Raw genomic sequence first — 71,907 nt, forward strand, 5'->3', positions numbered from 1 at the left:
ATGCCTACCGTCTGTAAGTGTCTTAAATGTTTATGATTCATTGAACAAGCATGGGGAACAGTGTTTAAACCCTTTACAATGAAGATCTGTGAAGTTATTTGGATTTTTATCTTTGAATGACAGGGTCCTGAAAAAGGGATGTGCTGAGTTTTTAAGACAGAGGCCCCCTGTATAGCTCAGTCCTATTTCTGTCATCAAAAATAGGTTTCTACATTCAATTCACAGCCTTGAATGGGGAAGTGTGTACGTTCCTGCGTATGTGACTTCTCTTTTCTAGTTAGCAGGTAGTTGTGTGACGGTAATTCATGGGGAAAATACACCCACTTCTTATTCAAAGTGGTGATCTTAGAGCCATTGGTTACTATTAAAACAGGAGGGGTTTCTTCTGTAATTATATATATATATATATATATATATATATATATATAAAAACAGAATTTCAGAAACCACTTCATTTGCTTAGGTCCCTGGGGATCGGGTGCGGTGTGAGTGTTTGAACGTCAGGGGAGAGCCCCATTCTACCAACTCTAGTGTAGTTTCCTGTTGACTGATAATAGCCCTACTGTCTCTCTCTCTCTGTCTCTCTCTCTCTGTCTCTCTCTCTATGTCTCTCTCTCTGTCTCTCTCTCTTTGTCTCTCTCTCTGTGTCTCTCTTTCTGTGTGTGTCTCTCTCCCTCTGTGTCTCTCTCTGTGTGTCTCTCTCTGTGTGTCTCTCTCTGTGTGTCTCTCTCTGTGTGTCTCTCTCTGTGTGTTTCTCTCTGTCTCTCTCTGTGTCTCTCTCTCTGTGTGTCTCTCTCCCTCTGTGTCTCTCTCCCTCTGTGTCTCTCTCCCTCTGTGTCTCTCCCTCTGTGTCTCTCTCTCTCTGTGTCTCTCTCTCTGTGTCTCTCTCTGTGTGTCTCTCTCTCTGTGTTTCTCTCTGTGTCTCTCTCTCTCTCGGGGGGGAGGGGGGGGATTGAGTGATGCCAATGTGCAAAACAAATCATGAGGTTTAGTTGAGTTTTACATTGAATGATCAAAACAGTATGTGATAAAGAGCCTCAAATGATCAAAAAACGTCAAAATGAAACCAAAGAGGGTGGAAAACACAACCTTGAAGCCAAACAACATCAGACTGATTCTGTGATAAGACGTAGATCTTGGTAGCAGGTTGTTTGATTAAACTGCTCTAAGTCAACAAAGAAAATACTTGGAAACACCACCTTGACGACCTGGCACCTAGCTTTGGAGAAGGCAGTTTCCCTACATTTAATGATTGATTTAATTCAACGGTAAACCAACCTATTGTTCGTTCAAAAAGGCAGAGAACTCTATGTCAAGCCATATATGTTGGGATCCGATCCTAGCAACCCGATACAACCCAAAAACATCATACTATCAGAAACAACCCCCAAATACAAGAAACTACCCATATTAACTCTTATAAGTCATGAATCCTTAGGACACACTCAACTTTGAGTATGTGCTGCCACCGTGTGGGCATTTGTTAGACTGTCTCCTGCACCTGATATTAAACCTGCTGTACTGAACAGAGTTTATAGAGGTGCAATTAAATCTTAAAGATGGGCCCAGTGCAGTTCTTGGTGCTTAGCACACAGTTCCTCACAGTGAAGAAAACATGCATCGACAAAGAGAATGAATCAAAGAAGTTGGGAGAAAGGATGGCAAGGAATATATCTACATAATGGAAGAGATAAAGACTGTAGTGTCAGTTATTAGAACCCAGGTCTAAAATCATTATCCTGTCCCTTAATCTCTTCCTAAAAATATCAACTGATGGTAACACTGACCCCTAGAGCTACTTTGTGAAGCGTGCATTAACCCAAACATGTAACCTGTTCACTTACGCTTAGGTAGCCAACCCCTTGGAACTCTCCTCCATGTCATGTTCTGTTTGTTTCAGGTCACTGGAAGTTCACAGTTTAGGTCACCCCAGTGTTGATCAATTTGATGGACTCATCTGATGACCCTATTGGCCACTCTGATACTCAAATCACATGTTGTCGCTAAATGTGGTAGCCGAGCATATTATTAAAGTGGAGTCTGGGCTGGAGATGTCGAGTAATGGTACGATAGGAATTATGAATACCACAGAGTACCACTCTATACTGTCTTAACCTGATAAACTGTAGTTACAACTTTTGTCAGAGATTCAGAAAGCACCAGTAGATGTCACTGTTACCTACTACACTTGGTTGGCTCTCTATTAATTGAGGCACTGATTAGTACATTGGCATCACTCAACCCCCTCCCTTCATGTCTCTCCCTCTCTCTCTCTCGCTCTGTCCCTCTCTCTCTGCTTAGTGATTCACAGTCACTCTTGCAAAGCCAGAGTAATAAAATGCTGACCTCTCAAAGTGCTGCCAGTATCCCCGTCTCAGCATAGAAGGCTGGACAGCAAGAGAAGAGAGGGGAGGGGGAGATGAGAGGAGGGGAGAGGAGGGGAGGGGGAGATAAGAGGAGGGGGAGATAGGAGAAGGGAGTGGAGGGGGGGGGGGGTATAGAAAAAAGAAAACCGGTGGGAGGGGATAGAAAAAAAGAGAACCACCATTCTCAGGTTCCAACAGCAGGCTTTGCCTTGTAGAGGGCTCCAGCACTGCAACTCTGTGAAGGTAGGTGGGAGGCTGCTTCTCTCTCAACTGTGGGGATACCGTTGGCATGAGGGTGGCCCTTTCTTTAATCTCTCTCTCTCTGTGTCTGCTTGGGGCTAAGCTATACCCAATGTGCATGTGTCTGTGTGTGAGAGACTGTGTCAGGGACAGAAAAGTTAGGGAAACGAGTTTGTGAATATAGTTTGACAGTATTAGAATTGAACAACTTTATAGCAGGTTCATTTCATCCAACATTGGAATATGTTGGTATTGCTTGAATACTTAACTTTGACTGTATAAGTTGGTGTGTTGGTCTTCTAATTGCCAATATCTCTACCTGTACATGACCATCTGATCATTTATCACTCCAGTGTTAATCTGCAAAATTGTAATTATTCGCCTACCTCCTCATGCCTTTTGCACACAATGTATATAGACTCCCCTTTTTTTCTACTGTGTTATTGACTTGTTAATTGTTTACTCCATGTGTAACTCTGTGTTGTCTGTTCACACTGCTATGCTTTATCTTGGCCAGGTCGCAGTTGCAAATGAGAACTTGTTCTCAACTAGCCTACCTGGTTAAATAAAGGTGAAATAAAAAAATTGGATTATATTGGCCACGGCTTTGACAGTTGACAGTTGGGCATTTCCAATGGGAGTCCAGTGCTCTGATGAAGGTTGACTGACCGAATGCTCAGCCACAATAAATACATTTGCATCTGACTGGGAGTATGCAGAGACGTTTTCCTGTTTCTCCTATGGGAGTCCAGTGAAACCCTAAGCTAAAGTATTGTCACTCAATTGAATATCTTTTTTTCTGGTATGCTGGGGTTAAGTCATCTCATAGCTGTCCATCACTCTACACTTTTGTGATGTTGTCTCAGGGGATGGTAGATTTAAGGGGTCGTCCCTCAAACGCACTCCCAGCTAACTTAACTGCAACACATGACCTTTGAATAGCTGTGTTGGCTGGATCAAGTCGTCTTTAGGGCCAGTTGCAGCTGATTTGTGCTAAAGTCTTTAAAACAGGCACAAAATGTGTGTATTCACCATGGCTAACGATGTGGACTTACAGCAGCTTAGAGACGCATGGAGCTGAATTACAATGTCCTTGTATTGCTGTAAAGATATATTCCCACCTACTAGATATTTCTTACTATTTTCTGAACAGTTGCTTGTACTTTAAAAGCAATTCTACTTGCATTTAGGCTATGAAAACTTCCATATTGATGTGTTGTCATCAAAACATTGTAGTTATGGTGAATGGCAAATACCATGGAGGCCAAGAACATATGTTCATACAATGTAGATGAGAACAGTTTCCTCAGCTAAATAAAAATATGAGCATTTACATTTTTCAGGTACCTTTGCCTCTTTTTCCTCCCACAATTCAGTGGAACAACAACCCTTCCATGTTGGACAGTAGACGATATTCTCAGACAAGTTGCTTTAAGTCCTCCAAGTGGAACTCCAGTGTGTGGTGAATGCTGCAACCAAAGCCGGGAAAGATTTACACCGTTGGAAGTAGCTGACCTGTGAAGCTAAAATTAAGCTGCGGTTGATTTGGAATTTTACACAATAATGTGAAATATTTTGACCTGTCAAACGGAGGAGTGACTCACTGCTTTGACACGTTGGGCCCTCTCTCTAATGATCTTTCCAGTATCACCCAAGTCATGTGGTTTGTCGGAACATTGTACGAACAGTCACATTTGACTGTACAACAAGACAGTTGTTTTGTATGAGTTGTTGTAACTTTGTAGGATATTGAACTTGGAGTGGACATCATCATACAGCTTGTGGACCCTTAATTTGGTCCCAAGGCTCCACAAGCTTTTAGTGGACCTGCACAGAGTAGCTGAGATAACAAAGTGGGAGTGAGCGTTGTCAGAACCAGATGACACTAGTGGAAAAAGCAGAGCCTCTCTAACACAACAGTGTGTGACATCATGGCCACCATGCCATGCAGTTGATAGGAAATTAACATAAAGCCATGATGAATATAAGTGGATGCACCAGTTTGGTGGTCCCCACTCCTCTCAACAGATGTGCTCCGAGTGGCTATCTGTGCAGCCAGGTGTCAATTTTCGGAAGTTTTGATTGGCTGAACCAGAGGTCCACCGGAGCGGCACAGGTCGCTGGGATTTTGCTAACCAACTCCTAGGATGGTTAGCGGCCACAACTAAGATAAAGATGCTTGAAGTGGTATGTGGTTAAGTAATGTGTAGTGATTAAATAACTATCTTTACCAAGAGAATCTCTTAGCCAGGCATAACCCAGGTGCAGGGAATGGTTGAGATTCCAGATTGAAAGAAATGTCCAGCAGGCTTTGTCAGGTGACACTGTTCCCCTCAGATACTAGGTTGGTTGGTTCCCATAGGAACCCGATGAGAATACTATGGACCGGTGTGTTGCGCACTACTTTCCAGTCTGACATCTCCCAGGAATATGAAACATGCTCATTAAATCCTGAAAGCTGTATGTTTCAAATCGCAGGAAAATCACATAATGAAACAAAACATGGCAATCTGCCTCTTGAACACTTATCAAGCACATTTGTCAGAAAGCTTTTTAAGGTTTCAGATAGAACACTTGTTGTGTTGAAACGGTATAGTCTCATTCATACACAGTAAAACTTCTGCACTTAGTAGAGTTGTATACTGAGGCAAGGATGTTGTAAAACTCAGAGTGATAGTTCATGCAGCCTATTTATTCAAACAAACCTTGTGGGCTCAAGAGCTTTGGTGCAGTTGAATCAGGAGATTCATGTTTGGATGTTGCCCCGTTGTGTTACACCTGAATGTAGCTCAATGAAGTTGTAAGTTTGTCCTCATCTGTCCATACAAATGAGAAAAGGAGAAAGCCGTGCTGCTTTTGCATCCAGTCAAGTCCAAGTTGTTCCTGCAATGTGTAAGAGAACAAACTAAATGCCAATGCTTCTCGGCACTACGTCCTCATCAGGGAAAGATGTAAACTTAAAGGTACATACAGTTGTTTGCTCCATAATTACTTCCATCTTTTTACACACTCAGCTGTTTGATCCAATGTTTGTGTCATTGGCTTAACACATTAGAGCTGCACTGTGCTGACGAGGTGTCCCCTCAGCACAATGCAGCACAAACATACATGGACACATGCCAGCGTCACACACGAAAACACTTCACACACTTGAAGTTATTATACACACCCTTTCCCATTTTTATGTGGTAATGGTATGTTTTACTGTAATTCTATGATAACTCACTAATTACGACATGGCAAAACACACGTACACACACGTACACACACGTACACACACACAAGGGTATTGTCATCCCCTGAGCATTATTTACAGATAGACTAAGCATTCAATGAATGCAGTCTATTCGTTAGTCACAAGGTGTGTCGGTGTTTGTTTGCAATAAGTCACAAGATGTGTGTGTGGCCACTCTAATAACGTTTGACATTGTAACTTGATCTAGGGCTGCAAAGCACACCACTGTTACCTTTGCAGAAAGGAACAAGGTTAGACACCACAACAATCAGCTGCTAATGGACTTGTTCAACACCCAGGACATTGATTTCCTATTGATGGATGAATGAGGTTTTCTGTTATTGACTTGGAGTGTTAAATTGCCAATCATTGACTTGAGCTTGTCAGTAAACTTGAATAGCTCTCATAGAACTGTTTCGGTTTCAATGGTAGACTTACGGTTCCTCACATAAAGGTCCAATTTTGTGTTTTATTTACCATATAAGTGGTCAGGGCCAACAATTAGGGTCAATTCTGAAAACATTTCCTAATAAGACTAATATGAAATGGAATGTGGATTTAAAATTGAAAATGTAAATGGCTTTGACCATTTGATAGGTGCGTTACTCATACCTATGAGTCACCTGTTTTCCCAGAGGTATGATATTGTTGTTGTATTTATTCCACTGAGTGCCAAGGCTCTGTGTTTGTTTCATGGTTGAGCTCATCTCTCGCTTGAAACTGTCCTCCGGTCTGTGTTGTGTCTCTATCGGGGCTTGTCCACCGGTGGGTGTAGAGGGAATACGGGTGGGGCCGCTAGCGGGTGTCAGCCAGTGATAAATAAGGGAACGCATCCCTCTGCTCCGCTGTCCTCGCCTCTGTAACTCTAAACCCCTAGCTCACCACATTGGAACTAAGAATAGCAAAGAACCTGCACTTTCTCTCCCTCTCCTTCACGTTTTCTTTCCTTCTCCCTCGCTCTCTCCCTCTACCTTTTGAATCCATAGCTTCAGTTCTATAGGAGTGTGTTCATTTCAGTTCAGTTTCCGGAGGGAAAAGGAGTGCTCAGTTCAAATGTTGCAGTGTTTGTGCATTGTAGCCCAGTAGTGCTTATTTGTGCATTCATGTGTACCGCAGGGTTCTCCAGTGAAATGTGTGTTGATCACTGGAAATACAGTTATTATTACCATCATACCCTCATAGAGGCAACACTGTGGACTGGCAACAATAATACTCAATGGAGATCGTAAGTTGCTCACGAGACACAGTCCATGAAAATAGTTGGTGTGCTTAAGTCTTAGCTACCCAGGTTCTGTCACACTGCCTAGTTTTAACAGGACACCAACACATAGTATCCTTCACTGTTATTATCAGAGGTCATATCTGTCAGGAGCTGTCCAATCTGTATCCCTGTCTCACAAGTGCATCCTCTCCTTTCTCTTGCCTCTCCCCACAGACAGTGCCCTGCTCTACCCCAGGGGTGTGTGGTGTGTTTGTGACCCTAGCTAGGAGCCCAGCCAGCCTGCAGACATGTCGAAAAGCGACCCCCGGGACATCGACGAGGATGCTATCCTCAAAGGGATGAGCCCTGAGGAGATAGAGGCGCTAGAGTGTGAGCTGCTGGAGATGGACCCCGAGGTACTGAGGGCCCCTGGTAACAAAAAAAGAGAATTAATTGTAGAAAAGATACCTCCAGCACACAATATATGGGCATGGGGGAAGCCTTTAGGACTCAAAGACTGAGGAATGCACAAGGCTCATTGTATAATAATAATAATAATAATAATAATAATAATAATAAGCCATTTAGCAGACACTTTCCATCCAAACGCGACTTCGTCATCCATGCATACATTTTACATGTGGGTGGCCCTGGAACCGAACCCACAATCCTGGCGTGCCTTGTACATCAGATTCACTGATACACACAGAACACAATCCCCATGTTATCTTGTTCTCTGACATTGTAAGACTTACTTAGGAATTTCCGGGGGATTACGTAGCTTTAAACTGTAGTCATAAATAGTATAAATCCATTTTCCAACATCTAAAAAAAACACAGTCTCACACAACCAGTTACTAGAACCCCAGAGAATTCAGAACTCTTTGTACAATGTCCACATGCCCTCTGACCCCTACTGTTTCTGTCCCAGAATGCCATCCTGCCAGCCGGGTACCGCCAGCGTGACCAGACCAAGAAGAGCGCAACGGGGGCGTTTGACCGTGACGCCCTGTTGGATCACTTAGAGAAAACAGCTCTGGAGCACGAGGACAGAGACGACCTGGTGCCCTTTACTGGCGAGAAGAAAGGTACGGTACACTACACTACTGAACAACACTATTGACTCCACACTACACTGGGGGGGGGGGGGGGGGGGGCTCTTACATGAGTGACTTTTGGGTCCCGACCCACAGTTTCAGAACCACTGCTTTAAACTGAAAAACAATCCTATGTTTTGAACTTTATACATAAGTAATGGTAAGTGATGACTTAAAAGTGTAATTTTATCGGTTTGTGTAACATTGATATGGAAATGAGATGCATACAATTATACAATGGAAAATGTAGTTTATTGGAGTTTATTCACAAAGCCAATATAAACCAGGGTGTTCTTAGTGTTTTCAGAAACAATCCAAATCATTTTTTTTTACCACAACACAGACTAATCCACTGTAAGGGGCATATTAAAATCATGGCAATTTTTATAGTCTCAAAGAATGTTATATGATACAAGATACTTACTGAGAGAACAAAGATTTTCCCCTCGATTGTACCAAACAAACACGTGTGCTACACAGTCTGCTAATGACCCCTTGGATACTTGTTGCCCTGACAGTCCCTTTGTATGTGTGCCTTTCTCTCTCCTTCTTCTCTCTCTCTGTCCCTCTCCAGGGAGAGCGTTTGTTCCTAAGGAGGGCCATGGAAAGATCCCCGACCATGAGCAGATCACCCTGGAGCCTGAGCTGGAGGAGGCTCTGAAGAATGCCACAGACGCTGAGATGTGTGACATCGCAGGTGAGAATCTATAATTTAAAAAAACATTGTTTGTCATTTAGCAGATGCTCTTGTCCAGAGCAACTTACAGGAGCATTTAGGGTTAAGTGCCTTGCTCAAAGGCACATCATCAGATTTTTCACCTAGTCAGCTCAGGGATTCCAACCAGCTACCTTTCTGTTACCTGGCCCAACCGCTAGGCTACCTGCCGCCCTACCCCCAATGTGATGTTGCCCAATACTCCCAGCCGGTAGATAGAACATTGTGGCCCCGCCCACCTTAGGGGAAAACAGCCCATGGTTACCTCATTGGCTCACAGCCAGCCCTGTGTATTGGAACCCAATTGTTTACAATGACCCTGGCCTATTTTATTATCTTGTCATAGACCCATATTATTCAATTCCTCATTGATTCATAGTATTATTGTTCCAGCGCTTCACAGACCCACTCCCACATATAGAGACATGCAGAGACATGGGATGTGGGACATGGCATGGGAGGGCTCCAATTCCATGCGCTCAGCAGCAACACAAAAATAAGCTGGCCAAGAGCCACCAAAATAAGGAAGGAATGGAAAGAGGGATGGGGAGGGAGTCAAAGACTTGTCTGTTGGGTAAAGCTACTATATCAATTTATACCAAAGAGGCAACCATGTTTTAAAAGGTAATTCATTGAATCAACAAGTTTTCATTTTTTTTCATGTTTACCCCAATGGAGATGTGAAATGAGTTCAGTTCAGCTTGAACATGCATTCAACAGATATTTTGGTCTCGTGCGGTCAACACTTACAGTACCAACCAGATTTGTTGGTTGTTTTTACACTCTCACTGTGCTTACTTCATAACAACGCCAAACAAGGACTTAATCATTTACTGCATCTGTGCTCTCTGACATTGTTTTCAAAACAACAAAGTTATTTATGGTTCAATTTGATATAGGCGATTTTCACCCAAAAAACACACAGTACATTTTTTGTTTCCAAATGATATCTAATTCGATGAGAATCCTCTTTTATGCATATATCATTCCGAGTATGGCCCAGAACAAACACTGTTTATCACAATAGTTAAATCCCCCGTCCGTATCCACCCACTGTGCAAGGGAGCCAGGCCTGCCTCAGTCCGAGGGGCAGGCCTCCTAACTGCTTTTCCTTTAATGGCAGAGCCACAGCCACAGAGCATAGGCGTCTGGAAAGTCACAGTGGGGAGTTTGGGGAGTGGAACTGTGTGTCCACATAGATTAGCCTGTCATTAACCCCCTCATTGAGAACAAAGTTTTGACCCTGGAGGGAGTCCAGATGAGGATTAAACTTTCGTTAGCCTCTGTCACTCTTTTGTTTGGTGCTGGATCTGAGTCCACAATAGCATAGCTGCCTGGCCAGCTCCACCAGCAGCAAGGGAGGGAGACCTCAGTCGGTAGAGATTTAATTGATACTTTTTACTCTTAATAATACTGATGGTATTTTGGGAATTGTTGTTATTATTGAGAGGCTGGGTTGTAAAAGCTACTGTAGAGTCAAGCTGGGTGACATGGGCACATTTTGCACCAGACCAGCTGACTCTGGATCCCTCTCTCCTCACAAGGCCTTCCCTCCCATAATTCCCAGCCTGCCCCAGGTCGGAGCCCGGGGGCAGGGGCCGGTGGGGGTTTGCTGCCACAGCAGTTGGTGTGTGACACAGTTTGGTGGCGAGGGGCCGACTGTAATGAGACTGGGAGAGGCACTCAAAGTGCTGCCCTCTACTGGAGATTTGAGCAAAGCAACAGCAGCACCAGTCTATATTTTCAGGAGCCCATTGTTCTACATCCTACGTCCCATCTTGTAAAATTAGCAGTGCTGAGCTAACTCACCCGCATATTTGGAATTCAAAGTACTCGTCCCCAGGGCATGGTGTCAAACTGAACAATACAATGGCCTCTATGTCTATGTATGCATCTAAATGAGGGGCCGAATAACCATTCATTACGTGTTGGCACATTTTCAGTTAGAATAACATTGGGCTTGGTGTGTCTGCATGGCTCACATTCATGTTTGGTGTCATAACGTCCTTAGGGCCTGGAGGCACTGAGATTAAAGACAGGGACTGCAGCTCTCTCTGTAAGAACTGAGGAAAGGCTACAATGTCCTTATCTGGTCAAGCAGACAGAGTAGGCACGTGCATAACATGGTAAATACTGTACCAAGTATTTCTCATGATACAATGTACTGCACAGTGTTGGGTGTATACAACAGTTGTTGAAATAGATACACCTCTCTACGTGAAGATATGTAGAGTATAATTGAGATTGGGAGACCTGCCTGTCAAAACAATGCCCTCATAAATAATTGCAGTCACATACTCTCTCAGTTTAGTTATAATTAAGGCCTTGTGATTACTTACTGGGACAATAACATGCTGAAGGTCTCAGCTGACAGCTACCATTAATTATGTTGAACTGAGGAAATATTACTGGATGGTGAAAGAGAGTTACAGATATATAAATCCGTCCCATTTCTTTGCAGCTATTCTGGGAATGTACACACTGATGAGCAACAAGCAGTACTACGACGCCTTGGGCACCACTGGTACCATCGCCAACACAGAGGGCATCAACAGTACGTATGACGAGGTTGACCAGCAGAGCAGAACATACCTGCTATGGTATTCTGTATATTACATGTTTAGGAAAGTCTTACACTAATCTGTGATACTCCTGTGCTTTTAGGTGTGGTAAAACCAGATGCATTCAAGGTCTTCCCAGACGAGCCCCCCAACCCCACAAACGTGGAGGAAACCCTTCAGCTGATCCAGAAAAACGACAGCAGCCTGTTTGATGTCAACCTCAACAACATCAAGGTGAAGCCAGTGGGCTTTAGATCCTATGGTCTGAACGTACACAGTGACCAATTCTACAATGGAAGATGAGATCCCTTGATGGTAGCGTGTAGCCTCGTGTGTTATGGCGTACTGAATCAGCATACAGTGATTGATGTCTGTCTGTCCTGTAGGACGTTCCCATCCCAACACTGAAAGAGATCTTTGAGGCGATGAAGGGCAACACCCACGTGGAGTATCTGAGCATTGCCGCTACCCGTAGCAACGACCCCGTGGCCTATGTGAGTACATCCTTCTCCCGCAGACTAGCCACAAAGAATCCTCATTTTCACATCCTTATTGTAATTTTCACCTGTTACTAATGAATGTGACTCTAGTAACATAAGTGTGGATGTGTGTGAACCAGGCAGTTGCTGAGATGCTCCAGGAGAACACCACTCTGCAGAGTCTTAACATCGAGTCCAACTTCATCACCTGCGAGGGCATGAATGCCATCGTCAAGGCCATGGCCAACAACAACACGTTGACCGAGCTCAAGATCGACAACCAGGTCAGACACCCATACAGAAAGTATGCTGTAGTATGAATACATGCATTTGAATAGTGCTACATACTGTATGTAGGCTGTATAAACAACTGAATATAAAACAAATTCCTTATGAGTTCCTCAAGAGACACAAAAAGACTTTGGAGAGAGAAAAAACTATGATAAACTTATAACAAGACAAAGCTATGATTGTATTGTGTGGTTATGGGGTTATTGAAGTCCTTTTCATCCTTTAACCCACCCCACTCCTAGAGACAGAAACTGGGGGACTCCTGTGAGATGGAGATTGCCACCATGTTGGAGAACAACTCCAGCATCGTAAAGATCGGCTACCACTTCACCCAGCAGGGGCCTCGGGCTAGAGCAGCCATCGCCATCACCAGGAACAACGACATGAGTGAGTGTCTGGAGAATGCATGCATACGGTCAGTTATTGTATTTCAGTTGCGCGTCATCTGCCATGGTCAATGTTAAAGCGCTTGACATTCTTCCTGTTGGGGTTTTTGTGACGAGGCTGTCATAATACCCTCAGAAAGTGGCAATAATTCTGAGATAATGACAGATTACATTTCAGTTCATGTTTAGATGTCCTAGGTGTTCTGCATGTTCTACCTGTTACTGAGGTATTTCAGCTTTCGGATGACCATTGATAATGTACTCTGGCTGACTCATATCGTTCCTTTTCTTTCTCTATCCAGTTCGTCAACAGAGAGTAAGATGAGACGAGAGTGGAGCAACAAGATTGTGCTCTCAAGACGTGAGCCTAATCAACTCAGCCCCTTGGACCTAACAACTCTAAAAACGGCCATTGACAGCTTTGCGCTAGCTTTGTCAATGGGGCGCAACTAGCCTTTACAACCCCTCTGTGCCTCATCACAAGTCCGGGTGTTCATTTCGATTTCTGTGTCCAAGCATTTTGTTTACCACAGCTTTTTGTAGACCATTGAATTCATCATAAAAGAATACATAGGTCACATCGTTGCAAAGTGTCATTTATGCTTCTAGAGTACACCATGATAATACTCCGAAAATGGAGGTGATAAAACTCCTACATGGTAGTGGTGCTATATCTAGGAAAATAATATCTGTAAATACTTTTAATAAACGTTTAAATAATTCATTGTTTTAATGGGCTGAATGTGATATTTTTGCCATTTCAACATTCATGTCTATGGTTCAAAATTCAGAGCTGACACAAGGTACAAGATGCGAGCAGATACAAGAGTACACTGTGTGCTCCGAGATCGTGAGAATCGTAACTATTCAATACCTCATTGAGCCCGTCGGATCCCCCCAACCCCAACCTATTTTTACCCCCCTCTATTGGGTATGTAACCTAGTCCTCTGGGCTTGAGTTACCCTGCTCAGAAAATACCAACTTTTAAAGGGTCTGAAGGGGAGGGGGCACCCATATGCACCCAAGGAGATTCATGAACCCTCACCAAACAGCTGCTAACCTCTGAGGATTTTCACAGCATTGGAGTGGCTCCATTTTCCATGTACACATTAATTTTATACCTGTATAAGCAATGCGTTTTGATTATCATGCTCAATTTAAGCAACCGTCAGAATTTCTTGTAAAGAAATGGCACAGGGACCAGGCTTGTAGTGACTTAAGGTCAGTATTGCCATACCAGATGCTATTCCCAGGGTTATTTATTCCCCTTTGATCATTCAGCCACAGTAAAGTGCATGTGTATTTATAGTTATGTAGGGTACCATGCAAGGTATTTAGTGACTGACCTGGTATACAGTTCTAAGTTAAGTGGTGCTTTATTTTACTCCCTTGTATCTGGGTTATTCAAACAGACATTGTTAGCAGTGGAGGACAATTGTTTTGTTTAGTCATCTGAAAGTACAAGTAACATGATAAAGTCAACATGACTTATTGCATTGACAATTTAACTCCATAACATGATCAGCCTTGATGACACACAAGACAGTTGAGCTCCCGTGTCGATGCAGTCAACAAACATTCCAAACGCCTTGTGGCAGTCACGCAATGAGCTCACAAATAATAATCAGGTACTCAGTTTGCCACATTTTAACGTCATCGTTTTAAACTAACCCAAGTTACGTCCGCACGCTCGCTTTCTCTAGGGAGGGGGGTTATACAATATATAGAGTGGTCTAGGGGTGAGCCACAAATCAGAACCTTCTGAAGAATGTTAACCGGTGGTTACACTACCAAGATTAGCAGTAATATTGTCATATCTGCTGATGATTTATGGTAAGCTCACAGCTTAGCTTTAACAGGGGAGGTGTTGGACCTAAATAAAATGGGCGAACGGAATAACACAAAGGGTGCTGAGAATCGTCCCCCTTCCCACCCCTCGCAGGGTGACAACAGTCAAAGCATTGTCTCAAGCACCAATGTGTCTACCCTGAGGTAGAGTAAACAAAGGAAGCATGGAGGCAGTTCAAGATGTTCTAGTGCTGCTCTTCTAGTGTTGTCAGTACTGCAACAGAGTGCCATTCATAATTGTTGAGTCAGATGTATGTCCAAATGGGACTTTTGTGTCAGCAGCAGGGTTTGAGGAAAGGGCTAGGGATTTTGGGAAGGTGCTGGTGTTGAGGTCTGGTCCCTGCTGCTCATCTGGTCAGCCCTCTGAGTCAGTGGGAGGATGGGAGGGATCCTCTTCATCTGAATCAAATTCCACATTCTCATCCTTTACGCACGGGTCACTCCTGTCCTGCAGCCGCCCCGCACTGAGGCAGAAAGTGAAAGAGCGAGGTGGTAGAAAAGTTAAAATGGCATACTGAACTCTAGGTGGTGAACTTGCATAACTGCAGCCTTCACATTTGAAAAACAACTCAATTGAATAACGATGTCACACTACCCTGCTAATGTTCACATGGGGAAAGGCAAGTTTAATAAACTATTCAAAACAAAACTTAAACTATGCATGAAGCCAGTGAGAAATTGGAATCAACTGACAAATGCAGATTAGCGGTGACGCTGAATGAGAGTCAGGACTTTCTAGTTACATAGTACCTTTTCAATTTAAGGTAATGTGTTATTTCTTACATTAGTACCTCAGGTCATCTTAGGTTTCATTACATACAGCCGAGAAGAACTACTGTATATAAGATCAGCGTCAACTCACCATCAGTACGACCAAGAATATGTTTTTCGCGACGCGGATCCTGTGTTCTGCCTTACAAACAGGACAAAGGAATGGATCGCATGAGGCGACCCCAAAAAACGACTCCGAAAAAGAGGGAAACGTAGCGGTCTTCTGGTCAGACTACGGAGACGGGCACATCGTGCCCTACTTCCTAGCATTCTTCTGGCCAATGTCCAGTCTCTTGACAACAAGGTTGATGAAATCCGAGCAAGGGTAGCATTCCAGTGGGACATCAGAGACTAACGTTCTGTGCTTCACGGAAACATGGCTCACTGGAGAGACGCTATCCGATGCGGTGCAGCCAACGGGTTTCTCCACGCATCGCGCCGACAGAAACAAACACCTTTCTGGTAAGAAGAGGGGTGGGGGTGTATGCCTTATGGCTAACGAGGCATGGTGCGATGAAAGAAACATACAGGAACTCAAATCCTTCTGTTCACCTGATTTAGAATTCCTCACAATCAAATGTAGACCGCATTACCTACCAAGAGAATTCTCTTCGATTATAATCACAGCCGTATATATCCCCCCCCAAGCAGACACATCGATGGCTCTGAACGAACTTTATTTAACTCTTTGCAAACTGGAAACCATTTATCCGGAGGCTGCATTCATCGTTGTTGGGGATTTTAACAAGGCTAATCTGAAAACAAGACTCCCTAAATTTTATCAGCATATCGATTGCGCAACCAGGGGCGGAAAAACCTTGGATCACTGTTACTCTAACTTCCGCGACGCATATAAGGCCCTGCCCCGCCCCCCTTTCGGAAAAGCTGACCACAACTCCATTTTGCTGATACCTGCCTACAGACAAAAGCTAAAAAAGAAGCTCCCACGCTGAGGTCTGTCCAACGCTGGTCCGACCAAGCTGACTCCACACTCCAAGACTGCTTCCATCACGTGGACTGGGACATGTTTCGTATTGCGTCAAATAACAACATTGACGAATACGCTGATTCGGTGTGCGAGTTCATTAGAACGTGCGTTGAAGATGTCGTTCCCATAGCAACGATTAAAACATTCCCTAACCAGAAACCTTGGATTGATGGCAGCATTCGTGTGAAACTGAAAGTGCGAACCACTGCTTTCAATCAGGGCAAGGTGTCTGGTAACATGACCGAATACAAACAATGCAGCTATTCCCTCCGTAAGGCTATCAAACAAGCTAAGCGTCAGTACAGAGACAAAGTAGAATCCCAATTGAACGGCTCAGACACAAGAGGCATGTGGCAGGGTCTACAGTCAATCACAGACTACAGGAAGAAATTCAGCCCAGTCACGGACCAGGATGTCTTGCTCCCAGGCAGACTAAATAACTTTTTTGCCCGCTTTGAGGACAATACAGTGCCACTGACACTGCCTGCAACGGAAAAATGTGGTCTCTCCTTCACTGCAGCCGAGGTGAGTAAAACATTTAAACGTGTTAACCCTCGCAAGGCTGCAGGCCCAGACGGCATCCCCAGCCGCGCCCTCAGAGCATGCGCAGACCAGCTGGCTGGTGTGTTTACGGACATATTCAATCAATCCCTATACCAGTCTGCTGTTCCCACATGCTTCAAGAGGGCCACCATCGTTCCTGTTCCCAAGAAAGCTAAGGTAACTGAGCTAAACGACTACCGCCCCTAGAACTCACTTCCGTCATCATGAAGTGCTTTGAGAGACTAGTCAAGGACCATATCACCTCCACCCTACCTGACTCCCTAGACCCACTCCAATTTGCTTACCGCTCAAATAGGTCCACAGACGATGCAATCTCAACCACACTGCACACTGCCCTAACCCATCTGGACAAGAGGAATACCTATGTGAGAATGCTGTTCATCGACTACAGCTCGGCATTCAACACCATAGTACCCTCCAAGCTCGTCATCAAGCTCGAGACCCTGGGTCTCGACCCCGCCCTGTGCAACTGGGTACTGGACTTCCTGACGGGCCGCCCCCAGGTGGTGAGGGTAGGTAACAACATCTCCTCCCCGCTGATCCTCAACACTGGGGCCCCACAAGGGTGCGTTCTGAGCCCTCTCCTGTACTCCCTGTTCACCCACGACTGCGTGGCCACGCACGCCTCCAACTCAATCATCAAGTTTGCGGACGACACAACAGTGGTAGGCTTGATTACCAACAACGACGAGACGGCCTACAGGGAGGAGGTGAGGGCCCTCGGAGTGTGGTGTCAGGAAAATAACCTCACACTCAACGTCAACAAAACTAAGGAGATGATTGTGGACTTCAGGAAACAGCAGAGGGAACACCCCCCTATCCACATCGATGGAACAGTAGTGGAGAGAGTAGCAAGTTTTAAGTTCCTCGGCATACACATCACAGACAAACTGAATTGGTCCACTCAAACAGACAGCATCGTGAAGAAGGCGCAGCAGCGCCTCTTCAACCTCAGGAGGCTGAAGAAATTTGGCTTGTCACCAAAAGCACTCACAAACTTCTACAGAGGCACAATCGAGAGCATCCTGGCGGGCTGTATCACCGCCTGGTACGGCAACTGCTCCGCCCTCAACCGTAAGGCTCTCCAGAGGGTAGTGAGGTCTGCACAACGCATCATCGGGGGCAAACTACCTGCCCTCCAGGACACCTATACCACCCGATGTTACAGGAAGGCCATAAAGATCATCAAGGACATCTACCACCCGAGCCACTGCCTGTTCACCCCGCTATCATCGAGGTCAGTACAGGTGCATCAAAGCTGGGACCGAGAGACTGAAAAACAGCTTCTATCTCAAGGCCATCAGACTGTTAAACAGCCACCACTAACATTGAGTGGCTGCTGCCTACACACTGACATTGACTCAACTCCAGCCACTTTAATAATGGGAATTGATGGGAAATGTTGTAAATATATCACTAGCCACTTTAAACAATGCTACCTTATATAATGTTACTTACCCTACATTATTCATCTCATATGCATACCTATATACTGTACTCTATATCATCGACTGCATCCTTATGTAATACATGTATCACTAGCCACTTTAACTATGCCACTTTGTTTACATACTCATCTCACATGTATATACTGTACTCGATACCATCTACTGTATCTTGCCTATGCTGCTCTGTACCATCACTCATTCATATATCCTTATGTACATATTCTTTATCCCCTTACACTGTGTATAAGACAGTAGATTAGGAATTGTTAGTTAGATTACTTGTTGGTTATTACTGCATTGTCGGAACTAGAAGCACAAGCATTTCGCTACACTCGCATTAACATCTGCTAACCATGTGTATGTGACAAATAAAATTTGATTTGATTTAATGCTCCTCCTTTGAGCTGTCATAGGTTCCGACTCCTGTGTCGCCATTGGCTGACACCTTCTTACACACTTCCTTATTTCTCCCAATTAGACACAATCCCTGATTGACTAGTGAGGATGAATGGCAATGAACAAAAGGGTTAGCGGTGGAGACCAATCATTATAGATTTGTAATATTATAATGTTATTTACAATAAATCTAGACTTTACCTGGTGTATTACTGTTGGAACTGGGTAATGACATGATGTCTTATCATTGTCTCCACTGATGTTTGATGTGGTGATGATAGTCTTGTGCTGGAGGGGCTGATGTCACAGTCCGGAACTAGTACTTAGTACTGGAAATGCATCTTTAAAAAGATCAATGAAAATGTGATTGTAATAATAACTACTCACAATAACATATCACTTTCAGCATAGAGTACCTGGTCTTTTTGTGCCAAATGTTGTATAGCACAGTCTTCAGTAAGGCGTGGTGGGTGAGTTTACGTGTCTGTGTCAACAGGGGGGCAGAACTCGAGGGTTCCTATGGGGGAAACAACATGACGCATAGTCAACACTAGTCTAAAGCCTCAGGTTTACAAAGACAAAATATTTCACTGAGTAACTTAGGTAGCTATATAGCTTTACCTGTCGGCTATCTTCAGCTTGAACATAGTTTTCATGGTTTCGTTAAGATCTCATTTTTCAGTTGTTTTCTTTCCATAAAACCACTTCATCCCTGGCACAGAAAGGATTCGTGTAGGCACATTCAGCCTTCACAGATGGTTTTGATATAGCTTCCTGCTTGGGAAAATAATTTATAATTCATATGCTGACATTACACAGAAAAGGTCTTTTCCCCTTTCTGTGTAATGTCAGCATGTCAACTGTATCAAAAACAAGGCGGTATGAACACACAAGGCAGGTGTATCTTGAACGGAAATTAGGAAAAATACAGATGCTCATGAGAAGTGCTTAGTCTGCCAAATGAAAACAGTAAGATCTGGGTAAGGATTAATTCAAGTTGACAGCAATGATAAGTGTTGTGCAGAAAATCTCCCCCTGCCAGACTTGCTTGCTAGTTGAGATTTCTGATCACGGTAGGTTGCATTTCATTAGATTTTTTTATGTCAGTTTGATCTTGGGGGAGGTACTAGACTCACCTAGTGCTACTCATTGGACCATATGATCACTCGGCTACACATGCCTCTCCCTAATGTTTTTAATCCATTATTTTACCAGGTAAGTTGACTGAGAACACATTCTCATTTGCAGCAACGACCTAGGGAATAGTTACAGCGGAGAGGAGGGGGATGAATGAGCCAATTGTAAACTGGGGATTATTAGGTGACCGATGGTTTTGATGGCCAGATTGGGAATTTAGCCAGGACATGGGGGTTACCCTCTTGAATCTCCCCATCCCGGATCCGGGATCGTGACTAAAGCCTCAGGCTCATTAGCATAACGCAACGTTAACGATTTCTGAAAATCGCAAATAAAATGAAAATAATGCGCCTGCTCTCAAGCTTAGCCTTTTCTTAACAACACTGTCATCTCAGATTTTCAAAATATGCTTTTGAACCATAGCAATTGACTAATTTGTGTAAGAGTATGCTAAGCTAGCTTAGCATTTTGAGTAGCATTTAGCACGCAACATTTTCACAAAAAACAGATAACCAAATAAATAAAATCATTTACCTTTGAAGAGCTTCGGATGTTTTCAATGAGGAGACTCTCAGTTACATACCAAATGCGCAGTTTTTCCTGAAAGCGTCTGTGTGTAGGAGAAATCGCTCCATTTTGCACATCACATTTGGCTACCGAAACGAACCGAAAATTCAGTCACCTACAACGTCAAACTTTTTCCGAATTAACTCCATAATATCGACCGAAACATGGCAAACGTTGTTTGGAATCAATCCTCAAGGTGTTTTTTCACATATCTCTTCATTGATATATCGTTCATGGAAGCCTGCATTCTTCTATAAATTCCATGGAAAAATACTTGCAGCTGACTTTTGCGCACCAATTTCGGCGCAGGACAACGGGCGGACACCTGGTAAATGTGGTCTCTTATGGTCAATCCTCCAATGATATGCCTACAAATACGTCACAATGCTGCAGACACCTTGGGGAAACGACAGAAAGGGCAGACTTACTCCACTCGCATTCACAGACATATAAGGAGACAATGGAAAACAGAGCCTCAAAAATCCTGCTAATTTCCTGGATGCCGTCTCATCTTGGTTTTGCCTGAAGCTCACGTTCTAGGGCACGCACAGAAAATATCTTTGCAGTTCTGGACACGTCAGAGTGTTTTCTTTCGAAAGCTATCAATTATATGCATAGTCGAGCATCTTTTTGTGAAAAAATATCTTGTTTAAAACGGGAACGTTTTTCATCCAAAAATGAAATTGCGCCCCTAGAGTTTCAACAGGTTAACACCCCTACTCTTACGATAAGTGCCATGGGATCTTTAATGATCGCAGAGAGTCAGGACACCCGTTTAACATCCCAAACCGAAAAACGGCACCCTACACGGGGCAGTGTCCCCAATCATTGGCCTGGGGCATTGTGATATTTTTTAGACCAGAGGAAAGAGTGCCTCCTACTGGCCCTCCAACACCACTTCCAGCAGCATCTGGTCTTCCCATCCAGGAACTAACCAAGACCAACCCTGCTTAGCTTCAGAAACAAGCCAGCAGTGGTATGCAGGGTGGTATGCTGATGTCAATATGCTAATGTCAATATGCCTTGTCTATTGCTGTTTTGGTTAGTGATTATTGTCTTATTTCACTGTAGATAGCCCTTTTGTCTCACCCCCCACACATTGGGTGACCTCACCTGGCATAACTGGTGCCGCTAGAGACAAAACCTTTCATTTTCACTCAATGCTTAGGTTTACCTCCACTGTTCTCACATCCAACCATACCCTTGTCTGTTTATTATGCCTTCCGAACACATTAGATGACCAGTTCTTATAGCCTTTAGCCATACTCTTATCCTACTCCTCCTCTGTTCCTCTGGTGATGTAGAGGTTAACCCAGGCCCTGCAGCCCCCAGCAACACTCTCATTCCCCAGGCGCTCTCATTTGTTGACTTCTGTAACCGTAAAAGCCTTGGTTTCGTGCATGTTAACGTCAGAGGCCTCCTCCCTACGTGTGTTTTATTCACTGCTTTAGAACACTCCACCAACCCTAATGTCCTAGCCGTGTCTGAATCCTAGCTTAGGAAGGCCACCAGAAATCCAGAAATGTCCATTCCCAACTACAACATTTTCCGACAAGATAGAACTGCCGAAGGGGGCGGAGATGCAATCTACTGCAGAGATGGCCTGCAGAGTTCTGGGGCGGCAGTGTAGCCTAGTGGTTAGAGCATTAGACTAGTAACCGGAAGGTTGCAAGTTCAAACCCCCAATCTGACAAGGTACAAATCTGTCATTCTGCCCCTGAACAGGCAGTTAACCCACTGTTCCTAGGCTGTCATTGAAAATAAGAATTTGTTCTTAACTGACTTGCCTAGTTAAATAAAGGTTAAAAAAACTATCCAGGTCTGTACCCAAACAGTGCGAGCTTCTACTTTTAAAAATCCACCTTTTCAGAAACAAGTCTCTCACCGTTGCCGCTTGTTATAGACCCCCCTCAGCTCCCAGCTGTGCCCTGGACACCATAGGTGAATTGATTGCCCCCCATCTATCTTCAGAGTTCGTACTGTTAGGTGGGATATGCTTAACACCCCAGCCATCCTACATTCTAAGCTAGATGCCTTCAATCTCACACAAATAATCAAGGAACCTACCAGCGATCACTACCTCATTGCCTGCGTCCGTAATGGGTCCGTGGTCAAACGACCACCCTTCATCACATTCAAACGCTCCCTAAAACATTTCATGTGAGCAGGCCTTTCTAATTGACTTGGCCCAGGTCTCCTGGGAGGATATTGACCTCATCCCATCAGTAGAGGATGCCTGGTTGCTCTTTAAAAGTGCTTTCCTCACCATCTTAAATAAACATGTCCCATTCAAAAAATGTAGAACTAAGAACAGATACAGTGAGGGAAATAGATATTTGATCCCCTGCTGATTTTGTACGTTTGCCCACTGACAAAGAAATGATCAGTCTATAATATAACAGTGAGAGACAGAATAACAACAACAAAATCCAGAAAAACACATCAAAAATGTTATACATTGATTTCCATTTTATTGAGGGAAATAAGTATTTGACCCCTCTGCAAAGCATGACTTAGTACTTGGTGGCAAAACCCTTGTTGGAAATCAGAGGTCAGACGTTTCTTGTAGTTGGCCACCAGGTTTGCACAAATCTCAGGAGGGATTTTGCCACACTCCTCTTTGCAGATCTTCTCCAAGTCATTAAGGTTTCAAGGCTGACGTTTGGCAACTCAAACCTTCAGCCCCCTCCACAGATTTTCTATGGGATTAAGGTCTGGAGACTGGCTAGGCCACTCCAGGACCTTAATGTGCTTCTTCTTGAGCCACTCCTTTGTTGCCTTGGCCGTGTGTTTTGGGTCATTGTCATGCTGGAATACCCATCCACAACCCATTTTCAATGCCCTGGCTGAGGGAAGGAGGTTCTCACCCAAGATTTGACGGTACATGGCCTCGTCCATCGTCCCTTTGATGCGGTGAAGTGGTCCTGTCCCCTTAGCAGAAAAACACCCGCAAAGCATAATGTTTCCGGTGGGATGGTGTTCTTGGGGTCATAGGCAGTATTCCTCCTCCTCCAAACACAGCGAGTTGAGTTGATGCCAAAGAGCTCCATTTTGGTCTCATCTGACCACAACACTTTCACCCAGTTGTCTTCTGAATCATTCAGATGTTCATTGGCAAACTTCAGATGGGCATGTATGTGCTTTCGTGAGCAGGGGGACCTTGCGGGCGCTGCAGGATTTCAGTCCTTCATGGCGTAGTGTGTTACCAATTGTTTTCTTGGTGACTATGGTCCCAGCTGCCTTGAGATCATTGACAAGATCCTCCCGTGTAGTTCTGGGCTGATTCCTCACTGTTCTCATGATCATTGCAACTCCACGAGGTGAGATCTTGTATGGAGCCCCAGGCCGAGGGAGATTGACAGTTCTTTTGTGTTTCTTCCATTTGCGAATAATCGCACCAACTGTTGTCACATTCTCACCAAGTTGCTGGGCGATGGTATGGTAGCCCATTCCAGTCTTGTGTAGGTCTACAATCTTGTCCCTGACATCCTTGGAAAGCTCTTTGGACTTGGCCATGGTGGAGAGTTTGGAATCTGATTGATTGCTTCTGTGGATAGGTGTCTTTTATACAGGTAACGAGCTGAGATTAGGAGCACACTCTTAAAGGGAGTGCTCCTAATCTCAGTTTGTTACCTGTATAAAAGACACCTGGGAGCCAGAAATCTTTGTGAGTGAGAGGCAGTCAAATACTTATTTCCCTCATTAAAATGCAAATCAATTTAGAACATTTTTGGCATGTGTTTTTCTGTATTTTGTTGTTATTATTCTGTTTCTCACTGTTCAAATAAACCTACCATTAAAATTATAGACTGATTATTTCTTCGTCAGTGGGCAAACATACAAAATCAGCAGGGGATGAAATACTTTTCCCCCTCACTGTATAGACCTTGGTTCACCCCAGACTTGACTGCCCTTGACCAGCACAAAAACATCCTGTGGCGTTCTGAATTAGCATTGAATAGCCCCTGTGATATGCAACTTTTCAGGGAAGTCTAGAACCAATATACAGTCAGTTAGGAAAGCTAAGGCTAGCTTTTTCAAACAGAAATTTGCATCGTGGAGCACTAATTCCAAAACATTTTGGGACACTGTAACATCCATGGTGAATAAGAGCACCTCCTCCCAGCTGCCCACTGCACTGAGGATAGGAAACACTGTCACCACCGATAAATCTACGATAATTGATAATTTCAATAAGCATTTTTCTACAGCTGGCCATGCTTTCCACCTGGCTACCCCTACCAACAGCTCTGCACCCCCCGTAGCAACTTGCCGAAGCCCCCTGCTTCTCCTTCACCCAAATCAGACAGCTGATGTTCTGAAAGAGCTGCAAAATCTGGATCCCTACAAATCAGCTGGGCTCGATAATCTGGACCCTCTCTTTCTAAAATGATTCGCTGAAATTGTTGCAACCCCTATTACTAGCCTGTTCAAAAAGATTGGAAAGCTGCCACAGTCATCCCCCTCTTCAAAGGGGGAGACACTCTAAATCCAAACTGTTATTGACCTATATCCATCCTGCCCTGCCTTTCTAAAATCTTAGAAAGCCAAATTAACAAAACAGATCACCGACCATTTCGAATCCCACCATACCTTCTTCACTATGCAATCTGGTTTCCGAGCTGGTCATGGGTGCACTTCAGCCACGCTCAAGGTCCTAAACAATATCAAAACCACCATCGATAAAAGACAGTACTGTGCAGCCGCATTCATCGACCTGGCCAAGACTTTCGACTCCGTCAATCACAGCATTCTTATCGGCAGACTCAATAGCCTTGGCTTCTCAAATGACTGCCTCACCTGGTTCACCAACCACTTCTCAGATAGAGTTCAGTGTGTCAAATCGGAGGGCCTGTTGTCCGGACCTCTGGCAGTCTATGGGGGTGACACAGGGTTCAATTCTCAGGCTGACTCTTTTCTCTGTATATATGAATGATGTCGCTCTTGCGGCTGGTGATTCTCTGATCCACCTCTACGCAGATGACACCATTCTGTATACATCTGGCCCTTCTTTGGACACTGTGTAAACAAACCTCCAAACAAGTTTCAATGCCATACAACACTCCTTCCGTGGCCTCCAACTGCTTATAAATGCATGCTCTTCAACTGATTGCTGCCCGCACCTGCCCACCTAACTAACATCACTACTCTGGACAGTTCTGACCTAGAATATGTGGACAACTACAAATACCTCGGTGTCTGGTTAGACTAAACTCTCCTTCCAGACTCACATTAAGCATCTCCAATCCAAAATTAAATCTAGAATCGGCTTCCTATTTTGCAACAAAGCCTCCTTCAGTCATGCTGCCAAACATACCCTGGTAAAACTGACTATCCTACCGATCCTTAACTTTGGCGATGTCATTTAGAAAATAGCCTCCTACACTCTACTCGGCAAACTGGGTGTAGTCTATCACAGTGCCATCCATTTTGTCACCAAAGCCCCCATATACTACCCACCACTGCAATCTGTATGCTCTCGTTGGCTGGCCCTCGCTACATATTCATCGCCAAACCCACATTCTCCAGGTCATCTACAGTGCCTTGCGAAAGTATTCGGCCCCCTTAAGTTAATACTTTGAAGCGCCACCTTTTGCTGCGATTACAGCTGTAAGTCGCTTGGGGTATGTCTCTATCAGTTTTGCACATCGAGAGACTGAAATTTTTTCCCATTCCTCCTTGCAAAACAGCTCGAGCTCAGTGAGGTTGGATGGAGAGCATTTGTGAACAGCAGTTTTCAGTTCTTTCCACAGATTCTCGATTGGATTCAGGTCTGGACTTTGACTTGGCCATTCTAACACCTGGATATGTATATTTTTGAACCATTCCATTGTAGATTTTGCTTTATGTTTTGGATCATTGTCTTGTTGGAAGACAAATCTCCGTCCCAGTCTCAGGTCTTTTGCAGACTCCATCAGGTTTTCTTCCAGAATGGTCCTGTATTTGGCTCCATCCATCTTCCCATCAATTTTAACCATCTTCCCTGTCCCTGCTGAAGAAAAGCAGGCCCAAACCATGATGCTGCCACCACCATGTTTGACAGTGGGGATGGTGTGTTCAGGGTGATGACCTGTGTTGCTTTTACGCCAAACATAACGTTTTGCATTGTTGCCATAAAGTTAAATTTTGGTTTCATCTGACCAGAGCACCTTCTTCCACATGTTTGGTGTGTCTCCCAGGTGGCTTGTGGCAAACTTTAAACAACACTTTTTATGGATATCTTTAAGAAATGGCTTTCTTCTTGCCACTCTTCCATAAAGGCCAGATTTGTGCAATATACGACTGATTGTTGTCCTATGGACAGAGTCTTCCACCTCAGCGGTAGATTTCTGCAGTTCATCCAGAGTGATCATGGGCCTCTTGGCTGCATCTCTGATCAGTCTTCTCCTTGTATGAGCTGAACGTTTAGAGGGACGGCCAGGTCTTGGTAGATTTGCAGTGGTCTGATACTCCTTCCATTTCAATATTATCGCTTGCACAGTGCTCCTTGGGATGTTTAAAGCTTGGGAAATCTTTTTGTATCCAAATCCGGCTTTAAACTTCTTCAACAGTATCTCGGACCTGCCTGGTGTGTTCCTTGTTCTTCATGATGCTCTCTGCGCTTTTAACGGACCTCTGAGACTATCACAGTGCAGGTGCATTTATACAGAGACTTGATTACACACAGGTGGATTGTATTTATCATCATTAGTCATTCAGGTCAACATTGGATCATTCAGAGATCCTCACTGAACTTCTGGAGAGAGTTTGCAGCACTGAAAGTAAAGGGTCATTTTTTCAGTTTTTGATTTGTTAAAAAAGTTTGAAATATCCAAAAAATGTCGTTCCACTTCATGATTGTGTCCCACTTGTTGTTGATTCTTCACAAAAAATACAGTTTTATATCTTTATGTTTGAAGCCTGAAATGTGGCAAAAGGTCGCAAAGTTCAAGGGGGCCGAATACTTTCGCAAGGCACTGTATAAGTCTTTGCTAGGTAACGCCACGCCTTATCTCAGCTCACTGGTCACCATATCAACACCCACCCGTAGCACACGCTCCAGCAGGTATATTTCACTGGTCATCCCCAAAGCCAACAGTTCCTTTGGCCGCCTTTCCTTCCAGTTCTCTGCTGCCAATGTAACAAATTGCAAACATCACTGAAGCTGTAGACTTTACATCTCCCTCTCTAACTTTAAGCATCAGCTGTCAGAGCAGCTTACCAATCATTGTACCTGTACACAGCCAATCTGTAAATAGCACACCCAACTACCTCATCCCCATATTGTTATTTATCTTTGTTCTTTTGCACCCCAGTATCTCTACTTGCACATCATCATCTGCACATCAATCACTCCAGTGTTAATGCTCAATGATAATTATTTCACCTCTATGGCCTATGTATCTTTACCTCCATAATCTTCTACATTTGCACACACTGTACATAGATGTTTCTATTGTGTTTTTGACTGTACGTTTGCTTATGTGTAACTTTGTGTTGTTGTTTTTGTCGCACTGCTTTGCTTTATCTTGGCCAGGTCACAGAAGTAAATGAGAACTTGTTCTCAACTGGCCTAACTGGTTAGTCTATAAATAAATCTCTTTGCCAAAATGTGTAATCTCTCCCATGTCTTATTTTAATGTTTATTGCTTGCCTACATTTTCCTCCCTCTATTTTTTTAACCTATATTTAACTAGGCAAGTCAGTTAAGAACAAATTCTTATTTTCAATGACAGCCTAGGAACAGTGGGTTAACTGCCTGTTCAGGGGTAGAACAACAGATTTGTACCTTGTCAGCTCGGGGGGTTTGAACTTGCAACCGGGGGGAGTCTGTCAGGGGGTGATTTTCGGCACAACAGGTACTTCACCTTCCATTTTTCATCAAGGCTACCTCATCCTCTGGAATGAAATTGGACAGGAGTTCTGCAACACGACGTTTCTGGGAAATAAACAATTAACGTTAGCTAGCTACGTTAACTAACTAGCTAGTTAAAATGACAAACGTGCCCGTTTCGCATGTAGCTAGCAAGCTAAAGTACAAATTGATTTCTGTGTAAGTAACAACTAAGATGGCTCGCCTTGAGGATATTCTATTGACTCTGATCTTTGCCTTCTCTTTTAAACGACATTTAGATTAATAGGTTTAGCTAAATATATTTGTTAGTGAGGTCCTTATTTGCGAATCGCTAGCTAGCTATTCCAACCATATTCAAACCCGTTTGTAATCTAGCCACTTCCTGCTTTCAGTGAGGAATTTTGGTCATACCACGGCAGCCATGGAAACAGACAGCTGACTAAATACATTTTTCCTATGGCAAGATTTTGTTTAGAAGCTAACTAACTAGCTAGTCGATGAGGTAAACTAGCTACATGCACTTAAACTCATGTTATTATTAGCTAGCTACCACCTCCCTACAATAACGACGATACAGGTTTTCTAACTGTATAGGCAATTTAGCTAGCCGGCAAACTATAGTAACTACTATAGCCAGTAACGTAAACTGGTTTACGCTAGCTAACGTTATTGTTAACTTAGCAAGTCAAGAGGGGGGCTAGATAAGCTCAACCATGTTCCACGGGGAACGGGCTCCTCTTTCAACGGATGGAGCCGGTCTACTCTCCGTTAACCGCACGAGGTCATATGGCAGTCTTGTACAATCCAACCTTTCTCCGGTACGACAAAGACGAATTGAACACCAAGTTCAGCCAGGAGAGACGTTGCAAGGACTCGCGTCGAAATATGGAGTATCTGTGAGTAGCGAGATGTTGGCATTGCCATTCTTCCAAAATGTGAGTATTTGAAATGTTGCCCCAGCACACATCCTATCAAGGAGGAGTTTTAACTGCATGACAATTTAAATGGGCAATTTGTGGACTTATGCTATGGTGATAAATGTGTTTACCTTCATAAACCCACATCTGCAATTGTATCTTTTTAACAGATGGAACAAATCAAAAGAGCAAATAGACTGTACACGAATGACTCAATATTCCTAACGTAGTATCTTTCTATCCCTGTGCTGTCAGACTACAACAGTGATGCTAATATTGGGGTAGATGTGACTGAGGAGGACTCGGGCAAGGTACAGGACAGTACAAGTTAAAATGTCTCTCCACAAAATGAGAAGCCAGTGAATAATTCTGAAAAGACACAAGAAGAAGGTACATCAGAACTTTCTCCAATGAATTTCTTGAAAAGGATGGATCGTATGATCAGCCAGACCAAGCAAGCAGCTGTGAAAAGATGCCAAGAGGGAGAGAAAAGGTCAATTCACCCAGATAACGTCACTTTGTATTATTCTGTCCTGTCATAAACTAGTGGTCAGTCTAGTTTATGATGCACTATGCAAAATCGCTCCACCATTTTCTAGTTGAAAAAAATCTAATAGGTTGCCTAATTTCAGATTGTGACAAAACAAGCAAGTATAGTGTGGAGAATCAATGTGTAGTGGTATTTATTAGAGAGGGGTAAAGAAAGATTTTGTTTGGGCGCCAGGCAGGTATTAACCATGCCGAAAGGAAAAGAGTAGAATAGAGAGAGTACCACTACCAGACCCACACACATCAGCAGAAGAGACTGCCTAGAGTGTATCCTGTTTACCAGATAGCCAGTGGAGAGAAAAGAGAATACACACCATATAAAACCCACATCACAGCACAGGGGTAACCCCAACAAGAATACCTCATACAATAATACTAATAATGGCAGAACAATTAAACAGCAACTTCATACAAGAGCGAACCCAGTCATCAGAGGATTTGCAATAATCTGTATTATTTTCTAGTGGATGAGTGCAGAGGGTATGAATGTGGGGGGTGTTCATCGACACAACAAAGGCCTTAAAAATGTCCACAGTCTTCTCGACCACATGTCATTAGTACACCTCACCTCAATACAGTTCACATAATAATACACAACTTGCAAGCAACCTCCCTTTTAACTAAAATGTCCATCAAAATACTTCTGGCAGGGCAATAATAGTCCAGCTCTAATGAACTTCAATGGGAAGTGCATTTGAAAAATAGAGAGTCTGTTGCAGGGTGAAGCACTGGAATGAGAGGGAAGAGAAAGAGAGAGAAAAAGAGAAATCTTAGCTGTTGTCTTCAGGGCTGCCGGTGTACGGTCTGACTGTCCGATGGTTTGTATGTTAAAGCTTCGCAACGATGTTGCTACTAATCCATGCGATCCATAACAGGCTCGGTCCCAAACAAAAACCACCACGATCTAAAGCGATCACACCGATGATTGAGTTACATACTTTAAACTACAAACGTTGAAAACAAACAAAACTTCTGCAACTCACTCACTCACTCACTCACTCACTCACTCACTCACTCACTCACTCACTCACTCAAACAAACTGTCGCGCCATCCAAGAGCCCCTCCCCAAAGAGCTGATTGAGCTCTTTTCATTTCCTCCTTCCTTACTGCTCATGCGCTCTTAAAGTGGCAGTGCACGGTGAAGGCTCCGTGCAGATTTCGCCACAAATGTACCATCTAAACTGCTGTGAAATGCCTTTTCCATAAACAAAAATATTGTTTTCAACTGTTGGAAGATGGTGTACAAAACCGAAAGAAAAATATGCAAAAACGAGCTTAAGAAAAGGAAGCATAGAAATAGCTCACATAGAACATATACAGCTTTTTAGACTTGCATTCAATGAGAAGGACAGATCTATAACACAAATTTCTATGTGTAATTGGTCAGTCGCCCAAAAATTACATATTGCAGCTTTAACTTTGATGAAATGATAATATCCATCTAAACGAGTAGGGTGTCAATGTGATGATGTCATGACATCAGTAGCATGTTATTATGTCAAGGGTTCCCAAATTTTTTTGGCCCTCGACCCCATTTTGAAATAAAAAAAATTGTGCGACCCCACCATGTAAAAAAAAGGGTATGTAATCAACAGCCAATGTTTCTTTTTTTAAATTGTGACTAAGACAGTACTTTTGACAGTATTTCAATCTGAATAAAGTATGGTTTGAAGTGACAGAAATGCAACAGAAAGGTATTGGGAAGTTCAGAAGATGATCAGGCAATATTTTTGTATGATCTTCTGTCTAAAAAAGTCTGATTTAGTTCCTGGTCTTGTCCACTCTAACTATTTCAATGCAGCATTGTGGTCACTCTAGAAGGAAACAAAGTCTTGTCTTTGAGTGATGGGGTCATAACATTTTGAAGCTTACGGTTCAAAAGATGGAGACATATTTGTAGGACGAAAACAGAAACCGTTCTGTTAATTGCATCAAGTGGCAACCGCAATTTAAAACAAATGTATTTACATTTTTCTCGTGACCCCATGGTTTGGACAACACTGTATTATGTGCTTAGGTCTTCATACAATGCTTGATTTTGTCAAGGTTCTGGGGTTTTCCATCACAGTTTGACATCTTTGGAAGCAGCTTGTACCAGCAAGACAACAGACCGTCGATTTACAAGGTCAAACAGTGCCACGGTCGTCACCTCTCCCAGAATGCATCAGCAAGCCATACTTGGTGCAGTGCCCCTCACCATCACCAAATGCACGAAGAAACTGTGAGAAAGAGAGGATGAGATCTTTGAGTTGTGATTTCATTGCCTCTGTCAGGCAGATCATGGGACACGTGGTACTAATACAAAAATCAAAGGGATAGACGTCCAAGCTAATCTGGCATTACAGATTTAGGAGAGTTCTTATTTTCACTGATGAGTAACTTGCTGCTCTATGGACTTGGTAGTTGAAAGTTGGTTGTTAGCACTGTTGATATAATTGTTTTGCTGATAGCGTTTCATTTTGACATAAGAATACTTCTTATTAGGCAAGTAATTAACTACTACCAAGTTATTTCAAGTTGTAGTACATTGATTACGTATTATATATCTGCCATGTCCAGAACAGCACTGTCTGGTTGTCTGTTTACTACACAAAATGAGAGTCAGAATGTGGTACTTTGACTTGTGTTTGTATGTTAGTGTGATCATGTAACTCTCCAAGTTATGCTTGGCCACAGGCGCTAGATCATTTGAGTTATGCTACCTTGTAGTGTCTTATGCAATGTCAGAAATGTGGAAAAAAATGTAAGTCTTGGAGAACAATAGAAGTTGACTCTAAAAAATGTATTAATTATTGAAACCAATGTGAGTTGGTATAGCCTAGTCTTCATTGGGTGTTTGTTACAATTATGCAATGATGTACATATTTATTTTTAGAAGAATACTGAGCACTGCACTTTCATTTTCTAATCCTGGCACTAGGTTGTAGTAAGTGGTAAGGTTGCCTTGGTATTTAATTTAATTTAATTTTTCCAACCAACTGTATTGTTACAGTACTGAATTGGTTATACTCAATCAAAGTGAGGAACTTGTTGTTTCTCCTTGCTATTTCAACGAAAGACAAAACGATATTCCTCTGGTATGGTTTCCTTTTTGTTTCACACTGTAAACATTTATGCTGTTTAAGTAAATCCAGAAGTGTAGTTTTGAAGTACAATATATATTTGAATTTGCCTTAGTTATTTCAGAAGCATCTGGCCTGGTTACTGGTTTTTATATGTGATGTTACTGTTAATTCACTAGGTTGTCCCTTTTTTACCCAGGTATTTCCATTTAGCTAACCACCTACAGTACCAGTCAAAAGATTGGACACATCTACTCATTCCAGGGTTTTTCATTATTTGTTATATTTTTTACATTGTGGAATAATAGTGAAGACATAAAAACTGAAGACATAATAACACACATGGAATCATGTAACCAAAAAAAGAGTTAAACAAATCAAAATATATTCTATATTTGAGATACTTCAAAGTAGCCACCCGTTGCCTTGATGACAGCGTTGTACACCTTTGCCATTTTCTCAACTAGCTTCATGAGGTAGTCACCTGGAAAGCATTTCAATTAACAGGTGTGCCTTGTTAAAAATGTATTTATGAATTTCTGTCCTTAATGCGTTTGAGCCAGTCAATGGACATTGACCGGTGGAAATCTGTCCTTTGGTCTGATGAGTCCAAATTTGAGATTTTTGCTTCCTAATGCCATGTCTTTGTGAGATGCAGAGTAGGTGAGCGGATGACCTCCGCATGTGTGGTTCCCACCGTGAAGCATATAGGAGGAGCTGTGATGGTGTGGGGGTGCTTTGCTGGTGACACTGTCGTGATTTATTTAGAATTCAAGGCACACTTAACCAGCATGGCTACCACAGCATTCTGCAGCAATACACCATCCCATCTGGTTTCCGCTTAGTGGGACTATCATTTGTTTTTCAACAGGACAATGACCCAATACACCTCCAGGCTGTGTAAGGACTATTTGGCCAAGAAGGAGAGTGATGGAGTGCTACATCAGATGACCTGGCCTCCACAATCACCCAACCTCAACCCAATTGAGATGATTTGTGATGAGTTGTACCGCAGAGTGAAGGAAAAGCAGCAAACAAGTGCTCAGCATATGTGGGAACTCTTTCAAGAATTGGAAAATCATTCCTCATGAAGCTGGTTGAGAGAATGCTAAGAGTGTGCAAAGCTGTCATCAATGCAAAGGTTGGCTACTTTGAAGAATCTAAAATATATAATATATTTTAATTTAACACTTTTGTTTTTGATTCCATATGTATTATTTCATAGTTTTGATGCCTTCAATATTATTCTACAATGTAAAAAAAAAAAAAAAAAAAAAAAAACTTGAATAAGTAGGTGTGTCCAAAACTTTTACTGGTACTGTATGTACACACATTGCTGTCAATTTATTGATAAATTGCACATATTGTACATTTAATAACATTGTACATTTAATAACATTAACTTAAGATGTGAAGTCAATATATTCACAAATGGACAATAAAAAGGCACTAATTTACAAGCCTTTTATTTTTTTCCAATCCTATTATTTATAAGGCCCAAATTATTTTTAAATATTCCAATCCAGTTTCTCTTTGGGCCTTATGAATTTACTCTCTTGTATCTCCACAATAAATGTGCACTGTTTTCTCCATAAGCTTTTATATTTTCTTCGATACATGCAGTACTGAGTCATTGCCAGCTAGACCACTAGATGGTAGTACTCTATTCTTATATTTCACCGCTTGCTTTTAACCCTTGTTTTCATTCTGTCAGTCAGTATTGTGCAGTCCTTGAGGTTTATCTTTCCCTATACAGTACATAATATGGTGAGCAAGAGAGAAAAAACTACAGAAAAACTAGAATAGTAAATGAGTATGTGAAACCTTGGACGGAAATTCCACTGTATAAAATCAGGTGGTTGACACAATCTTAACCTAATCCTGACTTTCCAGGAACTCCATTCGTGGAGACACAATTCATCAGGAGACATTAACTATGCATCATCCTGCATATTCTCATATTCTTTCACTTTTGGCAGTACCCTTTTTGGAAAATAACAGATCAGTGAGTGACTACATCAAGTAAAACTTGGGTCACAAATCTCGCCAGTTCTCATTTAGAGCATGGACACTTCCTGTCCTTACACACAGTCCTCTCTTGAGTTCTAAGCAGACCCCTTCAAGCAGATCTCCCAGTGTCTCTCTCACAATCATAAACTTGCTCACACTCTCATAATGTCCCCTCCTCCAGCAGACGGTTGAGGCCGGTGCAGATTTTGGTGAGGTTGGGTTTAAAGGATCCATCAGGGTTGTACAGCTGGGTCAGAAGCTCTGGATCGGAGTAATGGTTGAATACGTGGTTGATGCGACCATGGGATTTGGGCGTGAGGTGGGAGTCGACTAGCTTCAACAACAGATCTCTGCAACCTGTCAGGATCTCCGACATTACTATCTTGTCAAAGGTGAACTCCACCTGAACAAGAAGAAGTGGGAAATAGAGATCGGATAACAATGTTGTTATTGTGTTGTCATTGTCTTATCTGTTTTGATAGAAAGTGATGAGCCGTTAATGCATAGAGGTCTATGATCAATTATCTCACTGTAACATTATAGAGTTATGCAAGATGCCGGCATGTTTACCTCATAGAAGCTGATGGCTGTCATGGCTCCTTGATGTAGCTTCTTCTTGAAGTCCTGGGCCAGACTCAGCTCCTCTGGGCTGAAACGGTTGTGTCTGAACAGCACGCCAATCTTCACTGCTATCTTGATCAGGTCCTTCACCACCTTCTGGGCCTCTGAGCGGTTGCCTGAATACTCTTTGGAAACACGGTAGAGCTCGTCCAGAATCTCACTGCTGGTGTCGTCTATGAACATATGGACCACAGACTTGTTGGCCATGTGGCTGAGGATCTTCTTCTGGGCCTGCATGGCCATATCCTTGGAGCTGAATGACTCCATCCTTACCTGGGGGTTGGGAGAGAGAAGGGAGCAGAGGTGGTTGATTATGTTATTTCTAACTCCTAGCTCAGCCGTGCCACAGGATCTCCCTCACTTCAGTTTTCTGGGCTTTTTGTTTTCGTATCACAGAGAATCCAACTGAGACATACATTAAGCTCAGGGGATGTTCCATGGGTAATACCCATGGTGGAAAAAGTACCCAATTGTCATACTTGAGTAAAAGTAAAGCTGCCTTAATAGAAAATGACTCAAGTGAAAGTCACCCAGTAAAATACTACTTGAGTTAACGTCTAAAAGGTATTTTGGTTTTCAAAAGTATCAAAGTAAATGTAATTGCTAAGATATACTTAAGTATCAAAAATAAAAGTATAAATAATTTTTAATTCCTTATGTAAAGCAAACCAGACGGCATCATTTTCTTGTTTTTTAAATTTATAGATAGCCAGGGGCATGGTCCAACACTCAGACATAATTTACAAACAAAGCATGTGTTTAGTGAGTCCGCCAAATCAGAGGCAGTAGGGATTACCAGGGACGTTCTCTTGATAAGTGTGTGAATTAGACCATTTTCCTGTCCTGCTAAGTATTCAAAATGTAATGAGTACTTTTGGTTGTCAGGGAAAATATATGGAGTAAAAAGTACATCATTTTCTTTAGGAATGTAGTGAAATAAAAGTTGTCAAAAATATTAATAGTAAAGTAAAGTACAGATAGCATAAAAAATGACTTAAATAGTAATTTCAAGTATTTTTACTTAAGTACTTTACACCACTGGGTAATACCCACCGAGGCTACAGCCTCACCCCACACCGTGTCCCTGTCAGGGGAGTGAAGATACAGAGAGCTAACCCTCATGGGAGGACATGAGTGTACCTACATCACGTAAACACACACAACTGTTGCACCACACACTGCTTAACAGGACTAGTGTCATTGCAGCTTTGTCCTGCAGCTGTGATACAGGTTCATTTGATGTATTCAATATCAAATTAACACAGTAGGTTCCATGGTCCACCTATGGATTTGGGCCTAACCTACATGCAACACATAGTCTAATGCCCAGAAGGTACCACTTTTCAGTATACGCCTTTATACATGAAATATATACTTTTTTGTGTATCTTTACATTGTGGCCACATCATTTCCACATAATTTTCAACATTGTAAAAATGGGTACGAACTATGTATAAAAATGTTACGCAATTCTACCATTGGTTTCTGTTACATGTTGAGAGCATTCACAATCATCCTGTGGGGATAATTTCAGGGCTGAATCTCCACTTAAGGCCTGTGTGGACAAGTATGTGAGAGAGGCAGGTAGACTGCATAGCTCAGACAGGTTTCTACAAGTGCTCCTAGATTGCATCAGAACAGGGGGAATGGAGCAAGTCATGGCCCTAGACCCAATGGCTATCCCATAGGCAAAAATATTTTTGGTTACAGGTTTTGGCGTTCCATGTAGAACCCTCTGTGGAAAGGGTTCTACCTGGAACCAAAAATGGTTCTTCAAAGGGTTCTCCTATAGGAACAGCCGAAGAGCCCTTTTAGGTTATAGAAAGCACTTTTCCCCCAAGAGTGTATATTTACTGTCTTGGAATCCTCCCTTAGGCAAAATGTCTTACATTGAGGTATCCTTTAAGTGGCAACAAGGCCTTCACACATACGGGTGTTTTTTAAATTGCTTCAGGGCCTTTATTCACAAAGAGTCTCAGAGTACTGATCTAGGATTAGTTTAATATTTTGGATAATAATTAAAAAATATTATATTGACAGACAGGAAATGGTCCTACATCAGCACTCCTATTCTGAAAGGCTTTATGAATAGGGGTCCAGGTGTGTGTGTACTCGTGCATGTGTGTGTGATCCTAATGACAGTCGTCTATCTGACTCACAATTGATGCAGTAAGCACTGAATGCAAATGACTTTTCCCAACAATAAATCAAATGATCCTGACGGACTAATAGGCATACCTCGCTAATAGCCTATGTTCCATAATCAGCAAACACACATCTCCCATATGACATCCCACTGGGTTTTTATTACATGCATATCCAGTGTCACATTTCTAATGGTACGCTCCAGTACAAAGCCTCCGCTCTCTGCGGGAGCATTCATTAGATTAATTTCCCTTAACGATGATAATGGAAGTGGAACAGCATGATAGCTATTTCAGATTCACTCTCAATCTCATTCCAGTGCAGAAAAGCCCAGTGTGGATTGGGAGACGAGCGCACCCATCAGCCATGTATCCTCCCTGCAGAAATATGGAGCCACAGCTGGAGACAGCTGGCTCTTTGGCTGGGCTTAAAGGAAAAGTCACTCTGTTTATTTGACTAGTCTGCTAAGGGTCAATTGTTTACAGTAAGAAATATGATTTTTGGGTTGTCTTCATGCGACAGCCCAGAGTACAAGAAAAAACACTCTCCCGTAATGGACAGCACAGGGCAGACTGATAACACGTTTTTATGTTTACACAGTTCATGTGGAGTACAGCAACAATGACCATGTACACATTTAGAGAGCACTCAATAAGGTACATTTGAGTTGCTATCCATTAGGCTATGGATAGAAGAGCACTAACTTCTCCTCTAACAAAAGGAACCAATTTTATGAAACCAGACATTAGTACATTTTCAGGAAATGGAAAAGCCAAGCAATGTGGGTCTTCCATGACTCCAGTGTTAGGAGGGCAGGTTGTGTGGATCAAGAAGAGCTGTGCTGACTGACTTGGAGATAGTGGTCGTAAGATTGTAAGATTGGGGAGGGAGAGGTAAATATTTAGCATTCCGTAGATGACTGCTGAGGGTGTGTGTGTGTGTGTACCCACAGGGCTTAGCAGGGGAATTGGGGAGTCCCTTCCACTTCCCTGGACAGAACGTGACTTCTACTGCTGCTATTACAAAGCACCAGGTCGGGCAGACATGTTCCACTAGCCCTATAGGCTTATGCCACCTGCTGCCTGTCTCCAGACTTGAGTGGTATTATGGGGCATTGAGGCCTCCCAGTTCCTATAGTGTCTATTCAGAAGGGTGAAATGTTCAGGGTTTTTCAGATAGAAATATATCATATAGGATGGACATGACTTTTAATCATATGACTTTTAGTCACAGAGAATATGTGCAGTTCTACCACCTCATTGAACACACTCCTGGTGCCATTATCATGAGCTCAGGTCCAGACCTTTCTTTTCAATAGAGGACCTCACAAAGTGAGGAACTTTCCAGTTTTTCTGGTATGGGTTTCTAAATCATGTCCAGTGTGTGTGCAGGTTCAGCATGTGGCACAATAATGGACCAAAAAACTGGTATCACAACGGTATTGCTTCATTAACAATAGTGTTGGACTGAATGCTTGCTGTTTGATGCTGGCAGTTTCTCATTCAAAAGTGTTCATACAATATGATTTTTGCACATGTTTTGTCAGTCTTGTAACGTTTCTCAACGTCTTTGAAGAGTTGTTGTTCAAGACTGACACACGACTCTGCTGGCTTATTAGGGAAGCGAAACAGAGCAGTTGGTTTGTGGTGACCAATTTTGTTTTTACCTCTTACTGTCTGTCCAACACATTGTGTCATTTCCACATCTGTGTCTTTCGCTCTGACTGGCTCTCTGGCACTCTCAATCCGTGTAGGCTAGTATAGAGGAAAATAAAGTTCACAGCTCGTTTGATTGTGCAAGCTCCACCAGGCACAGATGGTTTCTCTCCTCACATATACAGCTGTCTGTCAGGACTGGCTTCCATTTGTACCTGTTACAGCATGACTGAGTGTACATACATACACATCTCCCACGTCCAGTGTAAGTTAGAAAAGTATTGAAGAGGAATTCACACGTGATCTTATTTGTTTGTTCAGTACCACTTTCCTTCTCACTTTATACATATAGGTCTAAACTGTATTGAAAGATGTAACAAAAAACGACAAGCTCGCTATAATAATAACACAAGTGTTATATTTGCAAGAGCGTACGTTATTTCTGTCAAAGGTAGAGCTAACTGTGCATAGAAAAGACATGGTTGAGTTGTTATCAGATGGAGAAAGCCCTGCGAGTCTTCTTACCTGTGTGTGTGAGAGTCCCCCTCCCTCCTTTGTGTCAAATGTCTCAGTCCCCACGGCACGTGGCTCAGGTTGTCAGCATTGAGCACTCGTTAATGGAATCCCTTCATCTTATCAGGTGAAAATAAAATAAAATCCCTCTGTGTCGCGTCTATCTGTGCTGCTCGCCACCATCTCAAGATAAATGTCAGTTGTACTTCCTTGAGGAACTAAATTGCTATGACACACCCCTTAGTGTTTCTATCTCTCTCCTTCTCTCTCTTGTATTTCCTTATAAAATTCAAATTCAAACTTTTCTTCCTCTTCAAACTACAGTATCTCTCTCTTACTTTCATCCCTCTTCATACTTTATCAGTCTCCCTGTTTCTTTTTGTTTCTCTCTCTCATCCACTCTGTTCCCCTCTCTCTCTCTATCTGCTGACTGTGGGCCTCTGCTTGTCCTGACAAGTGAAAACACCAGAAAGAATTTAGCAATAATCCAGTAACACAGTCATTTGAAAGGGGAGCGGCTTAACCCTTTTTTGTGATCATCATTGCAGGAATGCAGCTTCTCTCAGCAATGGACTCCATGTCACCTCTGCTCTCCAGCAATGTATAAATTCATATAGTTCATCTGTTCATCCTAAACCTTTAACATTTTCACTGCTTTACTTTAGCGGTATAATTTTGACCCTGGTGACATAGTAGAGTATGAAGGGATTATACCGTATGGAGTGTATACTGTATATAATGTATTATAACTACATTGGCATGAATGAACAGTATTTCAAAATACTGAGCTCACATTGGTTTGAAATGGAGGGAAGTCAGTAAAGACTGATGGCTATATAAGACCTATTTACCAGCTTTGTTTGCATTGGTTGCCATAGATTTTATCTCTCCTTGTGTTGTCTTAGTTTCAATTGATGTTGGATTTGTGAAAAGCAAATACATAGACATAGGTAGACTGAGGTAAAATAATACAGTGCATAGTGAAGGTCTACACATCCTTGTACATTCTTCACATTTTGCTGCCTTAAAATATATTCAAAAAAGGCATTACATTTGAAGTGAAAGAAAGTGATAGAAAATTATAGGATTTTTTCCAAATTAATAAAAATTAGCAAAAATACCAAATATGTTTTGATTGTGTATGTCTTCACACCCCAGAGTTAATACTTGGTGGAAACACCTTTGGCAGCCATTACAGCTGTGAATCATAAGAGTCTACCAACCTTGCACAACTCTTAGTGTAAGTTATATCCATTGTTTTTGTCACAATTGCTCAAGCTCAGTAAATTTGTTTTGGAATCATTGATGGACAGCAATATTCAAATCTTGTCTCTGACCTTCAAGCGAATTTAAGTCAGAACTGACATTGGGCCATTCAGAAACACTCAACATTTTGTAATTAACATTTGTGTAATTGTTCCTCTGAAAATTAAAATTCTATCCCAGGGTTAGGTTTCTATAAGAGTGAGGCAGGTTTTTCCCAAACATTTTATTTGACCCCCTTTTTCTCTCCAAATATCGATCGTCTCATCACTGCAACTCCCGAACGGGCTTGGGAGGCGAAGGTAGAGTCATTCGTCCTCCGAAACATGACCCGCCAAACTGCACTTCTTAACAAGTGCAATACACCAAATGAAAGATAAACTTCTTGTTAATCTACCTATCGTGTCCGATTTAAAAAAGGCTTTACAGCAAAAGCACAACATATGATTATGTTAGGTCAGAGCCAAGTCTCAAAAACACACAGAGCCATTTTTACAGCCAAAGAGAGGAGTCACAAAAAGCAGAAATATAGATAAAATTAATCACTAACCTTTGATGATCTTCATCCGATGACACTCATAGGACATCATGTTACACAATACATGTATGTTTTGTTCGATAAAGTGCATATTTATGTCAAAAAATCTGTTTACATTGGCGCGTTATGTTCAGTAATGTTTTGCTTCCAAAACATCCTGTGATTTTGCAGAGAGCCACAACAGTTTACAGAAATACTCATAATAAATCTTGATAAAAGATACAACTGTTATTCACAGAATTAAAGATATACTTCACCTTTACACCCATGTGTCAGAGAAAACACAGTTCAGCTGACGACTGGTCCGCCACAAGGAGTCGCTAGAGTGGGATGAGCCAATTGAAGCCCCCCCAAAAGTTTTATTTTGCCCCCCCCGGCCGCTAGCAACTGTATATTCCAGATATCCCAGTCTCAGATCTTGAGTTATAAAGGGGGTGCATTTGATAAATCTCAACAATTCCTACTAAGGGAAATGATTACAATCATGAATGCTCTGATTCATAACAGGCTGGGCCATTTCCTAATTCAAAAGCTCTGTTTATCTGTAGGTTTATGTGAACGACATCCAGCTGGACCAGCCTGCTAAGGCTCAACCCAGAGAAAAAAAGCTCCATCCAATGGGGCCAAGGCCCTTGAGCTAATTATTGTTTTCAGGTGTCAGGGTGAGCGGTCAGACCAAGGCCCAGTTGAACTGAAGGGAGAGTCTAAACAGATAAAAGCCCACAGTGTGCAGTGGGGATTCAAAGACACCTGCACCTTTTGTGTTTTTCTCTTTCCTCCAGCAAGAAATTAACTGACTAGAGATAGTCAACTGTAAAAGTGGGCCTGTCACCATGGCAACCGACAGGAAATAGGGCTTAAGCGGTTTCCTGGCGGCTTCCTCTTAATCATGTAATGACATCTCTCTCAGAAATGTCTATAAGGAGAGTTCAGATGCGTGTGTGGTAGGTAGGCCTGTAGCACTCACTAACTGCTAAGTATTCATACCCCTTGACTTGTTCCACATGTTGTTACAGCTTGAATTTAAAATGTTTTTAGAAATTTGACAAAGTGAATTTTTTTGGGACATTTTAGCACATTTACTGAAAATGAAATACACAAATATCTAATTTACATACACTACCATTCAAAGGTTGGGGTAACATTGCAAAAATCAGAAACTTTCTGTCCAAAAATGATGCAGAAAAATTAATCCATGCTTTGTCACTTCTAGGTTAGACTACTGCAATGCTCTACTTTCCGGCTACCCGGATAAAGCACTAAATAAACTTCAGTTAGTGCTAAATACGGCTGCTAGAATCCTGACTAGAACCAAAATATTTGATCATATTACTCCAGTGCTAGCCTCCCTACATTGGCTTCCTGTCAAAGCAAGGGCTAATTTCAAGGTTTTACTGCTAACCTACAAAGCATTACATGGGCTTGCTCCTACCTATCTCTTTGATTTGGTCCTGCCGTACATACCTACACGTACGCTACGGTCACAAGACGCAGGCCTCCTAATTGTCCCTAGAATTTCTAAGCAAACAGTTGGAGGCAGGGCTTTCTCCTATAGAGCTCAATTTTTATGGAACGGTCTGCCTACCCATGTCAGAGACGCAAACTCGGTCTCAACCTTTAAGTCTTTACTGAAGACTCATCTCTTCAGTGGGTCATATGATTGAGTGTAGTCTGGCCCAGGAGTGGGAAGATGAACGGAAAGGCTCTGGAGCAACGAACCACCCTTGCTGTCTCTGCCTGGCCGGTTCCCCTCTTTCCACTGGGATTCTCTGCCTCTAACCCTATTACAGGGGCTGAGTCACTGGCTTACTGGGGCTCTCTCATGCCGTCCCTGGAGGGGGTGCGTCACCTGAGTGGGTTGATTCACTGATGTGGTCATCCTGTCTGGGTTGGCACCCCCCCCTTGGGTTGTGCCATGGCGGAGATCTTTGCGGGCTATACTCAGCTTTGTCTCAGGATGGTAAGTTGGTGGTTAAAGATATCCCTCTAGTGGTGTGGGGGCTGTGCTTTGGCAAAGTGGGTGGGGTTATATCCTTCCTGTTTGGCCCTGTCCGGGGGTGTCCTCGGGTGGGGCCACAGTGTCTCCTGACCCCTCCTGTCTCAGCCTCCAGTATTTATGCTGCAGTAGTTTATGTGTCGGGGGGCTGGGGTCAGTTTGTTATATCTGGAGTACTTCTCCTGTCCAATTCGGTGTCCTGTGTGAATCTAAGTGTGCGTTCTCTAATTCTCTCCTTCTCTCTCTCGGAGGACCTGAGCCCTAGGACCATGCCCCAGGACTACCTGACATGATGACTCCTTGCTGTCCCCAGTCCACCTGGCCGTGCTGCTGCTCCAGTTTCAACTGTTCTGCCTTATTATTATTCGACCATGCTGGTCATTTATGAACATTTGAACATCTTGGCCATGTTCTGTTATAATCTCCACCCGGCACAGCCAGAAGAGGACTGGCCACCCCACATAGCCTGGTTCCTCTCTAGGTTTCTTCCTAGGTTTTGGCCTTTCTAGGGAGTTTTTCCTAACCACCGTGCTTCTACACCTGCATTGCTTGCTGTTTGGGGTTTTAGGCTGGGTTTCTGTACAGCACTTTGAGATATCAGCTGATGTACGAAGGGCTATATACATACATTTGATATGATTTGATTTAGACTTCCTTGTTTTTGAGAGAAAAGCACATTTCTTTGTCCATTAAAATAACAAAATTGATCAGAAATACAGTGTAGACATTGTTAATGTTGTAAATGACTATTGTAGCTGGAAATGGCAGATTTTTAATGGAATATATACATAGGCGTACAGAGGACCATTATCAGCAACCATCACTCCTGTATTCCAATGGCAAGTTGTGTTAGCTAATCCAAGTTTATAATTTTAAAAGGGTAATTGATCTTTAGAAAACCCTTTTGCAATTATGTTAGCACAGCTGAAAACTGTTGTTCTGTTTAAAGAAGCAATAAAACTGGTCTTCTTTATGCTAGTTGAGTATCTGGAGCATCAGCATTTACAGGCTCAAAATGGCCAGAAACAAATAACCTTATTCTGAAACTCGTCAGTCTATTCTTGTTCTGAAGAATGAAGGCTATTCCATGTGAGAAATTGCCAAGAAACTGAAGATTTCGTACTACCTTCACAGAACAGAAACGGGCTCTAACCAGAATAGAAAGAGAGAGACTTGTGACCTGGCATATATCTGGGGAAGTATAAAACAGTTTCTAGAGTGTTGAAAGTTTCCAAGAGCACAATGGTCTCCATCATTGGAAGGGAGGTGACCAAGAACCCAATAACTACTCTGACAGAACTACAGTCTCTGCAGCACTTCACCAATCTGGGCTTTATGGGACGGCCAGACGGAAGCCACTCCTGAGAAAAAGGCACATGACAACATGCCTGGAGTTTGCAAAAAGACACATGACAACATGCCTGGAGTTTGCAAAAAGACACATGACAACATGCCTGGAGTTTGCAAAAAGACACATGACAACATGCCTGGAGTTTGTAAAAAGACACATGACAACATGCCTGGTTGGGTTGCAAAAAGACACATAAAAAGACACATGACAACATGCCTGGAGTTTGCAAAAGACACATGACAACATGCCTGGAGTTTGTAAAAAGACACATGACAACATGCCTGGAGTTTGTAAAAAGACACATGACAACATGCCTGGAGTTTGCAAAAAGACACATGACAACATGCCTGGAGTTTGCAAAAAGACACATGACAACATGCCTGGAGTTTGCAAAAAGACACATGACAACATGCCTGGAGTTTGCAAAAAGACACATGACAACATGCCTGGAGTTTGCAAAAAGACACATGACAACATGCCTGGAGTTTGCAAAAAGACACATGACAACATGCCTGGAGTTTGCAAAAAGACACATGACAACATGCCTGGAGTTTGCAAAAAGACACATGACAACATGCCTGGAGTTTGCAAAAAGACACATGAAAGACAGAGCATAAGGCAAAATATTATTTGGTCTGATGAGACACAAATTAAACTCTTTGGCCTGAGTGCAAAGCGCTATGTCTGGAGAAACCAGTCATAGCTCATCACCCGTCGAACAGCATCCCTACCGTGAAAAATGGTGGTGGCAGCATCATGCTATGGTGATGCTTTTCAGCAGCAGGATCAGGGAGACTGGTAAGGATAGAGGAAACAATAAATGGAGCCAAATACAGGCAAATCCTTGATGAGAACCTGCTTCAGAGTGCAAATGATCTTAGATGACCCCAAGCATACAGTCAGTCAAAGCCATGCTGGAATGGCTTCAGAACAATGTGAATGTCCTTGAGTGGCCCAGCCAAAGTCCAGACTTGTGGAAAGACTAAGATTGCTGTTCACCGCTGCTCACCAAATCGAGATGTGCAAAGCGGATACAGAGATACCCAAGACGACTCAAAGCGGATACAGACATACCCAAGACGACTCAAAGCGGATACAGACATACCCAAGACGACTCAAAGCGGATACAGACATACCCAAGACGACTCAAAGCGGATACAGACATACCCAAGACGACTCAAAGCGGATACAGACATACCCAAGATGACTCAAAGCTGTAATCACCGCCAAAGGTGCTTCTATAAATTATTGACTCAGGTGTAAACATTTCATTTTCAATCAATTTGCAAAAATTTCTCAAAACATGTTTTCACTTTCATTATGAGATAGTGTGTGTAGATGAGTGAGATATATATATATATGTTTTTATCAATTTTGAATTCAGGCTGTAACAACAAATATGGAATAAGTCAATGGGTATGAATACTTTCTGAAGGCAATGTACCTTTTCTTTGAGCACAGCTTACGTATAATATGTTACCTCCTTAGTTAAAAGATAAAGGACATTGGGCTTCCCACCTTATATGAATTTCTTCACTAAGTATATTAAATAAATGTCATGATGGGATTTCCATTTGGACATTAATTGAGCTCAGTGTAGGCCTAAAGTCTTTGTATTTTCTGACTGGTGCTTAGCAGTTTTCTGAGCACACATAATCTCCGCTAGCTGTGTTATCTGATACGGGGCCAGGCAACATCTAGATAACAGTGTGTCGGTTCAGAGAAGATCTTTGATATAATCTTATTTGTCTGCAGCTGACTGTGACTAGCCTTTTCCCCATCACGTGCACCGATGAGCATGTTATAGAAAAAAGTTACTATCCCCAGTTCTATAGAGCTATAGCTTCCCTTTTTTCTTTGCCTTCAGCTGTCCCTCTGACATTGTGAGCTAATCACAATTCGCTATTAAGCAAAACATTTAAAGATATCAACAAGGAAACGAACACTTGAGGTGCTTGTCTGTACAGTTTTTATGGACAAAGATATGCTAACATTCAGTAAACGTGCAACAAATTACAAATACAAAACAGAAAGGTAAAGCACTTACAGCATTAGGAAAAGCGCTATTATATAAATGAATATTAAAGTCAATATTATTCCATCATTAAACACAGTATAAGAACTGTAACTTGGGTCAGACTTCTCAGAACTAGTTTATGCAAATAAAATACCACCATCTCTTGACATCTCATCTTACTCTGTATACCAATCCATTGTGATCCTGTCATGTTTGTTTTCACCGACAGTAATAAACTGAACTGTACATTTATTGACATGTCCTTTCAACAACATGCACAAATCTGTGACATTAGCCAGGTGCTTGTATTACCAAAAGAGGCCCACTGTTTGACATGAGTATCTGTATATATTTGTTGAAAGATTTAAAAAAATTCAGCATTGTCACATTTTTTTTAATTTTAGGGGTATCAATGTTTCCTCTATTAATACTTAAGTGGGGTGGTCTGCCCTGTCTACCTCTAACTCTACCTTGAATAAATGGATGAATACATTACATTAGGTGTGGGCTGTCCTGAATGTTGCTGTGGGGACACTCAGGTCCTGCCTAAGGAAAAACATAGGATAAACAACAGGGCGTCATACAATATATTGAACAGGAAGGCTGGCCAATAATCTGAGATGAGAGGTCTTGAACTCTGGCCTGGTCCATCTCACATTAGGGAAAAACAAAAGGGATGAGACTGACCAGCGAAACCATGTTGAATTTTCTAATTGGTTAAGGTTCAAGGTTTGGGTCAGTTTCAGGGTTTGTCTTCACAGGACTGTCAATAAGATGCAGGCCAGTCACATTATTTTAGCCTCTCCTCTCACAGTAGGCAACAGGAAGTGCTGCGCATGGGAAGGTGGGCGGGCAGCTTGGTATGCTGCCTGAAGCTGTTCCTCTTGTTGTTGAGCACTGGGGCGGCGGTGGTCGGGGGGGCTGTGGGGGTCTCCTGGGCAGCAGCAGGAGGCACTGCACTCTCCTGCACCACATTGACCTGCTGCGGAGGAGCTTCGGGCTTGGCCGCGACCCCTTTGTTGTTGTTCTTAGTGTTCTTTTTGACTTTCTTCTCCTGTGGCTCGGTGGGGTCTGTAGAGTCTTCGGGGGCGCCCTCTAGTGAAGGTAAGGGCTCTGCAGGCAGCTCTGTGGGGGTGGGCTTGCCCTCTGCCTGCTCCTCGTTGGGAATGTTCAGGTTGGAGGTGGAGCGCTTGGTGTTGGTGCAGGTGGACCTGTGTGTAAAAAACATATTAAAAAAATTACCACATACAGTATGTACAAAAGCAAAGCAAATTAGTAGCAGGTGTGTTTTTCTTATGCAAGCCCTTCTCTCCACAAACAGGCTGATGTTGGAACATTACTAACTATACAGTAGTGAAATTTAATGAACAGTTCACAGTCATATGATATAGGGCATCTTGCAGTACAGAAGAGATAGGTGTTGCCTCCTCCCCTGCTCCACTTACCCATTGGAGCTCCTGTCTTCTGAGTCCTTCTGTTCACTGCTGTAGCGGAGCTCTGCTGGAGTCTTAAACGACAGGTCCTTCTTCCCCTTCAGCCAATATGTCTTCATGTAGCCTTTACCCTGTGATTGGACAGAATTTAGGCAGAAATATTACCGTGTTCATGATTCTTATGTTCAATACCTGTCATAACTCAGCCAATGGATGGGCTGCAAATGACCATTTCATGAGTTTTATCAAAATTCAAGTCTTGAAATGGTCATTTGCAGCCCATCCATTGGCTGAGTTGATCTCATCCATTGGCTGAAGAGATCAAAATATATTTTAATAGATAGATTTTAAAAATAGATTTAGTGTGGTGCATTTATGTCTGTTTGGCAGGTGGAGCATCACACGGTGCCATGATGGAACATCATACACATACCTTCACAAATATCTTTCCCCTCTCCTCAATTATGTAGGGCTCATGTTCCAAGTGGTCTTTGGTGGTCTGGCTTATGTGGATCTGCATGCCCTGTACAGACAGACACACAGAGGTTGATGGCTGACATCGTGCTAACTATTCTGCTCACTCAATGTCACATTGGCCTACTTACAAAATAAATGATTTGCTATACAGTGCTAATTTATCGTGTCTATTGGGTAAATCCATTTGAATTCAATCAGTTTTTGACAGCACCCGTTTTTTTAAACAAATTTTTCCATAAAAATGTGTCCATTGTAGAAGTGCTCAGAAAGTGACCTTTGGACCTGCATGCCAAAACATTCAAGAGATAAAGTTGCTCAAAGTTGACCTATTCTGCATACCCCAGCATACCATGACATCCATGTCTTCATCACTGGGAAATAGAAACAGTTGATAATTGGTATAATTTAAAAGCTTACAAACAGGGTTGTCAAACTATTTGATACTTTAAAAAAAATGTATGTAATTCTTTCTTTAACCTTAAACATCAATTATCAAAAAATGATTTTTTTTTTTTATATTCACATACATTGTAGCTTAGACCCTATTTGACATCTGAGGTTTTTGTGTTGTGACCAATGTTCCCACTAAGCTGCACATGGGCACGCAGCTCCCCGGGACTGCCACTCAGAAGAAATATCAGCCTGCGCAGAGAAGCAAGAGATTGACCTTCACTCAACTATCTAGAGTTTTCCCCATTAGTTAACACTATCAACATTTCCCCTTTACTGTGGGAATTGTGATTGAATCAATGCAATATTAGCCACATTCAAGGCAATATACTGAAACACAACTAAGTATGCAAGACTTAGTATGCAAAACGACCTATGCAAGAGATTTTGTTGTAGGCAGAACACAGAGTAAGTTTCTATTGCAATGACAGGCACAACTCAGGCCCTTACTCTACACAGACCAGTGCACCATAACCAATCAGAGCTGCAGTAGGCATATATGCAAATAGACCATTGCCATATATGAATATAAAATGTATTTATATAGCCATTCTTACATCAGCTGATATCTCAAAGTGCTGTACAGAAACCCAGCCTAAAGCCCCAAACAGCAAGCAATGCAGGTGAAGGAGCACGGTGGCTAGGAAAAACTCCTTAGAAAAGGCCAAAACCTAGGAAGAAACCGAGAGAGGAACCAGGCTATGAGGGGTGGCCAGTCCTCTTCTGGCTGTGCCGGGTGGAGATTATAACAGAACATGGCCAAAATGTTCAAATGCTCATAAATGACCAGCATGGTCAAATAATAATAATCACAGTAGTTATCGAGGGTGCAGCAAGTCAGCACCTCAGGAGTAAATGTCAGTTGGCTTTTCATAGCCGATCATGTGCCATTCACTTTGAACTGGACAGTGTTTACAGCATGAGCGGTTGTGAGTAGATGCACTTGTTTTGAGATTAAAGCACATTTCTACGTGATCATATCCTTTGCTAGTTAGTGAGTTATTAGCCCAGTTATAGATCATTTGTAGTCAGCAATAGGGGAGTGATTGCTTCCTACAAGAGCACAAAACGTACATTTCTAGACATCTTTGAAAAGCGAGTCAGGTAAAGAGATTTTGTCTTAAAGAGGCAGTTTTGTATTTTGAGATAGGGATGAATAAGCTAAGTAGCCAATAGGCAGAGGGGTAGTATAATTTGTCTGATTCTCTGTAATAATGGTACGGGTATAATTATGGGTCTTATTTTGTAAAGTGGTTTCTTGCATCAAACACATCATTTTCAGTCACCTCCTTGTCTGAAGGACAAGTGGATAAACAGGTTAATGTCAAGTTCTGCATGTTTTTTTTCAAAAGTCTCATGGAATGTTGGCCTATATTGAACACCACACATTGGCTGCTACTATTTCCATGTAAACATTTTATGGGATGCATTTTCTCTATTGTTTTTGATGGTAGGCTACTTTGGTAGGCCTACATTATGATCAAATAGGCACAGTAGCCTACTTGACCACTGTTAAAACTAACTTAAACTGGATACAGCATCAGTGTTCACAGTAAATGCGAGCTGGAAGTTACACAGAATTTTCACAACGTTCAAGTTTGTGCTCAGCAGACCTGAAATGTGCTCAGTGCCTACATTTTTTTGAGGGACCTTTGAGAGTGACCACCATTGGTTGAGACACAACATGCTCTTGAATACAGAGTGGGTGTCAATCATAGAAATATAACATGTATGGAACCTTTTGTTTAAATCAAAAGGAATGCTGTCAAAAAGTGATTTAATTCACATAGATCTACCCTATAGTGAGATTATGTTCTAATGTCAGAACTTACCACCCCGTTGCTCTCCATGCGGGAGGCAGTGTTGACGGTGTCTCCAAACAGACAGTAGCGAGGCATCTTCAGCCCCACCACCCCAGCCACCACCATCCCTGAGTGGATCCCTGAAGGGAAACAACACACAATGAAGTTAAACTGCTTTACTGAACCTGGATCAGTGGCTATAGATTCAGGGTGCCTTAAGGAGTATAAATCTGGCAGCATTAACTGAGGAGCAGTCAGGACATGGCAAGACAATATCAAGCCTTTGACTTCCTTTTGATTATAAAGAGACACCGTACAGTATGTATATGCTTTATGTCTGTCATATGCAGGGTTGGGTAGGTTACTATATAAATGCAATCTGTTACAGTTACATGACCAACATTGTAATCAGTAATGTAACTTTTGTATTACCCAAACTCAGTAATGTAATCTGGTTACTTTTGAATTACTTTCCCCTTAAGAGGCATTAAAGGAAGACAAAAAGGATCCATCAAACACATTTTGGTGTGTCATCATAGTGGTCTCTGACTTGTGGAACAAACTTAAACTTGTGACTTTTTTTCATTATTGAATTGAATGTCATTGAGAAAACAGAAAGGTGTCATAATGTATTTTGTTCCGCAATCGTCCTTTATGAATTTAAAAGTAATCCAAGAAGTAATCATCTAGTTTTTCAAAAGTATCTGTAATCTGATTACAATATTTCTGCTAGTAATGTATTACAGGTACAGTTTTTACATGTAATATGTAATAATTATATTTCTATGGTAAAGCCCACTCCTGTCTACACTGTCTGTGCCATAAGAAATAGAGTGACTAGATTGTATTTCAATGGTCTCTGCTCACCGACTCTGATCTGGATGTTGTCTCCAGTGGAGGGGTCTTTGAGGTGGTCGATGGAGCTCAGCATGTCCAGGGCCATGTCACATATGTGGTGGGCATGGAAGGTTGTCTTATTGGGCACGCCTGCCACCACCATGTAGGCATCTCGGATGGTCTCCACCTGTGGAATAAGAGTCAAGTAGTATGTTTAGATGCATTACTGTATACATTATATCCTACCAATGAAATAAACTAAACATTCCACTTTGTAAAACATTGCAACAGCCACTCAATGCATGATAATATAGTCTGTTCTCCTTTTTGGTCCAGCCAACCTTGGTTGAGTATTTAGGCATATTGTTCCCACAGAGGCCCTTGTTTTGTATTGTCCCAGTCATTCACCTTGTAGACGTTGTGCTTCTCGCTGAGCGTGTCGAAGACGATATAGATCTCGTTGAGCATGTCCACCACCTGCATGGGCGTGATGTGGATGCAGATCTCGTTGAACTTCACCACGTCGCTGAATAGGATGGTCACATCTGGGAACACCTGGGAAACGGAAAGGAAATACCAGCACACTTAAATGCTTGACATTTTACTGTGGTGTTTCTTCTGGCTTGATAGAAATGAGGTTGGCTCCAGAATCCAATTGAGCCTTTCCTCTACAAACTCTATGGCTGTGTCTGAAATGTCACCCTATTGCCTATATACTGCACTACTTTTGACCAGAGCCGGGGCCTATATAGTGCACAATATAGGGAATTGGGTGCCATTTCGGATGCACCCTGTATATCTATATATGTATCTGTAAATGTACGGCTAGTACCTGGCATGTCTCCAGGGCCGTGATACCCTTCCTGAGCCGGTCAGCCACAGCTTTGGGGATCATGGCGTAGAGGAGGGAGTCTCCTCTCTTCTTCTCCTCGTCAAGCTTCTTGATGATCTCCTGGAGCTGGGCGTACTTCTGCTGCTCCTGGAGTGGGAGGAGCCACCAGAGAGAGAGAGAGAGCTTTCAGTCAACTAACTCCTCCCCATCCTCCTTCAAAGGCCTATCCAGCCCCGCGCTTGAGATGGTCTTTGCCTCTGCCTTTCAGTGTGAACTATACACTGCATATGTCTATTTGTAACTTTGAAAATGAAGCTGCCTATGAGCAGGACTGTGTGTGTGTATAGTAGTATGTCTTGCATTCTTAGATGAGGCAAACTTGGGCCAGTTAGTAGAGGAGTTATCTGATAACGTTAACAATGTACCAAGGTATGGTTGTGTGCTGTTCTAAAGGGTGGTATGTCATATATATGAAATGTGTATGGCTTACCTGGTCAAGAGCCAGCTGAAGTTCAGCCGACTGCTGTGTTCCGGCTAAGATGAGCTCTCGGCTGGAGTCATGGAGGTTCAGATCATTCACATAGACGCCCATTTTAATCATGTCCTCCACTGTCTCTATACTGGAAGAGGAAGAAAAAAGTGGAAGTGGAATGAGAGAGACAGCAAGGATGGGGTGAGTGGCTGAAAGGGAGATAAGAAGGGATTGGAAAGGTAGAAGGAAGTGGAACATGCAACATTTTCAATTATTTTACTGTTACAGATCATAACTAGCATAGGCCCACCCAATTGGGAGCCAGGCCCAGCCAATAAGAATGAGTTTTTCCCTCACAGAAGCTGGATGTGGAGCTCCTGGGCTGGTGTGGTTACACGCGGTCTGTGGTTATGAGGTTGGATGTACTGACAAATCGTCTTAAACTTACTGGCTTACTGTAGAGAAATGAACATTCAATTCTCTGGCAACAGCTCTGGTGGAAATTTATGCAGTCAACATGCCAATTGCAAGCTCGCTCAAAACTTAAGACATCTGTGCCATTGGGTTGTGTGACAAAACTGCACATTTTAGAGTGGCCTTTTATTGTCCCTAGCACAAGGTGCACTTGTGTAATGATCATGCCGTTTAATCAGCTTCTTGATATACCAGACCTGTCAGGTGGATAGATTATCTTGACAAAGGAGTAATACTCACTAACAGGAATGAAAACAATCTTCTGCACAACATTTGAGAAAAATATGCTTTTTGTGCATATGGAACATTTCTCTGATCTTTTATTTCAGCTCATGAAACATGGGACCAAATACATTATATTATGCATACTGCACATATTTAGAGGCATACAGTAATATTATAAATATTGTATGTCGTTTTTATTATTTTCATATGCTAATAAACACAGACACAGCATAAGTTAAGGACTATCTAAGGTAAATGTTGAAGCCAAATTCCCTAACGTTTAGTCTCATTATGAACGTTTATGGCTTGTCTTATTAAAATAGTAAAATATAGATTTATTGAAATCTGTTACGTCTGCTCCCGCTCCCCCTCTGGTGCTCAAGGTTGCCAGGTTGCGTATCATTACGCAAAACTGTCACCATCATTACGCACATTAGCACTTCATTGGACTCACCTGGACTCCATCACGTTATTAATTACCTCCCCTATATCTGTCACTTCCTCAGTTTCTTTCCCGAGTCAGTATTAATGTCATTATGTTTCCCTTGTCCTGAGCGGTCCGTGTTTTGTTTCATGTCGGTTATGTATTAAATATTAACTCCATGTACTTGCTTCTCGTCTCCCAGCGTCTGTTCTTACAGAAATCATGTTTTGGGATTTCTATTATGGTTATCATGGGTATTTGAAAGCAATCAAATCAAACTTTATTTGTCACATGTGCCGAATACAACCTTACTGTGAAATGTTTACTTGCAAGCCCTTAACCAACAATGCAGTTCAAGAAAGAGTTAAGAAATATTTACCAAATAAACTAAAGTAAAAAAAAATATTAAAAGTAACACAAAGTAACAATAATGAGGCTATATGCAGGGGTACCGATACGGAGTCAATGTGTGGAAGTACAGGTTAGTTGAGGTAATTTGTGCATGTAGGTAGGGGTAAAGTGAATATGCATAGATAATAAACAGCGAGTAGCAGCAGTATTAAAACAAATGGGGGGGATGTCAATGTAAATGGTCCGGGTGGCCATTTGATTAATTGCTCAGCGGTCTTATGGCTTGGAGGAAGAAGCTGTTAAGGAGTCTTTTGGTCCGAGACTTGGCGCTCTGGTACCGCTTGCCGTGCGGTAGCAGAGAGAACAGTCTATGACTTGGGTGACTGGAGTCTTCGCAATTTTTTGTGCTTTCTTCTGACACCGCCTAGTATATAGGTCCTGGATGGCAGGAAGCTTGGCCCCAGTGATGTACTGGGCCGTACACACTACCCTCTGTAGCGACTTACGGTCAGATGCCGAGCAGTTGCCATACCAGGCGGTGATGCAACCAGTCAGGATGCTCTCGATGGTGTAGCTGTAGAACATTTTGAGGATCTGGGGACCAATGCCAAATCTCCTGAGAGGGAAAAGGTGTTGTCGTGCCCTCTTCACGACTGTGTTGGTGTGTTTGGACCATGATAGTTCGTTGGTGATGTGGACACCAAGGAACTTGAAACTTTCCACTACAGCCCAGTCGATGTTAATTGGTGCCTGTTCGGCCCGCCTTTTCCTGTAGTCCACGACCTTTGTCTTACTCACATTGAGGGTCTAGGGTATCCGGGATGATGCTGTTGATGTGAGTCATGACCAGCCTTTCAAAGCACTTCATGGCTACCAACATGAGTGCTACGGGGCGGTAATCATTTATACAGGTTACCTTTGCTTCCTTGGGCACAGGGACTATGGTGGCTTGCTTGAAACATGTAGGTATTACAGACTCGGTCAGGGAGAGATTGAAAATGTCAGTGAAGACACTTGCCAGTTGGTCTACGCATGCTTTGAGAGTATACGTCCTGGTAATCCGTCTGGCCCGCGGCTTTGCGAATGTTGACCTGTTTAAAGGTCTTGCTCACATCAGCTACCGAGAGCGTTATCACACAGTTGTTCGGAACAGCTGGTGCTCTCATGCATGCTTCAGTGTTGCTTGCCTGGAAGTGAGCATAAAAAGGCATTTAGCTCATCTGGTAGGCTTGCGTCACTGGGCAGCTCGCGGCTGGGTTTCCTTTTGTAGTCCGTAATAGTTTTCAAGCCCTGCCACATCCGACGAGCGTCAGAGCCAGTGTTCAATCTTAATCCTGTATTGACACTTTGCCTGTTTAATGGTTCGTCTGAGGGCGTAGCAGGATTTCTTACAAGCGTCCGGATTAGTGTCCCACTCCTTGAAAGTGGCATCTCTAGCCTTTAGCTAGATGTGGATGTTGCCTGTAATCCATGGCTTCTGGTTGGGATATGTACTTTGTCGATGCACTTATTGATGAAGCCTATAACTGAGGTGGTATACTCCTCAATGCCATTGGATGAATCCCGGGAACATATTCCAGTCTGTGCTAGCAAAACAGTCCTGTAGCGCAGCATCCGTATCATCTGACCACTTCCGTATTGAGGGAGTCACTGGTACTTCCTGCTTTAGTTTTTGCTTGTAAGCAGGAATCAGGATGATAGAATTATGATCAGATTTGCCAAATGGAGCCTCACCTGGGCACACCCCCTTCTTCCCATGTTCCCCATCCCTATACCTATTTTGTGGTTTGGTATTATCGCTCAGGTAGGTCTGGATGGTCTATAGTAGATTAAATCTTTGTTTGTAAACTACCCTTTTATTTGTTTTTATACTATCAAAGCTTTGGATTCTCCTTTTTTGGTTGCTTTGTAAACGTGTCTGACCATGGCATCACATGGCTGTAGCCTCAAGGCAAGTTTTGAATTGGATTACGTATTGCCTTTATAGTCAGATAAGGGCTAGGTACTGTAAGGATGTTGTGGGTGGTCTTACATGGGCGTACTGAGGAAGATGAGTGAGTCCCACTGGGGGACGTACTTCATTTGACCCTTCAGGTGGAGGGGCTTCTTGGGAGGTTCCCTCATATCCTCAAAGATAGTTTCACTGCACTTTCCTGGGGATGACGAAGAGCAGGGTGGGGTCATCCACAGACATAGAACTTGGAAACATTGGTTGAAATTTAGAATTGTTGTCTGTGCCATATTGTCACCAACAATTCCAAGACCATTTACACTCTAGTTATTCAAAATGGTATAGTTAATACTTCATTCAAAATAGACAGGGCAATCACTGATTCTGGCATTGTGTTGGATTTCTGTACCCCTTTCAAATGTAGGAGAACAAAGCTATGTAGCATGTAAGCTTATCTTGGTGAGCTGGACAGGTGGGAAGATGTGTGAAGAGCGAGGAAGAAGGGTTTCTCACCGGTGACAGTCTGGAAGGCAAGCAGCTCGATGTCCTCTCCCCCAGAGTTGGCTGAGCTGTTGTACTGAGTCAGAGCACTGCTGAACTCCTGGTCCCCCTTCATCTCCTCCACAGACTTCACATCTAATGGGCCAGAGGAAAGGAGGGAATGAATGACGGAGGGAGGGAATGACTGAGTTAGGGAGGGAGGATGGGTGGCTGAGTAAGTGAGTAACATTTGTTTTATGCATTTCACTTATACGAATAACAGCACTGACAGAGAGATTGGAAGACTTTAAAAGCCCACTGCAGTCAAAAATGTGATTTTCCTGTGTTATATATATATATATATATATATATATACATACACACTATAAGGTTGGAATAATACTGTGAAATTATAAAAATGATGATAATACCCCTTTAGTGTAAGAGCTGTTTGAAAGAACTGCTTGAAATTTCAGACTTTTTGGTGGGATGGAGTTTTGGCCTGCCTGTTGACATCACCAGGCAGTAAGTTAAGTAAATAGACCAATAAGAGAGTTTCAAACCTCTCTGCAAATAACAGATAGTTTTCAGTTGTCCACTCCCAGACTGTCCTAGCAAAATTCTTGCTTTAGAAATTGCTCTTCATTAAGAAGCTACTTTTCATTTTAGTTGAAACAATCACAGTAACTTACATAATTGTTTCCAAGATATGATTTGATATTGAGATAGAGAAAAACAGCTGCATTGGACCTTAATTAACCAAAATCACTTAAACATTAGACATGTGCTAGAGATTGTTAGAGACAAAGTACTCCCCTCTCCTGTCGGTTGACTGTGGCGACGGGCGGACCCTTGACTTCTCTGTACTTCTCTCTTCCTCTCTCTTGGGTTTCTCGCTCTCCTCTTTTCCCTCATCTTCCTTTTCCTTGCTCAGTTTAGGGACATTCACCTTCTGCTTGCTCTCCACCACAGCTTTGGACAGTAGCTCAAACACATTGTTAAGGTGGGTGTAGATCTGAGGGAAAGCATGGGAACAGATGACTTCATTCAAGTCCAGGGCCCGTATTCACAAAGTGTCTCAGTGTAGGAGTGCTGATCTAGGATCAGGTCCACACTGTCCATGTAACATTATTTATTGTGACTATGAAGACAACATTGATCCTCGATCAGCACTCTTACTTTGAGATTATTTATTCTGAGACTGGCCCGGATACATGCAGACATAGTGAAGCTTAGCACAGTCATCATATTTTCCAAGTAAAAATAGCCTTTGACTGACAAAAACATCGCCCATAATATTTGTACACTATTAAAATTATCAGAATTGAGAAATGTTATCCTTTCTCTCATTTCTAACTATCAGGAAGCCTGAAAGGACAGGTTGAGTGGGCGGGGAGCTTATATTCACGAGCTACCCTTGACTGACAGCTCTTTGAAAACGCCCTTGTGGTCATTGATGACCAGGTAAAAATGGGCCACATCTCATTCCGAGTCTAAATTGTAGGCTCAACCCATTTTCTCTGCAAAATGCTCTCATAGTCAACAGAACTGTTGGATATCAGATTAACAGCAGCAACACACAATTGCATTTCTACTAATTACAATATACAGTTCACTGACATACTTCTTCACAAGAATTAGTAAAGCCTGAGTCAACCTTAGAAGCTTACACATAAAAGAAAGTACAAACAGCATATAATAAGTGTACTGGACAATTTATTGGTGCCTCAGCATTAAATCAAATAACATTTTATTGGTCACATACACATATTTAGCAGATGTCATTGAGGGTGTAGCGAAATTATTGTATGTATTGATCAGATATGTATTTGATTATTTACATTAGGACAGCATAGCCCAAAATATTGATAAACATGAACACTCATGAGAAATAATGGTGAGAAATAGTGGGGAGACATCATTTGTTTAAAACATTTTTATTAGAGCATAAGCCTAATATAGGCCCCCAGCCACCCTAGCGTCCAGGATCCCATTGATTCGTACAATTTGTAACACTGATCTCCCATCCAAATGCTTGGACAAAAAAACATACAAATTAACAAAATGTGATATCAGGGAAAAGTGAATTACTTTAGGTAATGCAACTAACCACAGAGATTGATGGGGAGGGGAGCGGGAGAGGAGCATCAAAGCATACAACACTCCTTCCTTGGCCTCCAACTGATTTTAAATGCTAGTAAAACTCTTCATGCTCTTCAACCAATTGCTGCCTGCACCCGCCCGCCCGACTAGCATCACCACTGGATGGTTCTGATGTAGAATATGTGGACAACTACAAATACCTAGGTGTCTGGTTAGACTGTAAACTCTCCTCCCAGACTCACATTAAGCATCTCCAATCCAAAATGAAATCTAGAATCGGCTTCCTATTTTGCAACAAATCCTCCTTCACTCATGCCGCCAAAAATACCCTCGTGAAACTGACTATCCTACCGATCCTAGACTTTGGCGATGTAATTTAAAAAATAGCCCCCACCACTCCACTCAGCAAACTGGATGTAGTCTATCACAGGGCCATCCGTTTTATCACCAAAGCCCCATATACTACTCACCACTGCGACCTGTATGCTCTCGTTGGCTGGCACTCACTACATATCTGTCGCCAAACCCACTGGCTCCAAGTCATCGATAAGTCTTTGTTAGGTAAAGCCCCTCCTTATCTCAGCTCACTGGTCACCATAGCAACACCCACCCGTAGCACACACTCCAGCAGGTACAGTGGGGCAAGAAAGTATTTAGTCAGCCACCGATTGTGCATGTTCTCCCACTTAAAAAGATGAGAGGGGCCTGTAATTTTCATCATAGGTACACTTCAACTATGACAGACAAAATGAGAAAACAAATCCAGAAAATCACATTGTATGATTTTTCATGAATTTATTTGCAAATTAGGGTGGAAAATAAGTATTTGGTCAATAACAAAAGTTTATCTCAATACTTTGTTATATACACTTTGTTGGCAATGACAGAGGTCAAACATTTTCTGTAAGTCTCGACAGGGTTTTCACACACTGTTGCTGGTATTTTGGCCCATTCCTCCATGCAGATCTCCTCTAGAGCAGTGATGTTTTGTGGCTGTTGCTGAGCAACACAGACTTTCAACTCCCTCCAAAGATTGTCTATGGAGTTGAGATCTGGAGACTGGCTAGGCCACTCCAGGACCTTGAAATGCTTCTTACGAAGCCACTCCTTCGTTGCCCGGGCGGTGTGTTTGGGATCATTGTCATGCTGAAAGCCCCAGACATGTTTCATCTTCAATGCCCTTGCTGATGGAAGGAGGTTTTCACTCAATCTTACAATACGTGGCCCCATTCATTCTTTCCTTTACACGGATCAGTCGTCCTGGTCCCTTTGCAGAAAAACAGCCCCAAAGCATGGTGTTTCCACCCCCATGCTTCACAGTAGGTATGGTGTTCTTTGGATGCAACTCAGCATTCTTTGTCCTCCAAACACGACAAGTTGAGTTTTTACCAAAAACTTATATTTTGGTTTCATCTGACCATATGACATTCTCCCAATCTTCTTCTGGATCATCCAAATGCTCTCTAACAAACTTCAGACGGGCCTGGACATGTACTGGCTTAAGCAGGGGGACACGTCTGGCACTGCAGGATTTGAGTCCCTGGCGGCGTAGTGTGTTAGTGATGGTAGGCTTTGTTACTTTGGTCCCAGCTCTCTGCAGGTCATTCACTAGGTCCCCCTGTGTGGTTCTGGGATTTTTGCTCACCATTCTTGTGATCATTTTGACCCCATGGGGTGAGATCTTGCGTGGAGCCCCAGATCGAGGGAGATTATCAGTGGTCTTGTATGTCTTCCATTTCCTAATAATTGCTCCCACAGTTCATTTCTTCAAATCAAGCTGCTTAACTATTGCAGATTCAGTCTTCCCAGCCTGGTGCAGGTCTACAATTTTGTTTCTGGTGTCCTTTGACAGCTCTTTGGTCTTGGCCATAGTGGAGTTTGGAGTGTGACTGTTTGAGGTTGTGGACAGGTGTCTTTTATACTGATAACAAGTTCAAACAGGTGCCATTAATACAGGTAACGAGTGGAGGACAGAGGAGCCTCTTAAAGAAGAAGTTACAGGTCTTTGAGAGCCAGAAATCTTGTGCTTGTTTGTAGGTGACCAAATACTTATTTTCCACCATAATTTGCAAATAAATTCATAAAAAATCCTACAATGTGATTTTCTGGATTTTTTCCCTCATTTTTCTCATTTTGTCTGTCAAAGTTGTAGTGTACCTATGATGAACATTACAAGCCTCTCTCATCTTTTTCAGTGGGAGAACTTGCACAATTGGTGACTGACTAAATACTTTTTTTGCCCCACTGTATATTGCACTGGTCATCCCCAAAGCCAACACTTCCTTTGGCCTCCTTTCCTTCCAGTTCTCTGCTGCCAATGACTGGAACGAATTGCAAAAATCTCTGAAGCTGGAGACTTTACATCTCCCTCTCTAACTTTAAGCATCAGCTGTCAGAGCAGCTTACCGATCACTGTTTCTGTACACAGCCAATCTGTAAATAGCACACCCAACTACCTCATCCCCATTTTATTACTTACTCTCTTGCTCTTTTGCACCCCAGTTTCTCTACTTGCACATCATCATCTGCTCATCTATCACTCCAGTATTAATGCTAAATTGTAATTATTTTCACCTCTAGGGCCTATTTATTGCCTACCTCCCTACTCTTCTACATTTGCACACACTGTATATAGATTTTTCTATTTTTATTTTATTTTGTGTTATTGACTGTACGTTTGTTTATGTGTAACTCTGTTGTTGTTTTTGTCGCACTGCTTTGCTTTATCTTGGCCAGGTCGCAGTTGTAAATGAGAACTTGTTCTCAACTAGCCTACCTGGTTAAATAAAGGTGAAATTAAAAAAAAGGGGGGTCAAGTACCCTGCTTCAATCAGGCAGACTTCAGTCACCCACTTGGCTACAGTCATCCCCAAGATTGAAGCGGGACACAAATCCAGCTATGGCCTCCTCCTTGTCAGGCCTCTCACACTGGGCTAAACAGGGAACCTGGGATGGACTGCTCACACAGCTTCCCCACATACTGTAACATGCTGGCTCAAGAGTGACCTTGTTGAAGAGGAGATCCAGGAGCCTGTCTACGGAGCCTGTAATGTTTTTGAAAAGGGAAACGTTTGCTAAATGGGTAGTGAATTTATTTTCCTTTTATGTAATGTTCCGAGTTACGTTGCTATCGATTCGTTGATGTAGTGATCTATTAATTCTACAATGTGTTTTCTGGTGTTTTTGAAGTATTCCATTTGAAATATGCAATTGTGCACCTTTTTGTGACATTTTTCAATGTTTGTATATTTAATTTTTGTCTGCCTGAAATGCTCAATTGGTGCAGATGTGAAATAAACTGTGGTGTAAAGTACTTAAGTACTACTTAAGTTATTTTTTGGTGTATCTATATTTGTGAACATTTTTACTTCACGACATTCCTAAAATAAAATAATGTACTTTTTACTCCATTCATTTTACCTGACACCCAAAAGTTAGCTTTACATTTGGAATGCTTAGCAGGACAGGAAAATGGTCCGATTCACAAACTTATGAAGAGAACATCCCTGGTCATCTCATCAGCCTCTGATCTGGTGGACTCACTAAACACAAATGCTTCATTTGTAAATTGAGTTTTGGAGTGTGCCCCAGGCTATTAGTAAATAAAATCACATGAAAACTGTGCCTTCTGGTTTGCTTAATAAGTCATTTGAAATTATTTATACTTTTACTTTTGATACTTAAGTATATTTAAAATGAAATACTTTTAGACATTTAGTCAAGTAGTATTTTACTGGGTGACTTTCACTTTTACTTGAGTAATTTTCTATTAACATATCTTTACTTTTACTCAAGTATGACAATTGGGTACTTTTTCCACCACTGGAAATGAATAAATGGCTTACAGTATTTTTGGTCTTTCTTCACGTTTCACAGCATTCCTGCTGTGGTGGTTGACTGGGAAGCTGTGCAGACAAAATAGATGTTGGATTTTAAAACATGTCTATCATTACAGCTTGATGATACTGAAAAGACAAAAGTGAAGTGAAAATAATAATGATACTTACATTATGGTCAGCGCTTGCAAGATCCACTGTTCCAATGTCAATGATGGTATTGCATCCGTCTTTTAGGATTAGCTTCCTGGCAAGACCAATCAAATGTTCTCCACAATTGATAAAGCAACTTCGCTCGAAATGTGCACTGCACACCCGTAACATAATCGTAATTTTCGTGCAGCCTGTCCTCACAAAATTAAAATGAGACATTGCTGTCGGATATCTTCATTCTTCAGAAAAATAGTGCAACGTTAAATGTACACTATAGCATCCTGTTACAATGTGCTTTTTGCCGGCATGCGGGTAAGTAGCTTGATAGCTAACAGTCACACCACAGATAAAAGGCTACCAGTATATTTAAAATATATATGTTACTTGGTCACGCGTTCTGCTTGAGCTAAGCTATTAGCACCTTGCCTGCAGTTTGTAAACAAAGCCAAAGCAAGACGTAGGAACACATGCAATGACGCTCTTAAGGCAGTACATATTTAAATTAGTTGAGATCATAAGACGCTACCATTGGTGTATTACATTTTCGGCTTTATGTGACGTTGGATAAAGCAGGAAGTAAATCCTTAGTAATGCCTGTCTGAATCCAAGCGTTTGACATGGGGAAGGGGACCAGTAACTTTATTATCAAGCTTTATCAGTGTGCCAGCTACAGTCATTTTTCATACTTGGGTTACCTTACTTTGTATTGGTTTCATCCAAATATCATCCAATGTGATGAAAAACACGATTTCCACTGTTTGGACCATTAAAGGGGGTTTTGTTGAATGTAACTAAATAATCCAAATATCCACTAAAAAACTCTGGATTGACAACAATAGCCTAGGTAAGTGGAAAAACCATACCAAATGTAAATAGAACCCTCACCCCCCTCTCTTCTCTCCTGTACTCACGTTGTCCCAGCTGAACTCCAGCATGGGCCGCACCAGGGTGAACTCTTCGTTGACCTTCTTGCCCTGCAGGTCGGAGAAGACCTCCTTTAGACCGTCCCCGATGCGGTACATGGTCATGTCCCGGCGGAAGATCACGCTAAAGGGAAACATGTCGAAAAAGATGCCCCTCTTCATGGGTAGCTTCTCGTACCCCGGGGCCGTCTTCTGCTGGGGCATGCGGTGCTTGAAGGCAGCGTTGTCAAAGTTCATCTTGTAGATCTGCGGCAAAGAGACATCGAAGGTAATCATGGCGACGCAGCTGTGGGGATCTTAAGGTTGTAAAGATCTTGACAATGGGGCCAGACACTAAAGTTGTTTGACAATGGGCCCAGACACTAAAGTTGTTTGACAATGGGGCCAGACACTAAAGTTGTTTGACAATGGGGCCAGACACTAAAGTTGTTTGACAATGGGGCCAGACACTAAAGTTGTTTGACAATGGGCCCAGACACTAAAGTTGTTTGACAATGGGGCCAGACACTAAAGTTGTTTGACAATGGGGCCAGACACTAAAGTTGTTTGACAATGGGGCCAGACACTAAAGTTGTTTGACAATGGGGCCAGACACTAAAGTTGTTTGACAATGGGGACACAGTTGTTTGACAATGGGGCCAGACACTAAAGTTGTTTGACAATGGGGCCAGACACTAAAGTTGTTTGACAATGGGCCCAGACACTAAAGTTGTTTGACAATGGGGCCAGACACTAAAGTTGTTTGACAATGGGGCCAGACACTAAAGTTGTTTGACAATGGGCACAGACACTAAAGTTGTTTGACAATGGGCCCAGACACTAAAGTTGTTTGACAATGGGGCCAGACACTAAAGTTGTTTGACAATGGGGCCAGACACTAAAGTTGTTTGACAATGGGGCCAGACACTAAAGTTGTTTGACAATGGGCCCAGACACTAAAGTTGTTTGACAATGGGGCCAGACACTAAAGTTGTTTGACAATGGGGCCAGACACTAAAGTTGTTTGACAATGGGGCCAGACACTAAAGTTGTTTGACAATGGGGCCAGACACTAAAGTTGTTTGACAATGGGGCCAGACACTAAAGTTGTTTGACAATGGGGCCAGACACTAAAGTTGTTTGACAATGGGGCCAGACAATAAAGTTGTTTGACAATGGGGCCAGACACTAAAGTTGTTTGACAATGGGCCCAGACACTAAAGTTGTTTGACAATGGGCCCAGACACTAAAGTTGTTTGACAATGTGGCCAGACACTGAAGTTGTTTGACAATGGGGCCAGACACTAAAGTTGTTTGACAATGGGGCCAGACACTGAAGTTGTTTGACAATAGGGCAAAGTGTAACACTTGGAAAGTGATGCAGTCCTAGGTCTAGGTCGGAGGAGTTACTTGCACGTGTGTTGTTGTGTACATAACTTTGTTCAAAAGAAGTAGCTTCAGATAGGTAGATGTACAGTACATACCACATATGTCATCTTTTCAGTCTCCTCTTTGGACAGGATCTCAACTTCAATGTCTGTGTTGTAGAACTGCCTTCCCACTTGAGACAGCTGGCCTACAGTACGGGAAGAGAGAAAAAGTATTCTTACAGATTGGGGATGTGTGACATGAACCCTATGTATAGTATTACCAAATATAGTGCTTCCAGAAAAATAGTTTTTGCTATGTTTGTCCTCTGTGGTGCTCCCTACCTACCTTTGACAAACTGGGTGAAGCCCTTGCGGGTGCTGCGGTAGTGCAGGGTGAGGCTGGTCTCACACTCCTCCTCCACACAGAAGCTGGGAGGCTGCACCTTGGGGAAGGAGAAGCGAAAGTACTCGTGCAGGTTGTCCAGCTCATTGATGAAGTCACGCACATTACGCCCCAACACCTGGATGAATGGATAAGGGATTAATTATGATATTACACACACACCAGTGTATTGAACATTGATTAGGGCCAATTATGCCTAGTGTTAACTCAGACACTTGAGGAGGGACACTAAACACTAGGTCACCTTGAGAATCCTCTCATAGCCGTAGTTCCCGATCCTCTTCACCATGTAAACCCCGAAGGCATACATGAGCTCATCATGGGTCTTCCCCAGGACCTCGCCTGCTGCCTTGGCCAGCCGCAGGATCAGGTTGTCACTGCAGGGAAGAAGGAGGAAACCTAGATATGACATTTACATGGACATTTTAGTCATTTAGCAGATGCTCTTATCCAGAGTGACTTACAATTAGTGCATTCATTGACCTGGTGTCTATGTGTGTGTTATGTATTGATGGTCTATGTAAACTTGATGTGCTTTTGCCATGTCTGTCAGGAAAGAGATTCAAGTGAAACCTCAAGTGACTTCCCTTCCTGGTAAAGTTAGAATATAAAGTAAATATGACGCATATGATGGGTACAGAGAAATAGTTAGCTCCGACAGTTAGATGGGATATGGCCATACTTGTACATCTGATGGCGGACAAACTTGAGATGCGGTATCTCTGCCCGGGCCTCTATCAGCCTCCATACATCCTCTCCGTACGACTCGTTGATATAATCATTCACCGCTTCCAAGTACAGGCCGTACATCTTAAGGGGATTGGGAACCTCCAGATTTCTGCCAAGTTTAACTGCTTTACTGAGGAATGGTAAGGAAAGACCTGCAGTCTGAGTCATTTTGCATATAGGATGTAATAGATGTTAAAAAATATGAAGTCCCTCATTATACATTGTCACAAAATGTTTCCAAAAACAATAAATCATCCCTTTTGGGTATCTTGAATAGGATTGACATGAAACAATTTGAATGAGGTTTTCAGACAGAGCAAGATTCTCCCCTTTGAAATCTTGCTCTACTCTCAGCTCTATTCTAGGACTAGCACATGTGCAGTACTTGCATTTCACATGTAGTATTTAAAAAAAAATCAATCTCACCTATATCACAAACACATTTTCACATGCACACAAATCATGCATACATATACAGGCATAATGAGTTACTTTACACTCTTACCCTGAGGTCTGAGTGTCAGGTAACCTCATCAAACACCTCCCTACCTAAGCACACTGTTACACAATATTATTTTGTCAGTGTTGATCAGAAGACTTTTAGATTAGCAGAAGATTATCCTTTAAAGACTCATCTTTAAATAAGACACTACACTGCACAGTACTGCCTCTAGTCTATGGCACCTCAGACCTAAAATTGTCTTGAATCTATGTTCCACAGCATTTAGCCAGCTAACACAAATGTTTCCCCATAGTATATCAAAGGTTTTCCCAAAGAAAAAGCAGAAGAAGAGGGTGAAAATATGGGTCCCTTACCTGCAGTCCCTCAGTGGTATGTAATTCGCTGGTCCAACTGTGGGAGCGAACACCAAAATGCTGCTCCCTGCTCTGACTGGCCAAACACCTGCTCGTGACACTGGCCCTCTTCAGACACTTCTCTGTCAAGTCAATGGGTGGCAGGGCCTAAAATAAGAGCGCCAAGGCATGTTTCTGGCAGGTACCAAAGAAAAGGTAATAGTGGTGACTTTCTAGCTCGCTGAAGACATAGCAGGCCAATGTGTGTGTGTGTGTATTGTGCTGTAAGTCTGTGTTTGGATCTTGGTTATGAATGCCAAAAGGAAAAGTGTGTGGGCTTATTGTGGGGAATCTCTTAAGAGGGGCATGCCCCCCTGTGATATAAGTGTAAATGTTTTAAATAAATCAACATACTGTCTAGGTGTACATATAGGGCTGTGAACTATGAAGTGCATTGTGACAAATATAAAATCCATAGGCTCTATAGGCCTAGTTCATGGGATGGGCAACATCTGGACCAGCTCTTCAATGGATTTTTGGGGGGTTTGATTTGTACATAAAAATAAACAAATTAAATTGCAGGCCAGACAAAGGGAAGATATTTAAATATATAAATATGTACCTACCAGGTTTTAGAAGTGCAAGTGTAACCTGTAGTCGTTTTTTAATCCAAAATGTAAAAAAAAAATAAAAAAAAAAAGACATGTGTTGGAGCATTGGTGTAGCCTTGGCTTGTGAAGCGCTCTAATATAATGCTATGCTAAGCGCACCAGTTTTCAGAACCCGCGGGAAAATTGTGTCAATTTCATTTGTTTAATAAGGAGGTCTCTCGTGTTGCAAGTACGGATGGATTGAGAAAGCCATGTGAGTGTAAATACGGATGGATTGAGAAAGCCATGTGAGTGTAAGTACGGATAGATTGAGAAAGCCATGTGAGTGTAAATACGGATGGATTGAGAAAGCCATGTGAGTGTAAATACGGATGGATTGAGAAAGCCATGTGAGTGTAAATACGGATGGATTGAGAAAGCCATGTGAGTGTAAATACGGATGGATTGAGAAAGCCCTGTGAGTGTAAATACGGATGGATTGAGAAAGCCCTGTGAGTGTGAACATGTTCTTGATGGTGATAGTATGCTTACCTTTAAAACGTTTCTATAGCCCTCAGCTAATGTAAATTCGTTACGAGCAGCCCTGCTTATTGAGGCAATGGTTTTGCCCGTTCTGTAAACTCGGAAGGGGAGAGGATATATCAGCTATGTTGTTATCCTGTAGGGTAGGCTACAGGCATATTGTCCAAGTAGGTCCAAATCTATTCGTAGCCTGTTTCCAAAAGCCAAATCATTTGAGAGTGAGAACAGGTTGGTTTGAATAACTACTAAAACTATAGTTTTATTTTCTTTAATTAAAAAAAAATGTATTCACAGATATAGTGCACCAGCCCTACCACTTTTGGCCTTGGCCGTCACTGCCTTCCTGCGTCCCGCGCTCAAAAGCAAGCCAATGATAAAATTATAAACACGTAATTTTCGAAGCTTTAGTTCTGTTGTAAAGCAGTGTAACGGTGACCCTTAGCGAATATTTAGAGAAAAGTAGATGAGCGCACTAAAACTCACTCAGTTGTCGGTCGAGCCTATTCTGTCTGATTGTTATGTTATACAGGCACACAGACCGAATAGGCTCGACCTACAGCTGACTTGGTTTTCATGCGCTCATCTACTTTTCTCTAAATATTCGCTAGGGGGCACCGTTACAACGCTCTCCGTTCAAATGAAAACATCAATGGACGTCACCAGAGAGAGAAACTTCATTACAACTTGTGACGGGCATTCGGAGTCTTTTCGATGAGCCGGCTCATTGGCTCCGTTCACGTAAAAGAGCCGGCTCATTTGGTTCCCAAACAACTCTTCTTTTAAAAAGGCTTTAAAATCTACATAGAACCATGAAACAAATAACAAAGATCCATTACAAATCCAAAAAAGTAGGCTACCATTATGTCAGATCTTGAAATTTGTGTTCAAATAAATATTTACCTGGCCAGATTATTATATAGCCTGCAATAAAATGAAGTGTGGACCAGATTGACGCACTCTCCCCACTATGTGTTTCTGAGTCACCCTCTTTAGATAATAATTTAGTAATTTACAGAACCAAAAACCAGTGCAGTATGCAAATCAGGAAGCCAAATGAACGGCTCTTTCTCCGAAGCCAACCATTCCTATCATAACCTACAGCTCTTCAAGGCCTACCTGTTGTTACAAAGAGGAAACTCAAAGACAGACGCATTTTAATTAGGGATCTTATGTATTATTCATGCACTGTAACCAAATGTAGGCGAACAAATTGTTTGCTGAATCAATGGCAGAAATGAGCCCTTATAATGCCAGCCTGGTCCTCCTGTATGTGGTGATACTTCTTCAACCAGATTACTTCACCTATTCCAACCACAAATGGCCCCTCCTCTCCCACTCCCTACAACAATATGACAGGTGTGTGGTGAACCAGAGGTAGTTATTTTATTTTGTGTGATATTAAGCATCCTCTACCACATTTCCTGCCAGAGCTGGATTTCCTCCCTTTCTCACTCTCGCCACCTCTTCCTTTCTTCCAGGTGTTACTGTCTTATTTAATGGCCTCTCTACAACTGTGCAGGAGCGACTCAGGAGGTCTGTTGCTGCCTCTAAGCTGGTAAATGGAGGAAGATAACGATGTACCAAGAAGTATCTCTCCACAATTATTTTAAAGGGAAAATGATTGATTTTGCTTTGATTTCAGCTATATTACAACAGGTAGTACCTGTGTAAAGGGACTGTAGTTTCTGAAAGCAGCCCAGTCCATACAAATGATATCTGAAATGGTAGTGTGCAACACCACACGCTGATCCTGTCATCTGCACTCAATGCTACTCTCCAAAGCCCCCCCCCCTCCCATTCCTTGCTTGTTATCTTAGAAGTAGTTATCAGCCTCAACCAGCTTAACTGGTGGATGATTTGATCACAAGGACGCCAGGTGGAAGAGACCATGCGTAGTGCATACCTGATTCCGCACACCTAAGTTGGCTGCATAAATGTTCTGCTCCATTGAAAGAGTGATACAATTGTAAATCCTGTAGTAAAACTGGGCCGTGACTGCACAATAGCTGTATGGATGATTCACAGGATGGGACAAATGGAAATCTCAGCTACGGTGCTGTAACTATTGTGCCCTGTAGTTGAATACTTAATAGGAGTCTATCCGGCTCCCATCTCTCAATCTCCTCCCTTATCGCTTTCCCAGCCAACAATGTGCCATATTTCTCTCCCTCAATCCCATGATACCAGCCTCTTATTGGTTTTACTGTATACACAGCGGCAGAGGTAGCAGCTACTCTAGCTGAATGTTAACAACAATGGCGATGGGGCGAATTGTGTGGCTTTATCTTCTTAGGGCCTCCCACTCTCCCTTCCTCTCTCCCCTTCTCTCCACCCTCCTTTAAGTTCTTAGTTTTTGCTTCTTTCTTACGTCTGTCTGTTTGTCTGTCTTTTCCCCATTTTCCTCTTCTCTCTCCCTTTCCCCACTTTTTACACTCTTTTTTTCACTCATTCATCTGTCCCAGTCTCAATACATTCATCTCTCTCTCTCTCTCTCTCTCTCTCTGTCTCTGTCTCTGTCTCTGTCTCTCTCTGTCTCTCTCTTCCCTCATCCCTGCAGAGATGCTGTACTGTAGCTAGCTATATTCTTATGGGTCACACTAATACTTAATACTCTTATCTTCCCACCCTCTCTGCATTAGTTTATTGAATCTTCCAGAGCAGTTTAGAAAGCATGGTGTGGGGCGGTCCGTTATTCCTTTGCATTGATTTCTATGTGAGTCGGTGTGGTAAGAAGCTAATAGTCCCTGACAAATCACAGCTCCCATTTCCTCGCTCTCTACAAGGCCTTTTCAACAGCCGCCAATGGAACCACAGTCCTCTTGGAGGTGCAGAAATGGTGTCAAAGCCTAACAAAGGCAGTTGTAAAACGAAGGAAAAAACTGACTGCTGAGAAAAAGAAATAAATATTTTGGAGTCTGCATATAAATATTCCATTAACTTTACCCGGCTCTATAACAGTGTGTTTATGCGTTCAGTGCCCTGAATTTGAAATGAAATTATTGCAAGGGGGAGAAAAAAAGTAGCCGTTTCCTTCTTCCAATTTTTCCCTCTTCCTTTTTTTGCCCTTCTCCTTATCAAGGGTGACACTAATCCAATTTCGACTTGGCTTGTGACAGCTCTAGCATGGTTTTGTATACTGATTCCCCCCTCCCTGTTCATTCGGTTCATTCACACACACACACAGTATTGTTAGTATTAGTATTACGATTTCCCCATTGCCCTATCTGAATGACTGAATTAATAAATTACATTGTATTTTATTTTCAAATGGCGAGTTGTCAATAGCGGTCGACCGATTTATGATTTTTCAACGCCAATACCGATTATTGGAGGACAAAAAAAGTCGGTACCGATTAATCGGCCGATTTTTATTTTATTTGTAATAAGGACAATTACAACAATACTGAATGAACACTTATTTTAACTTAATATAATACATCAATTAAAATCCATTTAGACCCAAATAAATAATGAAACATGTTAAATTTGGTTTAAATAATGCAAAAACAAAA

The 71,907-nt window shown here is 42.4% G+C and overlaps 3 protein-coding genes and 1 pseudogene across 6 annotated transcripts; 2 read left to right on the forward strand and 2 right to left on the reverse strand.

Annotated features, from left to right (window-relative positions):
* The first annotated feature begins 2,499 nt into the window (after positions 1-2,499).
* LOC135520259 (tropomodulin-4-like) lies at positions 2,500-13,300 on the forward strand. Of its 2 annotated transcripts, XM_064945671.1 has the most exons (11): positions 2,500-2,609; positions 6,958-7,066; positions 7,277-7,458; positions 7,974-8,130; positions 8,714-8,836; positions 11,316-11,408; positions 11,519-11,649; positions 11,802-11,909; positions 12,035-12,178; positions 12,428-12,572; positions 12,874-13,300. In XM_064945671.1, the coding sequence occupies exons 3-11, from the start codon at positions 7,351-7,353 to the stop codon at positions 12,894-12,896; spliced, it is 1,032 nt and encodes a 343-aa protein (XP_064801743.1). In that variant the 5' UTR covers positions 2,500-2,609; positions 6,958-7,066; positions 7,277-7,350; the 3' UTR covers positions 12,897-13,300. The 2 variants fall into 2 exon arrangements, with proteins under 2 accessions (XP_064801743.1, XP_064801742.1); XM_064945670.1 differs by lacking the exon at positions 6,958-7,066.
* Positions 8,760-40,066, reverse strand: LOC135520261 (tumor necrosis factor alpha-induced protein 8-like protein 2). Of its 3 annotated transcripts, none has more exons than XM_064945674.1 (4): positions 39,611-40,066; positions 35,235-35,558; positions 34,821-35,067; positions 8,760-8,844 (listed from the first exon to the last, which is right to left on the reverse strand). In XM_064945674.1, exons 2-3 carry the CDS (start codon positions 35,550-35,552, stop codon positions 34,825-34,827), a joined length of 561 nt encoding a protein of 186 aa, XP_064801746.1. In that variant the 5' UTR covers positions 35,553-35,558; positions 39,611-40,066; the 3' UTR covers positions 8,760-8,844; positions 34,821-34,824. The 3 variants fall into 3 exon arrangements, with proteins under 3 accessions (XP_064801746.1, XP_064801745.1, XP_064801744.1); XM_064945673.1 differs by lacking the exon at positions 8,760-8,844 and adding an exon at positions 29,702-31,811 and having other exon boundaries at positions 39,611-40,065; XM_064945672.1 differs by lacking the exon at positions 8,760-8,844 and having other exon boundaries at positions 34,105-35,067; positions 39,611-40,065.
* On the forward strand, positions 28,533-32,661 carry LOC135520262 (lysM and putative peptidoglycan-binding domain-containing protein 1-like; annotated as a pseudogene).
* Positions 40,067-46,698: 6,632 nt separating the features above from the next.
* Positions 46,699-67,420, reverse strand: LOC135520263 (soluble guanylate cyclase gcy-31-like). Its single transcript, XM_064945676.1, has 17 exons — positions 67,284-67,420; positions 66,421-66,597; positions 65,983-66,115; positions 65,682-65,856; positions 65,450-65,541; positions 63,975-64,232; positions 57,788-57,986; positions 57,005-57,127; positions 56,573-56,693; positions 53,085-53,214; positions 52,595-52,741; positions 52,171-52,317; positions 51,793-51,949; positions 50,956-51,065; positions 48,630-48,719; positions 48,209-48,327; positions 46,699-47,974 (listed from the first exon to the last, which is right to left on the reverse strand). The coding sequence occupies exons 2-17, from the start codon at positions 66,546-66,548 to the stop codon at positions 47,572-47,574; spliced, it is 2,532 nt and encodes an 843-aa protein (XP_064801748.1). The 5' UTR covers positions 66,549-66,597; positions 67,284-67,420; the 3' UTR covers positions 46,699-47,571.
* Between the last annotated feature and the right edge of the window lie 4,487 nt (positions 67,421-71,907).

Source organism: Oncorhynchus masou, chromosome 29 (assembly GCF_036934945.1).
Source record: "Oncorhynchus masou masou isolate Uvic2021 chromosome 29, UVic_Omas_1.1, whole genome shotgun sequence".
Taxonomy (NCBI): Eukaryota; Metazoa; Chordata; class Actinopteri; order Salmoniformes; family Salmonidae; genus Oncorhynchus; species Oncorhynchus masou.

Bases quoted from the DNA above. Each gene is read 5' to 3' on its own strand.
- LOC135520259 (XM_064945671.1), top strand. From the start codon at position 7,351: ATGTCGAAAAGCGACCCCCGGGACATCGACGAGGATGCTATCCTCAAA. The intron at 8,837-11,315 runs GTGAGAATCTAT...ATTTCTTTGCAG, and splicing joins TGAGATGTGTGACATCGCAG to CTATTCTGGGAATGTACACA. The intron at 11,650-11,801 runs GTGAAGCCAGTG...TCTGTCCTGTAG, and splicing joins TCAACCTCAACAACATCAAG to GACGTTCCCATCCCAACACT.
- LOC135520261 (XM_064945674.1), bottom strand. From the start codon at position 35,552: ATGGAGTCATTCAGCTCCAAGGATATGGCCATGCAGGCCCAGAAGAAG. The intron at 35,068-35,234 runs GTAAACATGCCG...CTTCTTGTTCAG, and splicing joins CAGCCATCAGCTTCTATGAG to GTGGAGTTCACCTTTGACAA.
- LOC135520263 (XM_064945676.1), bottom strand. From the start codon at position 66,548: ATGTACGGCCTGTACTTGGAAGCGGTGAATGATTATATCAACGAGTCG. The intron at 57,987-63,974 runs GTGAGTACAGGA...GCTTTCCCTCAG, and splicing joins TGGAGTTCAGCTGGGACAAC to ATCTACACCCACCTTAACAA. The intron at 47,975-48,208 runs GTAAGTGGAGCA...TTTTACACACAG, and splicing joins GAAGACAGGAGCTCCAATGG to GTCCACCTGCACCAACACCA.